Raw genomic sequence first — 70,774 nt, forward strand, 5'->3', positions numbered from 1 at the left:
ATCCCCAGGTGGAGCTCCATGCACTCCAGCTGGTCATTGACATAGAGGGCAACACCCCCTCCTTGTCTTCCCAGCCTGTCCTTCCTGAAGAGTCTGTATCCCTCCATTTCAACACTCCAATCATAAGAGCCATCCCACCATGTCTCTGTGATGCCAATAAGATCATAGCCCTGGAGGCATGTGCACATCTCTAACTCCTCTTGCTTGTTTCCCATGCTGCGTGCATTTGCATAAATGCACTTCATCTGGGCGCCTGATGAAGCTGACCTACTAGCTGGAGTGGCTGCATTTCCTTCATGCTGCTCTTCAGGTAGTCTTCCTTTGGGGTGTTTTATCTGTGACTCCCCAGTTCCTATTGCCTCAGGAGCACCTGCCTCGTCCCCATAAGACTTCAAGTGTGCTGCAGCATACCCAGCATATCTTGGAGCAACAGATTGAGGGCATTCACTAATGACACATCCCTCAGATGAGCAAGCCAGGTAATATCCCCCTCCCCCAACAAGCCTAGTTTAAAGCTTGGTCAATGAGACCTGCTAGCTCATGAGCAAACACCCTCTTCCCCCTTGCAGAAAGATGAGCCCCATCCGATGCCAACAAGCCTGGTGCCATGTAGGCCATCCCATTGTCGAAAACCCAAAATTGTGGCGGTGACACCAGCCACGGAGCCATGTATTGACAGACTGCACACGTCTGTTTCTTTCAGAGTCACTGCTTGTAACTGGGAGAACAGAAGAAAAGATAACCTGCACCCCAGATTCCCTTATTAACCTTCCCAAGGCCCTGAAGTCTCTTTTGATTTCTCTTGGGCTATGTATTGCCACCTCATTGCCACCCATGTGAAAGAGCAACAGTGGGTAGTAGTCCGAGGGCCGAACCAGGCTGGGAAGTTTCCTGGTGATGTTCCTGACCCGGGCCCCAGGGAGGCAGCATACTTCCCTAAGAAGTGGGTCTGCCCAGCATATTGGACCCTCTGTTCCCTTCAGAAGGGAGTCACCTACTACTATAACCTGCCTCTTCTTCCTTGTGGAGGTGGTTTTTAAATTGGGGGATAGGCCTTACTGGTCCTGGCAGCTCTTCTGGTGTAGCCATACCATCTTCCATATCATCCATGGGCTGGCCTACCTCCTTGAGAGCCTCATACCTATTATACAGAGGCACCTGGTTAGGGGATGTAGGTAAGGAGGGGGGTTGCCTGCCATCCCTAGTACAGACTAGCCTCCATTCACAGTTCTCCTTTTGGCCACTGCCTTCGGTCTGGCAGGGGGAAGGTACCAGATCTCCTTCAGCTTGGGGTTTTTTTGGTGGCTTTTCTGTTTTTTTTCTCAGGGAGTTCAGAGCCTGATTCCACCAATCTATTTCTTTCTCACTCTCCCTGATGCTCCACAGCCTTTCTACTTCCTCTTTTAGCTCTGCTACTAGGCTGAGTAGATCATCCACCTGGTTGCACCTCACACAGCTGTCAGTTCTTCTACCATCCACTAGCTGTGAGAGGTTAAGGCACTCCCTGCAGCCAGAGACCTGGGTGGATGCATGCTTCCATGGCAGCTCTGTTTGTATGGCTACATCTGCTCTGGCAAGTGCAGAAGGCACAGGAAGCTGTGTCTTTCGGGTAGAGACCATGACTGAACTCCCCTCTTGAGCTTTCCATGCCCTTCTCGCACGGCCTTCTGCATGAACTGCTTTGCAAACTTCCTGGCTCTGCTGCTGACGTGCCAGCACCAGAGTGGTTTGTCTCGACAAGCGACCATTGGTGTCAGTTACGCCTTGTTTAAATCTGCCACTGCTGCTGCAGGCTCTGCCCCTGCCTTGTCAGCCACCCTCGTGCGAGCTGCGGGCTCCCTGCGGGTCCCTGCCACTGCCCAGGCTTGTCCTGGTCTCAGAAAAGCCGGGGAAAAGCCCCTTTTAGCCACGATCCCCTGGCTCTGCTGCGTATGTGCCAGCAGTGGAGCTGTTTGTCTCTGCGAGTGACATGAAGATGAGCGAGATGAAGATAGGTGATTTTCTGGGACGTTGTGTTGCCTGCTGGGGCTTTGTGAAAGCTCTCTGTTCTCGCGTAGCCCAGGGCTAAGCTCATGACCATGAAGAGGGAGACTTTTTGGAGCACGGGGGACATGATAATCCAGGAGGCAGGGTTGATGAAATGGGCATTGTCGATGACAAATACGCTAAAATCTCCTCCAAGGGTCTGAAAAAAGCAGGTTGCTCTGAGGGGAATCCAGGGTTGGAAGGGACCTCTGGAGATCATCTAGTCCAACCCCCCTGCCAGAGCAGGGTCACCTTAGAGCAGGCTGCACAGGAATGCATCCAGGAGGGTTTTGAATGTCTCCAGAGACGGAGACTCCACCACCTCTCTGGGCAGCCTGTTCCAGTGCTCTGCCACCCTCAAAGTAAAGAAGTTCCTCCTCATGTTTAGGTGGAACTTCCTATGCTCAAGTTTGTGCCCATGACCTCCTGTCCTGTCCCCGGGCACCACTGAAAAGGTCCTGGCCCCATCCTCCTGACACCCACCCTTGAAGTATTTATAAGCATTGATAAGGTCCCCCCTCAGTCGTCTTTTTTCCAGACTGAAGAGACCCAAATCCCTCAGCCTTTCTTCATAAGAGAGGTGTTCCAGTCCCCTCATCATCTTGGTAGCTCTCTGCTGCACCCTCTCCAGCAGTTCCCTGTCCTTCTTGAACCGGGGAGCCCAGAACTGGACACAGTACTCCAGATGCAGCCTCACCAAGGCAGAGTAGAGGGGGAGGATGACCTCCCTCCACCTGCTGGCCACACTCTTCTTGATGCACCCCAGGATGCCATTGGCCTTCTTGGCCACGAGGGCACATTGCTGGCTCATGGTCATCCTGTTGTCCCCCAGGACTCCCAGGTGTCTTTCCACCGAGCTGCTCTCCAGCAGGTCAGCCCCCAACCTGTCCTGGTGCATGGGGTTATTCCTCCCCAGGTGCAGCACCCTACACTTGTCCTGGTTGAATTTCATAAGGTTTCTCTCCGCCCAACTCTCCAGCCTGTCCAGGTCTCTCTGTATGGCAGCACAGCCTTCTGGTGTGTCAGCCACCCCTCCCAGTTTTGTGTAATCAGCGAACTTGCTGAGGGTGCGCTCTATCCCTTCATCCAGGTCGTTGATGAATATATTGAAGAGGACTGGGCCCAGTACTGACCCCTGGGGGACACCACTCCTCACTGACCTCCAACTAGACTCTGTGCCCCTAATCACTACCCTCTGAGCTCTGTCTTTCAACCAGTTATCTATCCCCCCCACTGTCCATTCATCTAACCCCCACTTCCTAAGCTTCCCTATGAGGATGCTGTGGGAGACAATGTCAAACACCTTGCTGAAGTCAGTCAAAAGCCTTGCTTTCACACAAGTCGAGTGAAATTCCATTTTTGTTTGAGTTTTATGCATCTCGCGAGCCTTGTCCGAAATGGGAAGCTGGCCAGAAAAGCAGAGTCAGGGAGAAACATGGCTTCGGGGCTCGGCACACCTCTGCAGCACACAAGCCTGCAGAGCCCACCGCCTCTGCTGACCTCAGCACCTGGCCTCTCCCCAGCACAGCAGCAGGGAGCCACAGTGGGGACTCCACCCCGAGCATAAGGCAAAGGCCCTCTGTTGAGGGTCTCTGCAGAACTGGGGCTTGGACTGGGCTGAAGAGCTGGTTCTCTGGCTGTGGGAATCTTGGTCTGGCTGGAGCAGACCCCTCACACAGTGGCAACCTCAGCACGAGGTCAGTAACAGCCTCTCTCCAATGACACTTCCAGGGTGCTGAACAAGGCACCAGGCACTGCAGATGCAGTGTGTGACATGAACTCCTCACAGACAGGGAGCCCCCCGGGCCCAGGAATGGGAAATGTGTGCTGTGACCCCCGCGATTCCCACCCTGGAGCTGAGGCGCTCCCAGCAGCGTGCCCACACAATGTCAGACCCAGACAAGCTCAGAAGGCCTTCTCCTGGGCCAGAGGGGCCTCTGTCTCTCACCTCGACACAGAAAATGTCTTTGATGCTCTCTTCGATTGTCCATTGCAGCTTTGTCTTCAGCATGCGCTGCCTGTCGCTGCATGATTCACAGTCCTAGAGGCCCAGGGCCCTGGACATCAGCGTGTGGATGGCAGAGAAGGACTGCCTCACGTTGACCTCTAGCAGTTCCATGGCAACTACCCTGCTGTGCAAAAGCAAAAGGCACTGACATCCTCAACAGCCCGAGCCTTCTAAGACAACAGGGGTGGAAGTGCCCTTTGGGAGGAGCTCTTTAGCCACCCATCTCCAAGTGCTTCCCAGAGAAGGCCAAGCTTTTCACTCCTCATACAAGAAATGGCACAGAGGGGCAGTTGCTGCCAAGCCACCGGGAGAGCTGGGTCCAGACCCTGTGTCTCCACAGCACTGGCCCAGGTCTTGCTACATGCCCCCTGCAGAGGAACTCACGGGGCTAAGAGGCAAGGATGGAGCAAGTGGTGTGTTTTCCCTTGGGCTCCAGACCTTAGCAGTCCACCTGCCAGACCACAGGTCCTCGTGGTCCTTCTGGCAAACAGGTCCAGGGCAAGCAGGGCTTCTGAGACAGGCAGCCCTGCTGCCTCTTGGGTCCAGAGTCGGATGAAAAGCACCGAGCTTGGGCTCTTTCCTTCTATCTGTGCCTGACCCAGAGGTGAAGGAGGAAAGGTGAAAAAGCCATGGCTCAAGAAGCCACCTCCAACTCCCCAAAGCAGTAGAGGCGGGAGCAGCAGCCACCACAGCTGACCCCAACTGCCCAAAGGCTTATTCCAGACCATCTTGCTCAGTAAGAAAATCTGGGGGAAAGAAGGAGGAAGGGGAGACATTCAGAGTTATGGCATTTGTCTTCCCAAGTCACTGTCACACATGATGAATCCCTGCTTTCCTGGAAATGGCTAGATGCCTGCCTGCCCATGGGAAACGGTGAATGAATGCCGGATTTTGCTTTGCGCGTATGTGCAGCTTTTGCTTCCCCTATTAAGGTGTCTGTATCTCAGTGCACCAGTGTTCTCACTTTTACCCTTCCGATTCTCTTCCCCGTCCCACTGTGGGGAGCGAGTGGCTCTGTGGGGATGAGCTGCCAACCGGGGTTAACCCACAACAGGGCCCAAAGCATTTGTCAAGGCACCGAGTGATTAAAGGCATCCCGTGTGTCCTGACATTTCCATGTCTATGTCCAGATGCTGCCAAGAAAAGAGCTCTGAGGAGTACAAGGAGGAGAACCCACCGCCAAAACTCTCCATTGGTTTGGCAGAAGGAAATCTCTTTCCTGATCCCAAAGACAGGGATCAGTTTAGCCCCCAGGGTGTGAGCAGCTCCACAGTTGAAAGGAACCTTTGTACCAGGTCTGGAGCATGGTAGGGAGCAGCAGGTGCCTCACCTCACTTTCTACCCCAAAGATATCAAGCAAGCAGAGACCAAGACAGGCAACACTTCCTTAGGGCTGCTGCAGGCAACACCATCCCTGGTAAAAGCCTCTCCCTTCCCAGAGAGGCACTAAAAGTTACCAAGGGGAAGAACCTGGGGTTCAGAAGAGCAAGGCGTTCTCCACCTACCCAGCAAGGGGATGTACTCCGACCTCTTCTTGGTAAGACCCATGCCAAAGATGCTAGACACAAGTCAATTAGCTGGTGAGAAGCCAGGGGACCTAGAGAAGCAGCCTGGTGTGTCGGGGAAGGATGTGCTCCTTGGGTATCACGGAATCTTCAGAGTTGGAAGGGACCTCTAGAGATCATCTAGTCCAACTCCCCTGCTAGAGCAGGATTGCCTAAAGCACATCCCTCGGGGCTGCATCCAGGCAGGTCTTGAAAATCTCCAGAGAAGGGGACTCCACAGCCTCCCTGGGCAGCCTGTTCCAGTGCTCTGTCACCCTCACTGTAAAGAAGTTTTTCCGTGTATTTGAACGGAACTTCCTATGTTCTAGCTTGTGCCCATTGCCCCTTGTCCTGTCACTGGGAATCATTGAAAAGAGCCTGGCTCCGTCCTCCTTAAACCCACCCTTTAGATACTTGTAAACATTAATCAGGTCCCCCCTCAACCTTCTCTTCTCCAGGCTAAAGAGTCCCAGCTCTTTCAGCCTTTCCTCATAAGGGAGGTGCTCCAGTCCCGTAATCATCTTGGTTGCCCTTCGCTGGACTCGCTCCAGTAGTTCCCTGTCCCTCTTGAACTGGGGAGCCCAAAACTGGACACAATACTCCAGTTGTGGCCTGACCAGTGCAGAGTAGAGGGGGAGAATGACCTCCCTCGACCTACTGGCCACAGTCTTCCCTATGCAGCCCAGGATGCCATTGGCCTTCTTGGCGACAAGGGCACACTGCTGGCTCATGGATAATTTGCTGTCTACTAGGACCCCCAGGTCCTTCTCCTCAGAACTACTTCCCAGCATGTCCGCCCCTAACCTATACTAGTGCTTAGCATTCTTCCTTCCCAGGTGCAGGACCTTGCACTTGCTTTTGTTGAACCTCATTTGGTTCTTCTCTGCCCAGCTCTCCAGCCTGTCCAGGTCATGCTGGATGGCAGCACGGCCCTCTGGAGTGTCGGCCACCCCTCCCAGCTTGGTATCATCAGCAAACTTGCTGTCCCCTCATCTAGGTCATTAATGAATATATTGAACAAAATTGGACCAAGTATTGACCCCTGAGGGACACCACTGGTTACAGGCCTCCAACTGGACTCTGTGCCGCTGACCACAACCCTCTGAGTTCTGTCACTCAGCCAGCTCTCGATCCACCTCACCGTCACCTCATCTAGCCCATACTTCCTCAGCTTCCTAATGAGGATGTTAAGGGAGACAGTGTCAAAAGCCTTGCTAAAGTCAAGGTAGATGACATCCACGACTCTCCCCTCATCCAGCCAACCCGTTATAACATCATAGAAAGCTATCAGATTGGTCAGGCATGATTTACCCTTGGTAAATCCATGCTGACCACTTCCAATAACTTCCTGTTCCTCTATGTGTTTGGAGATGACATCCAGAATAAGTCGCTCCATTACCTTCCCAGGGACAGAGGTGAGACTAACCGGCCTGTAGTTCCCTGGCTCCTCCTTCTTGCCTTTTTTGAAGATTGGAGTGATGTCAGCCTTCCTCCAGTCCTCAGGCACCTCTCCCGTTCCCCATGACCTTGCAAAGACAATGGAGAGTGGTCTAGCGATAACATCTGCCAGCTCTCTCAGCACTCGCGGGTGCATCCCGTCAGGGCCCATGGATTTATGAATGTCCAGATTGGCCAAGTGGTCTCTGACCCGGTCCTCCTCAACTAAGGGAAAGTCTTCCTCTCTCCCGACCTTCCCCCTTGCCTCCAGGGTATGGGATACCTGCTTTTCTTTTGAGGAGCGTGTTATCCCCTGCATGCTTCCCCAGCCAAAGTTCAAGCTGACACGCTACGACAGCTTCAAGCGTAAAGAAGCCCAACAGCCATGGTGGGACAGGAGAACATATCAAGAATCCATCACCAGAAGCCAAACCCAGAGAAATTGGAGAAGACATGTGAAAGAAGCCAGGGTGTGCTGTTGGCTAACAGACAGCTTTACCACGTTGGCCAAGAACACCAAGTGTCTTTGAAAGGAGGACTTGTGTCCCTGAATGTGTTGGGATGCCAAGCACGTGGCACCTTTGTCTCAAGTCTTCCCACAGTTTCAAAGAGATGGCAATGATAATCTTGAAACCATCATCCAAAGAGAAGGTCAAATCCTGGCCTAGAAGAAGAGCTGAGATTTCTGCAGGAAGACATGAGGAAGTGTCCCAATGGTCCACATTTCCCCATGGGGACCAAACAGGCCCAAAGGTTCCTGCTTAGAAGCAGCTGGGACAAAAACCTCCTTGGGTCAGCATTACCAGGGCACGTGGTGGAGCAAGCACAGCATGGAAAGCACAGTCAAAAGCCATTTAGACATAGCCCACAAGGCCAGGTTGTGTCTACCAAGACAGACAAACCTTCCCCATCCCTGCAGTTTCACTCCCGCTCTTCTCAGCAGCCGGAGACAGCAGGGAGAGAGGCAAAAAGCCTGCCACGCCCGGGCTTCTGATCATCTCAGCCACAGGGAAGGAAGTCTCCCTCTGCAGAACTCCTCTTTGCTAGCTAAGGCTGCATCCTTGGTGTCACCATCCCCTCATCCAGCCCTCTCAGAAGACACTCACCTCTCCTCGGTGATCCCCATGTATTGATAGACAGGGCCAGGCTGGCTGAGGCCTCTCATCTCTCTCTCCGTCAGCTCCTTGAAGTAGTAAGGGGGCAGCTGAGAGGCAGCGTAGGTCACTGCATCACAGGACACCAGCCCAGGGTAGTGCACCATCATCCGGGCGGCCAAGTTCACCTTCTGGCCAATGACTGCCAGAGAGAGAGCACACATTAGAGAGAGAGAGCATGCGTTGGTGTGCCTGTGCCACCAGCCCCATGGCACCCTTCCAGGCCAATGGCTGCTCTGGCAGGGACACAGGTATTCCATCCCATGTGAGCCATGCCCAGTCTGTAGCTGGGAGCTGCCAGGGGAGGGGGCAGGAAGTCACCATTTGGGAGCAGGCTGGGGCTGGGGCATCCTGGGTCCAGTCAGTGAGCGGTGGTTCTGTAATCGTGTTTGTATATTCCTCTATCCATGTTATTGTTGTTGTTTTCTTGTTCCCTTTGTTCTGTTAAACTGCCTTTGTCTCAACCCACGAGTTCTGCCTTTTTCTTCTGATTCTTCCCCGTGGCGGGGGGGAGTTCAAGAGAGCAGCACGTGGTTCTTTGTTGCCATCTGAGGCTAAACCACGACAACAGCCACTTGAGATCAGGAGTCTGGGCCCCATCCCTGTTCATAGGCCAGTGGCCCAGAAGGGCCTGCCTCTGTCACCAAGGGCCTCTGGCACTTGCAAGGGCTCGTTCCAGCATGGTGGCCAGCAGAGTGTGCTTGGAAGGACACTGTCTGGCTGCCGTGGGCTAAACCCAGGGGTTGCCTGTCACCTCTCAGGGCACTGCCTCCTTTCTGCCAGGGACAAGGGAGAAGGGAGGGCAAGCTAGAAGGCACATCTCTTTCTGGTAAGCCCCCTTGCGCTGTCCCAGGCAGCAGCACTGGTGCCCCTGGGCTCAGTTTCGCCGCGTTGTCGTTCCAGGGTGCGTTTTCTTTTATTTGTCTGTTCCCGTGAGAACTCCATCTCTGCAATGCGCCACTTCTTCCGCCCTCCAAAAAACGCAGCCCCCAGCAGCAGTGGCCTTGCCATACCTTTCCGAGAGCAGTGTCTGGCATGTACTTCCTAAGCACCTTCTCCACGTTAGGATCACTGGGCAAGAGAATAGCAGGCCTCATGGCACCTGAGGAGAGAAAATGCAGGTGGTTGCTGGGCTGATGGGACTATGAGCTGTTGCAAAGTAGGGCCTGGTCCTGGAAACGGGTGAGAAAGTCTTCTGTGTTTGCTCATGTTGCCACCTCCAGATGCTGAGGGCAGAGCTGCCCCCTGGAAGGAGGAGGCGGCAGCAGCCACTGCCCCAGGAGGCCCAAAAGCATGAGTACTAACTGACAGGGGGAAGAGGGAGAACGTGGTTCCTCTCTGGCCCCTGAAGCAGCCAGGCCCCACCTTTCGGGACAATCACAGAACAAGGGGAAGTTGGCACTCACCTTCCCCTTCCGAGCGGTGGCTCATTGGGTCTTGGATAAGCTTGTGTAAGGCATCTTGCGTAAGGCGTAAGGCATTCTGACCAAGACATCGGATCCATGCCCATAACCTGAAGGCACACAGAATGAAAGCACTGTCACTGGCCTCCCCAGGAGTCCCAGGGGACAGAGGCTGCCCTCCACCATCACTGCCCAGAAAAGGGGAGAACAAGCCTACCTGGTTGGATGGGAGAGCAGTGCTTCCTCAGAAGCACCAGAGCTGGGCAGCCATTCTCCAAGAATCCCCCAGCTGTCAACCACAGCTCCATGGCCCACAGAGGACATTGCTGGTGGGGCTCAAACCCTCCCAGTGCCTCCCAACCCCTCAAACCAAGCAACCCCAGCCCACAGTTACCCCTGAGATGGGAGGACAAGAGCTTCAGCTGTCTGACCACTTTCCCACCTACAACTCTCTCCACATTCATCTCCTCAGCCTTCTGACACCTCCGTCCTTCACATCCAGGCCCAGGTCCTCAGAATGGCTCTAGAGGCCATCCCATCCACCTGCCTGCTCAGCTCTTGCGCCTGGCAAGACACTTGGTCCTGAGACGATGCTGCTCACAGAGCTCCCAGCAGGTGGCTGAGAGGATAACTTCACCTGCACCTGCAAGCTGTTCGGCCTCGCGAACTTCAGACAGGCACGGGCCAAAAATGCGGAAGTGTTACCACCTCCCGTCTCCGAAAATCGGGAGGCTCATGGACCCTGCAGAGATCCCTGGTGAGAGGGAGAGGGAGAAGCAGAACTGACACAGGGAACATTTGGAACCCTACAGCCCCCAGCATCTCAGCTCTTCAGAAGCTAATCTGAAGCCCAGTGGGGAGACAGGCATTATGAAGGGGTAGAGCATCCTCCATCCCACTCTGGGGGGATACCGACACAGGTCCCTGAAATGGGTGTCTAGAAATAGACAAATGAAGTCGACATTGAGAATGCATTGAGAGTGCCGGGCGTCTTATGCGGCTGCCTGCCCCAGAAGCCCAGCAAACCAGCGGCCTTGATCACTGCCTGCTCCGTTTACACTCAGGCAGGTTGTAGCTGTCTACTTGAGACTACACAACAGCATGCAAAAGCCCTTCTTGCAGGCATAAGCAAAGCAGTTCCCCTTTACCCTTTGTGAAAGGTAGGGGAGAATCCAGCAGGGGAAAGGATGCAAAGCTGCCCCCACCTGAAAAAACGAAAGGATAATTACCTCCTGCAGACATCTGCGCTAAAGCAAACAAGGACCCTAAGACTTCATCTGACACCTGCTCTGCCTTTAAGCTTCCTCTGCATCTGCAGACGCACGCAAACCCAGCAGTCCTGGTCTCCCATCCCCACTCCGACTACAGCTGGGCCCTCAAACGCTCGCAGGAGATGCTTTCCTTTGGCACTAGCCCCAGTAGGGATCCCCACATTCCCTGCTGGTGAGAAGCACCCTGTGGCACGGGAGAGTGCCACAGATCTGCATCTGACCCATTGCCCATACCTATCTTCAGTTGGACCTCCTGACCCACGTGTGTGTCACACTTTCTGTACTACTTCTGGATCTGCTGGCTACATTGCAGCACCAGGCTGATGGTCCTCGCCAGCTCCTGGTGTGGTGTTCTCCACAGCACCAGCACAGCATCACCTGGGGAAAGGGAGGGAAGGTAAAGGCTTTGCTGAGACCCGACTCTCCCTGACCTACGCTCAGTGGCAGGGACAGCAGAAACCAGCTGACGTGCGGAGGAAGATGGGCTTGTGGGAGGACCACATCCTGGGCACCAGGACACCTCTCCTCTCCCGGGCCAGCCGCAGCAGCAGCTGGCCAGCAGTGGTGGCACCCCCTGCCCCGAGTGCTCCTCTGCAGCTGCAGCACACCAGGGATGACTCTTCCCCTCGCAGCCTGGCAGCCCCAGCTCTGCCATCACCAGGGCCTCCCTGCCCCTCACCACCACCCCAACACACACCTTTGGCTGTGCTTTTTTGGGGGTCTCCTCCTCTGGGTGCTTCTTTGTCCCCCGCCAGCCCAGGGCCCTACAAGTGGGGACAAAGGGAAGGGAGCCACAGCCCTTGCTAAAGCCAAACCGCAGGCTCGCCCTGGGGGGAAAGAGATGCCTGGAGAGAGGGCATTGCAGGGGTGGGGTGCATGCGTGGCCAAAGAGCTGGCTCAAGGTGCTGCACAGAGCCTCTTGAGGAGAGCAAAGCGAATGTCCGCCACGAGTTAAATGCTGCAGTTCAGTGCTGCACGAGGTCATCGTCGTCCCAAGTACCTACTGGCAAACTTCAAGATGTCTCCTCCAAAAATTAGGAACTCTGCGGACAGAGGGAAGAAAAGGAAGAGTCATGTGGACACCTTCTTCCAGAAGCCACAGAGCAAGGCCCTCTGCCCAGAGAGGAGCACCTGGGCAAGGGTGCACCATGGGGCACAGCTCAGGAAAGCACCACTTTCTCTGGCCTCTCTCCCAGGCTCACAGTGGCCACAGCACTGGTAGCCACACAGCAGGCAGGGAGGCGGGGCCTCCAGGTGCCACCAAACCTCATAAAGGTGGAGGCTGAAAGGGACCTCTGGGGTCCATCTGGTCCAACTCCGCTGCTCAAACCGGGCTGCACAGAGCCAGCTGCCCAGGATGGTGGCTGATCGTTTCTGAATAGCTCTAAGGAGGGAGACTCCACAACCTCCCTGGACAACCTCTGCCAGTGCTCAGTCACCCTCACAGTCAAAAAGTGTTTCCTGACGTACAGAGGGACCCTCCTGTTTTTCAGTGTGTGCCCATGGCATGGCCTCTGTTCCTGACACTGGGCACCACTGCGAAGAACCTGGCTCTGTCCTCTTTGCACCCCCTCTTCAGGTTGTAGGCACATTACTAAGGTACCCCCTCAAACCTTCTCTTCTCTAGGCTAACCAGTCCCAGCTCTCTCAGCCTTTCCTCATAGCACAGATGCTCCAGACCCTTCATTGTCTGTGAGGACTCTCTTGCTTTGCTCTAATTGTGCTGCCAAAGGGGTGGCCACAATGTGCTCACAGTCAGCTCAGAAGGGTCCAGATTTTGCCTGTGGAAAGGGGCTCTTGAGGGTCACACACACACACGTCAGAGCCAGCATCCTCAGGTCACTGGCGCACTGGCACTTGCTGGATGCCCTCAGCCTGCTCTGGGCCCTAACACGGCACTGAGCCAGCTGTTCACGCCAGAGACACCGAGGTGGCTGCTGAGAAAGCGGGTGCCTCCTCGGCCACGGTGGGGAGCAGAAAGGACTCGTACTGGTCCTGACCCACCAGCAGACCCTGGCTGCTCTCGCTGTTCCTCACAGAAAGGCCCAGCCTTTCCAAGGAGGCAGGACCAGGCTGCTCAGCATGTCTGCCTCCAGCCTCCACCATTACGGCCCGATACCAGACAGTCCTGCAGCACGGCTCCTTGCCCTCCAAAACGTCACACAGGTACTGTTGCAGGCGGAGTGATTAACTTCACTCGTAAGAGAGAAGTAGTGAAATATTTATTAATATAAAACAGTGATTTAACAAAGTCAGTAGTGAATGCGACAGTGTTTTACGAGATTCGATGCCAGGGCACACCTGATTATTTACTGCACAGAGGCCGGGGTCAGACAAGCTCTCAGGGAGACCCTCCCGTTGAGTCACGAGGTTCAGAAAGGACCCCCTGGCTTTCTAAACTCCTTCTCAGAGAGGAGCCTAGGGGCGGCTGGATCCAATCCTAGTCCCAGACTTGGTCAACGGTTTATGTCTAAAGGATTATAGATGCGCAATCAATCCTTAGATCCCTTAGCTAAGATTTCAGTTTAGCATGCTATTAGTCACTTACCGAGAATCTGTTGCGGCAAGGAATCTCTCAGCCTCGAGGAGAAGAACCTTAAGCGAGCGTCCCCACTCAAGAGGAGACCCTGTCGTGCTGCCGTGCAGGAGAGCTCAAAGGGCTCTTGGGCTGTCCACTGTTTATGGAGTAAGAGAATTGACCTACAGTCATATTCTCATGGGAACAAGATACCCAGGTTCCCACTCCAGACAGGGTTTTGGTTATGTTGCCAGCCATCTCCCACAGTTCAAGTGCGACTCATCACAACTCCCGCTGATGGCCATGGCTTGAGCTGGAGCCGGGGGGGAAAAAGGGAAGAGCACACCACCACATCTGCCCTTAATGCCTTCTGGCACTGGCAGGGTTTTGGCTCTGCACAGGCACGGCGAGAGGTGGGGAGGAGCTTTTCAGTGGCTCCTGCTGACTCTCGGCATGGCATTGCCAGGGGTGAGGCTGGTCTTCAGGTCACCAAACTTCAGAACCCGTTTTGGCACCGATTCTGGGTGACTGCCCAGCAATAGGGGCATTGTCCTTATCGGGAGGCTGCGTCCCTCCGGTGCTGGGGTTCAGGGTTAAAGCAACCAGGTCTGTTAGCAACCGGATCATTTTAAATCCTTGTTGGGATCCGGTGCCATGAAACCAATTAAACCTTGCAGTGGATATGGGAAGTTGGGATAAAGCAAAGATGGACCCTCCGGGCTGTGATCCTGCGTGGCTTCCTTAATGAGAGGAACCCAAATTAATACCAGACAAGTTGATTTTTTCATTGCTGCTGTTGGATAAAGTTTAGCTGGGAGGACTTTTTAACCTTAAAACGGACGTCTTCAGGTCTGGGCTAAAGTATGCCTCCGCAGGCTGTCATTATTTCATGACAGGAGCAGGTCAAAGCTCAGCACCGGAGGCGGTTTTGTGCAGCAGCCCTAAATTTTCAGGAGGGTAGAGGCTTGGTTTGACACATCTGACTGCCATCACCTTCGCTGTAGAGCCACAGGGCCATACAACAGGGTACCGGTGGCTCTATTGTACTGAATGCAAACCTCTCCTTGGTTTTTTCTTTGCTTTGTTTTTGTTCTTTTCTTTCTTCTAGTGAGCTGCTGCGGGGAGCCGTAGCTACCAACTTCATCTTCCTGCCTAAACACACGGCAAATTCCTACAGATAGGGCTGAGGAGGCCCTTTCCCGTGGTGTCGTCTCAAGAGGAGGCGTTAGGACGATGCGTGTCGAGGAACGGGGTTGTTCAGCTGCGCTCTGAAATGAAATGAAAGTTTTATGTTTTTTAGAAGTTGCCTTCACACCCCCAGCATCGGTCCCTGCCACAAGTTACACAGCAGATGGTCTCACACGATCTTGCAGCCAGAGGTGCCTCGCTAACAGAGAGCAATCTGTTTAATGAACAGGATACAGGCCAGGAGGGATCTCTGGCCTCCAGCTCACGCCAGTTGTCCCGGCTCCCCCACGCCACACGCTGTTCACGTAGCGGGAGCGAGAGGCCTGTGTTCCTACCGGGGTGTTCTTGGTAGAGCCAAATCCTCCCCAGTGCCAGGAGGGGATGAACTAACCCAGTCCCTGGGGTCCTGCAGAGCACAGAGAGACCCAGCATCTCATCATCGGATGTTGTGCAGAATCCCGGCCTTTTCTGGGAGCATGCAGTGGTGGGTACCGTCTCCTCCCGGTGTCACGCACCCAGGGGAAGTGCAGCCCCCTCCGAGGGGGACCCAGAGCTGCTTGTTTCCCAATGAGGAGACTAAAAGACCCGAGAGCAGGATTTGAGGGAGGGCTGGGCAGGGGAGCGTTCCACCGAGGGATGCTGCGTGACCTTCCCTCGCACCCTCCAGGTCCCTGTTGTCTCTGCGTCACTCCAGGCAGCGCAGCACAGGCGACAGTCACAGAGGCATTTGCTGTGTGGCACAAGGAGGCTGCGGGTGCAGCTTCGTCCCCACAAAGCTCGGCTGAACCAACTTGGTCCTTTCGCCCCCTGAAAAATACTGTTGAAAGCAAAAAGCACTTGCACACAGAGCCCCTGGTGGGATCCGGGGACACCCAGCCCCCCCGAGCCCCTTCCCTCCCCAGCAGGAGCTGGGGGGGCTGTTGGGGGGGCCGTTGGGAGGGGGCGGAGCACAGGGAGCCCCAACATTCCATCCTGGAGACGCCAAAGAGTCCTTAGCAGCCGAGAGACTGAGGGGACCCACCACGGCACTGCCATCTCGGTGGCTCCCACTGCGCGGCCCCCGTGCCCCCCCAGCGCCATCAGGCATTTGTGCTCCCACAAACCTTCTACCCCCAAGGCAGGGACAGACCCCGACCCACAGCCCGGGGACGCTCTCGGGGCCAAGAGCACAGGAGGTGACCATGGCTCCTGTCTTTTTTCCAGGCGCAGCCACCCTGTTCCCACCGCCCGGGCAGCAGCTGCTCTTCCCCACAGCCTGGGCACCCCCAGTGGGGGCGGCCCCACAGGCCCCACCACCAGGTATGGCACCCCTGTCCCCTCGGCCACCCCGACACCATTGGTGTTCAAGAACCCTGGGCACCTTCAGCCTCCCCCTCCCCTCTCCACGGTCACCTTCATCGTCCCACCTCCCCTGTTCCCCCACAGCAGTTCTGGCACGGGGACCCAGCAAGCCCGGCTGAGTGTCCTTGCCTTCGCCTGCCCAGTGAATCCCAGTTCCTGAGAATTCGAACAATACTTGGGGCCACCTCTCGGGGACGAGAGCGCAGGAGGTGACCGCCGGCCATGGCTCCTGTCTGTCTTCCAGGCGCAGCCACCCTGTTCCCAACCCCCGGGCAGCAGCAGCCATTCCCTGCAGCCTGAGCACCCCCACTGGGGGCAGACCCACAGGCCCCACCACCAGGTATGGCACCCCTGTCCCCTCTGCCACCCTGATGGCCATGGGGGGCAGCTCAGCGGGTTCCCCGGGGGGTGCCTACGGCCCAGGACGGCTCCATTCTACCCACACAGGGCTGCACAGGGCCCCATGCGGTGGCTACGGCGTCGACCCAAGCTTCGTCCACATCGAGTGGACGGTCAACAATGTGCCTGCGCCGGCCACTGCCACTCTCAGCCATGGCACCGCTGCTCTGCCAGGCGCTGCCCTGTGTGGCCCCAGGGGCTGCGGGACCCTCCCGGCCTGGGCAGCCCCTGGCACCCCCCAGGGACAACACCCACTGCCCCAACTGACGCAGCTCCCAGCCTACGGCCACCAGGGCACAGTGGTGCCCGCAGCCCCCATGCTGCTGCTCACCTCCATCCCCGGACGCCAGCACCTCAAGGGACAGCCTGCAGGCACCAACAGCTCCGGCACGGCCATACCTGTGCAGACACCCCCTGCCAGCCGCATCCCCACGGGCACCTGCGTCTCCTCCAGACCCATTGCAGCCCCACACAAAGAAGCTCCTATCGACCTGGATGCCAACATTGAAGTGACCGAGGAGATGCTCCTGCAAGACGCCCTCAGGCTCTTTGGTTCCTCCCCAGACGCAGTGCGGGTCGGCCAGGACCCTGACACCGCTGTCCCCACACCTGGGGAATGCGGTGGCGCCGGCAGAGAGGGGAGAGCGGTGGCCCCAGCACCCACCCAGCTGCCAACCTCCATCCCTGCCTCTGAAAACACCGAGGAATGCTCTTCAGTGACCAACAGCTCCAGCAGGGCCTCCCCCACGCAGACACCCCTGGGCAGCAACATCTCCTCGAACACCACCATCAACCCAAAGAGCAACATCTCCTCAGAAAGCGACACCTCCTCAGAGCATGACATCTCCCCAAAAAGCAACATCTTCTCAGCATTCTATATCTCCCCAGAGCGTGACATCTCCCCTAAGAGCAACATCTCCTTTGAGAGTGGAATCTCCTCAGGGCGCAACATCTCTCCAAAGAGTGACACTTCCTCGGGGCGCAACATCTCTCCAGAGCGCAACACCTCCTCCGAGAGTGACATCTCCCCACAACGCAGTTTATCCCGAAAGAGCGACATCTCCCCAAAGAGCAACATCTTCTCTGCGTTCAACACCTCCCCAAAGAGCAACATCTCCTTTGAGAGTGACATCTCAGGGCACAACATCTCTCCAAAGAGTGACACCTCCTCGGGGCGCGACATCTCTGCAGAGCGTAACACCTCCTCCAAGAGCGGCACCTCCCCAGAGCACAATTTCTCCCCAAAAAGCGACATCTCCTCAGAAGACAACAGCTCAGACCACAACATCATCTCCCTAAAGAGCGACACCTTCTGGAGCAGCGACAACCTCTCCGAGAGTGACATCTCCTGGGAGAAAGATGTCCCCAGCAGCGCCTCTGCTGTCCCCCACAGCCAAGCCCTCGGGGACAAGGACGGCCACCTTGCAGTGCCCCAGAAGGTGCCTTTCGAGTACTACAGCGTGGAGGAGACCCTGGAGGCCATCCACATCCTAGAAGAATCCCTCTATGGGACGGAGTCCCAGGAGCCGTGGGGGGACGTGGGGATGGAGCTACCGCCGGCCCAGCCCACCGTGGTGGAGAAGCGGGGGACAAAGCGGGGGCCGAGCCCCCCCGTCGCCACCACCCAGCAAGCGCAGGGCTCTGGCAGGCTGCCCGGGGGGTGGCAGGGGGGAAGAGACCCCCCCAGTGAGGAGACAGAGATGATGGGGGGCAGAGGGGGGGTGCATTTGAGGGGTGGGGGAGGGTTGTATTTAGGGGAGGGGGTTAGGGACAGATTTAAGGGAGGGAATTGTATCTGGGGGTGGTGTATTTGGGGGAGGGTGGTGTATTTGGAGGTGGGGTAATGCATTTTGAGAGATGGGGGGCTTAGAGTAGCTTCGATAGGGCCTTTTCTCTCCTGTTTTTCCATTACAAGTTGTAGGGGGCAGTGTACCTGGGGGGCACGGGGAGGGATGTGTTTAGAGGACCAGCGTGTATTTGGTGGGGCGGGAGGGAGTGTATTTGGGGAGGGTGGGGGGAGGGATGCGTTTAGGGGAGGGGGACTTAGAGTGGCTTTGTTAGGACATTTTCTCTTGTGTTTTTCCATTAAAAGCTCTTTCTCCAGCCCCGCTCTGTGCCTGTCTGGGAGGGGAGGGAGCACGGGGGGGGTCAGCGGGAATGGGCCCCCACCAGGTGCCACAGCCCCGCTGAAAGGGTATTTTCATTCATACCTGTCCCTTGTTTAACTTGGACGTTCAAGCAGCTCACCTTTTTCTGACTTACTTCTCCCTGTATATATATATATATATCACACTCTCCTGCAATCAGCCTTTCCTTTTCTCCTGACTTGGCCTTTCCCAGCGAGTTCTTGGCTAGTGGTTTTCTTCAAAGCTGCTTTAGTGCTGCTGAAGGATGTTGAAGCGACAGCTCTGGCGATCCAAGCACTGTACTCGCCCATGAAAGCCTTCCAGCTCAGGCAGCCGCAACGCAGGATTCACAGCTCCTCGCTCCCCTGGACACGCTTCCAACCTCCGTATGACCCGATTCTATGACTATGGAGCTGGAGAGGCTGCAACCAGGGTCCCAAACACATGGGGAAGATGGGGCAGCTAGAGGGGAGGAAGCAGAGGTCAGAGAGTGCCATCTCACACCAAACACCCCACACTTGTCACATCACTCTGTCTTTCAGTCTGAACTCCCACCCACACACCAAACACAAGGACAGGCTTTGCACTCCGGCCACTCTCATGAGCACCAGCCCTTGCTCGCTGCATTAGCAGCACAGCCTCCTTCATACACCCACCAGGAACGTGTGGCAGCACCAAACATCTGCAGTGAGCTTTGTGCTGGCTACAGCCCATGTCAGAGAATGACCCCGGCCCCCAGAGGGAAGGTGACTTTGTCCCACGGCTCCTCCATCCACCCTGCAGCCTGCCCACAGCAGGAAGAAGGCACAACGGCCTGCACCAAAGGAGGAGCAAAAAACAGTTCCTCCCATGGGCCACCAGCAGCCGAAACACAAAGCCCTCTCACACCTCTGCTGGGCTGAGCTTGAAAACACTTCCAAAGGGTAATGTGGAAAACCCTGTTGCCGGAGCAGCACCAACAGAATTCTGCCCACGGGACAGCTTCAAGCAGATTTACACCTCTGTGCAATGGGAGATGGCTGAGCCCTGAGCAACCAGGCCTTGCATTTACTGCCTCAAAAAAACCCACATTAAAAAAGCCCACACCAAGCGCCCTGCATCTCTGCAGAGAGCTCCACCTTCTCCAGCTGACAGCCAGCAGGAGGCAGAAGAGCCAAAGCCCCAAAGCACAGAACCCCTCAGAGGTCACCAGATGGGGGCCTCTAGGGGGGTTGTTCTGTCCCTCGAGCCAGGATGAGCCCTGCTCCCCCGGCACAGCAGCTGCTGCTCATCCCGAACGCCTCACAGGTCAGCACCCAGGAGGTGCCCCAAAACACAGGCCCTCAGGAGCCACAACACGGGACGACACCTCTCCCCGGTGCAAGGCCCACACACCGGCCGCCCCGCGCCGCCCCTCCCCACACGGACAGCCCCCCCCCCGGGGTTCCTGCCCCCACGGCCAGGCCCTTCCTGAGGGCCGCCCCCAGCCCACAGGCCCTGCTCCCCCGCAGAGCGCTCAGAGCCTCCCACAGCCGGACGGACACTGACCTCAGCGGCGCTGCGACCCCTCACACAGCCCGCCCGGCCGCCGCCCCCGGCCCGGGCACACACAAACCCCGGCCCCGCCGCCGCTCTGAGGCAGCCTGGCCGCCGCCGGGCCTTTTATACCCGCCCCGCGCACGCGCCCCCGTCACGTGGCCCGCCCGGCCCCTGCCCTCATCCCCGCGTGCGGCAGCATGGCGGCGGCGGCCCCCGCTGAGTGCGGGCCCACGACGGCCCCGGCCCTGCCCCGCCGGCCCCCCGGTACGTGCCCGGGCCCCCTCATAACCCCCCTCGGTACGCGCCAGGCCCCCCCCAACCCCCACAGTACATGCGCAGACCTCCCCATAACCCCCCGGGTACAGGTATGGCCCTTCCATAACCCCCCTGGTAGGGGCCAGGGCCCTCCATAACCCCCCCACTACGTGTACGGCCCCCCCATAACCCCCTCCCGGTACATGCCAAGCCTCTGCACTGCCCCCCCAGTACATGCCCGGCCCCGCTGTCCCCCCAGCAGCCCCCTGTCCCCCATGGCCCTGTCACACCGCTCCCCCCATGGCTGGGGTGACAGGGGAGGGATGTTTCTGTAGGTTCCTCGCCTCCAAGGAGCAGTTCCATGCCTACCTGCGGGCCCGGGGCAAGCCCAGCGGCGGGGGCGAGGAGGTGGAGGAGGAGGAGGAAGAGAAGGTCGAGGAGGACGAGGAGGTCGGCAGCTGCCAGAGCGAGCCCCCCGCCAAATGGGTGAAGTCAGAGGACCTCGGTCAGGACGGGGAAAGCTGAAAGGATGCGGGAGCAGCAGAGAAGGAGCCCGTGGAGCGGAAGCGGGCCCGGGGGCAGAAGAAGAGCAGGCTGTGTATGAAGCCCAAGCGCTACGAGCAGAGCAGGCTGTGCCCGTGGGTAATGCAGGTAGGGTGCGGGGGCCCTGCTCTGCGCTGCTCTGGGGTGGGGGATTTGGGACCCCGGTGATCCCTCCAGGGCTGCATTGATTTGGAAGACTAGGGAAGCACACTGAAGAGAGAGCCGCACCAGGGCAGGCTCCCAGCAGGGAGCGCGTAGCAGGGGGCTGCGCCGGCAAAACCAGCTCCATTGGCTGCCTGGGAGAGGGTGAAGCAGGATGAGCTGAGCGGGACAAGTAAAGCTTCAGCTTTCCTGAAGCGCTAGTGCTAAAATGTCCCCTCAAGTGGGTACGTCACCGCCCTTCTGCGGCACATTACAGCAGTCGGCTTCCTGGGAGCGTTTCGTGGGGCACCCAACATCACCCGGGGAGCGATGGGTGCTTGGAGCAGTTCTGGCCCCTCTCCGCGTTCATCCTTTAGCCAGTCTTGCATCCCTCTAGATCTGTAACTGCTTTGAGTTTTCTCCAAGCCGAGCACTGAAAACAAACGGAGCGGTTCCAGTTTCTGGTTCTTTTCTCCAAGTGATACATTCTCTTGGAATAGTTGGGGCTCTCGAAGAAAAACCAGTGATTTCCTGGGTTTCCCACTGACATTTAGCCAAGGCAAGTGCTACAATCGCTACCTGGAATATCCTTCTGTTTAACCACTGCTGCTTCAGCTCTCCTAACATGCTCCTCCATCCTTCTTGTTTTCCAGCTGGAAATCCAAGGCAAGCTCTACTTGGCTCCGCTGACCACGGTAGGTGGATAATTCTCTCCTTTTGTCCAAATTTGCCATTGCCACACCTGGAACAGAGCAAATCTCCTGACAAACCATCTCTCTGCTGTCTCTTTCAGGGCGGTAACCTCCCTTTCTGAAGGCGATGCGAGCGCTTTGGGGCAGACGTCACCTGTGGAGAGATGGCTGCGTGCACAAACCTGCTTCAGGGCTAGTCCTCCCAGTGGGCTCTCCTCAAACGGCATCACACCGAAGGTAATTTTTGGGGTGCGGGTGGGTGCTGTCATCTTGAGAACCAAAGAAATGATAACTTGCTTCTGAGGAGAAAAGCTGCTGCTTGAATTCATGCAACCTGTCCCCCTCTGGTAGCCGGAGGGAGCGTTTTCAGACACGATGACCAAATGCGCAGAGCTCCCGAACCAGACAACTGAAGTGGACTTTGTGGACATCAATGTCGGGTGTCGCATTGACCTGGTCTACAAGAAGGTAAGAAGACGTTCTGAAGCGCATTTTCCCTCCTTCAATAGATGCTTGTCTTTTGCCTCATCTCCTGTTACCCGATCTGCTCCTGCCAGTCTGATCCAGAGCTCCCGGTTCATTTATGGGCACTACACCTCAGCGAGAAGGCAAATAAGCTGATCAAGGAGCAGGGAATGGTGAGCTGAGTCTCCCTGGCAGCAGGCAGAAGTTGGAAGGGAAGGGGCTGTGGGGTTTTTTTTGAGTCCCTTTTCTGCAAGTCTTGAGGTGCTGCAAGTCTTGAGATGCCAAGCAGGAAGCGGTGCCCATCCCCAGGTTAGGAGAGCTGAGCATTTTCCCCATTTTTCATTACCCGATTTCTGAGTTCACACAACACAGTGCAAGAAACTGGTTTTCTCCATTCCTACGAGTCCTCAGGCACTGGCTTGAAATGACTTTGCAAGCTCAAAGGCAGCTAAAAGGAGAGCTGGAGCAGCCAGCTGCTATTTCCCGTCTCACAGAAACAGAGATTAGCAGAAATAGAGCATGGCTACGGCCTTCTCTGGTTTTGCCAATCCTCATCCCTTTGGTCAGTGCTGGCAACAGCTGCCTGAAACCACGTTACCAGTACGTCGAGTGGGATCCGAATTCTTAAATGTCATTTTCCAAGTGGAACCCGCCCGCATTAGGCTGCACGAAGCTTTGTAACCTGCGGTCTTTACAGTGCCGGGTAACAGACATTTATAGCCATAAGAACTCAACATTTCAAAGCAATTTAGGTTTATTCCTTAACTCTCATTTGAAGGAGACGCTAACCAGGAGCAGGGTTCTCTGAGCACACTCCATTTCTGCTTTTGGGCTGTAGATTCAGGCCCTGCTGGGCCACTCTCTCTCTGACATGTCTTACGGAAAGTTGTAGTGATGCTGTGTTGAAGCAGCCTCCAGGAAATAAGGTAAGCCTCCTTGACTGTAAAGAAAATGGCTCTGCACTGAAAATACAATGTGTGTTCCAAAGGGTGAACTAGCTGAAGTCTTAAGGAAGGATAGATCTGATCCCAATGGAACTGGCTAACATCATTTTAGGATCTGCTGTCGCGGGCAGAGTGAATAACTTCACTTCTAAGAGAGTAGTGAAATGTTTATTAACATAAAACAGTGATTTAACAAAGTTAGCAGTGAATGCGACAGTGTTTTACGAGATTCGATGCCAGGGCACACCTGATTATTTACTGCATAGAGGCTGGGGTCAGACAAGCTCTCAGGGAGACCCTCCCGTTGAGTCACGAGGTTCAGAAAGGACCCCCTGGCTTTCTAAACTCCTTCTCAGAGAGGAGTCTGGCTGCGGCTGGATCCAGTCCTAGTCCCAGACTTGGTCAACGGTTTATGTCTAAAGGATTATAGATGCGCAATCAATCCTTAGATCCCTTAGCTAAGATTTCAAAGTTTAGCATGCTATTAGTCACTTACCGAGAATCTGTTGCGGCAAGGAATCTCTCAGCCTCGAGGAGAAGAACCTTAAGCGAGCGTCCCCACTCAAGAGGAGACCCTGTCGTGCAGCCGCTGCCGTGCAGGAGAGCTCAAAGGGCTCTTGGGCTGTCCACTGTTTATGGAGTAAGAGAATTGACCTACAGTCATATTCTCATGGGAACAAGATACCCAGGTTCCCACTCCAGACAGGGTTTTGGTTATGTTGCCAGCCATCTCCCACAGTTCAAGTGCGACTCATCACAACTCCCGCTGATGGCCATGGCTTGAGCAGGAGCCGGGGGGGAAAAAGGGAAGAGCACACCACCACATCTGCCCTTAATGCCTTCTGGCACTGGCAGGGTTTTGGCTCTGCACAGGCACGGCGAGAGGTGGGGAGGAGCTTTTCAGTGGCTCCTGCTGACTCTCGGCATGGCATTGCCAGGGGTGAGGCTGGTCTTCAGGTCACCAAACTTCAGAACCCGTTTTGGCACCGATTCTGGGTGACTGCCCAGCAATAGGGGCATTGTCCTTATCGGGAGGCTGCGTCCCTCCGGTGCTGGGGTTCAGGGTTAAAGCAACCAGGTCTGTTAGCAACCGGATCATTTTAAATCCTTGTTGGGATCCGGTGCCATGAAACCAATTAAACCTTGCAGTGGATATGGGAAGTTGGGATAAAGCAAAGATGGACCCTCCGGGCTGTGATCCTGCGTGGCTTCCTTAATGAGAGGAACCCAAATTAATACCAGACAAGTTGATTTTTTCATTGCTGCTGTTGGATAAAGTTTAGCTGGGAGGAGTTTTAAACCTTAAAAGAGATGCCTTCAGGTCAGGGCTAAATTATGCCCCCGGAGGCTGTCATTATATCATGAGCTCAGCTCAGCACCGGAGGCGGTTTTGTGCAGCAGCCCTAAATTTTCAGGAGGGTAGAGGCTTGGTTTGACACATCTGACTGCCATCACCTTCGCTGTAGAGCCACAGGGCCATACAACAGGGTACCGGTGGCTCTATTGTACTGAACACAAACCTCTGCTTGGTTATTTTTTTGCTTTGTTTTTGTTCTTTTCTTTCTTCTAGTGAGCTGCTGCGGGGAGCCGTAGCTATCAACTTCACCTTCCTGCCTAAACACATGGCAAATTCCTACAGATAGGGCTGAGGAGGCCCTTTCCTGTGGCGTCGGGTCAAGAGGAGGCGTTAGGACAATGCGTGTCGAGGAACAGGTTTGTTCAGCTGCGCTCTGAAATGAAATGAATCACAGAATCACAGAAACTTCGGACTTGGAAGGGACCTCTAGAGATCATCTAGTCCAACTCCCCTGCCAAAGCAGGATTGCCCAGAGCACATCCCTCAGGGCCGCATCCAGGTGAGTCTTGAAAATCTCCAGAGAAGGGGACTCCACAACCTCCCTGGGCAGCCTGTTCCAGTGCTCTGTCACCCTCACCGTAAAGAGGTTTTCCCGTGTATTTGAACAGAACTTCCTATGTTCCAACTTGTGCCCGTTGCCCCTTGTCCTGTCACTGGGAACCAATGAAAAGAGGCTGGCACCATCCTCCTTCAACCCACCCTTTAGATACTTATATGCCATAATAAGGTCTCCCCTCGGCCTTCTCTTCTCCAGGCTAGAGAGTCCCAGCTCTCTCAGCCTTTCCTCATAAGGGAGATGCTCCAGTCATTTAATCATCTTAGTTGCCCTACGCTGGACCCGCTCCAGTAGTTCCCTGTGCCTCTTGAACTGGGGAGCCCAAAACTGGATGCAGTATTCCAGTTGTGGCTTCAACAGTGCAGAGTAGAGAGGGAGAATGACCTCCCTCGACCTACTGGCCACACTCTTCCCTATGCAGCCCAGGATGCCATTGGCCTTCTTGGCGACAAGGGCACATTGTTGGCTCATGGATAATTTACTGTCTACCAGGACCCCCAGATCCTTCTCCTCAGAACTACTTCCCAGCACGTCCACCCCTAACCTATACTGGTGCTTAGCATTCTTCCTCCCCAGGTGGAGGACCTTGCACTTGCTTTTGTTGAACCTCATTAGGTTTTTCTCTGCCCAGCTCTCCAGCCTGTCCAGGTCATGCTGGATGGCAGCATGGCCCTCTGGAGTGTCAGCCACCCCTCCCAGTTTGGTATCATCAGCAAACTTGCTGAGGATACACTCTGTCCCATCATCCAGGTCATTAATGAATATACTGAACAAAACTGGACCAAGTATTGACCCCTGGGGGACACCACTGGTTACAGGCCTCCAACTGGACTCTGTGCCACTGACCACAACCCTCTGAGTTCTGTCACTCAGCCAGCTCTCGATCCACCTCACCGTCACCTCATCTAGCCCTTACTTCCTCAGCTTCCTAATGAGGATGTTATGGGAGACAGTGTCAAAAGCCTTGCTAAAGTCAAGGTAGATGACATCTAGGGCTCTCCCCTCATCCAGCCAACCCGTTATAACATCATAGAAAGCTATCAGATTGGTCAGGCATGATTTACCCTTGGTAAATCCATGCTGACCACTTCCAATGACTTCCTGTTCCTCAACGTGTTTGGGGATGACATCCAGGATGAGTCGCTCCGTTACCTTCCCAGGGACAGAGGTGAGACTAACCGGTCTGTAGTTCCCTGGCTCCTCCTTCTTGCCTTTTTTAAAGATTGGAGCGATGTCAGCCTTCCTCCAGTCCTCAGGCACCTCTCCTGTTCCCCATGACCTTTCAAAGACGATGGAGAGTGGTCTAGCAATAACATCTGCCAGCTCTCTCAGCACTCGCGGGTGCATCCCATCAGGGCCCATGGACTTATGAATGTCCAGATTGGCCAAGTGGTCTCTGACCCGGTCCTCCTCAACTGAAGGAAAATCTTCCTCTCTCCAGACCTTCCCCCTTGCCTCCAGGGTATGGGATTCGTGAGAGGCAGCTTTAGCAGTGAAGACCGAAGAAAAGAAGGCATTCAGTAGCTCTGCCTTCTCTGTGTCTTCCACCACTAGGGCACCTGTCTCATTCATCAGTGGGCCTACATTTTCCCTAGTCTTCCTTTTTCTATTGATATACTGAAAGAATCTCTTATTGTCTTTAACTGCAGTGGCGAAGCTGAGTTCTGACTGAGCTTTGGCCCTTCTAATTTCCCCCTACATAGCTTTGTTATATCTTGATAATCCTCATAAGTTGCCAATCCCTTTTTCCAGAGAATGTAAGCTTTCCTTTTTTTCCTGAGGTCCAGCCAGAGCTCTCTATTTAGCCAGGCTGGTCTTCTTCCCCGTCGGCTCATTTTTCGAGACATGGGGATGGCCTTCTCCTGTGCTTCTAAGAGCACCTGCTTGAAGTATGACCAGCCTTCCTGGGCACCTTTGCTCTTCCACACTGCCTCCCAAGGGACGCTCTTGACCATGCTCCTAAACAGACTAAAGTCTGCCCTTCGGAAATCCAAGGTGGCAGTTCTACTGGCTCCCCGCCTTGCCTCACCAAGAATTGAAAATTCTACCATTTCATGGTCACTGTGCCCAAGACGACCTCCAACCTTTACATCCCCCACAAGACCTTCTCTGTTAACAAACAGTAGGTCCAGTAGGGCACTTCCCCTAGTTGGTTCCTTCACCAGCTGTGTTAGGAAGTTGTCTTCCACACACTGCAGGAACCTCCGGGACTGTTCCCTCTCTGCTGTGTTATATTTCCAGCAGACGTCTGGGAAGTTGAAGTCCCCCACAAGAACAAGGGCAAATGATCGTGAGACCTCTGCCAGCTACTTACAGAATACTTCATCAGATTCTACATCCTGATTAGGGGGTCTATAACAAACTCCCATCATGATGTCACGATGAAAGTTTTATGTTTTTTAGAAGTTGCCTTCGCGCCCCCAGCATCGGTCCCTGCCACAAGTTACACAGCAGATGGTCTCACACGATCTTGCAGCCAGAGGTGCCTCGCTAACAGAGAGCAATCTGTTTAATGAACAGGATACAGGCCAGGAGGGATCTCTGGCCTCCAGCTCACGCCAGTTGTCCCGGCTCCCCCACGCCACACGCTGTTCACGTAGCGGGAGCGAGAGGCCTGTGTTCCTACCGGGGTGTTCTTGGTAGAGCCAAATCCTCCCCAGTGCCAGGAGGGGATGAACTAACCCAGTCCCTGGGGTCCTGCAGAGCACAGAGAGACCCAGCATCTCATCATCGGATGTTGTGCAGAATCCCGGCCTTTTCTGGGAGCATGCAGTGGTGGGTACCGTCTCCTCCCGGTGTCACGCACCCAGGGAAGGTACAGCCCCCTCCTAGGCGGACCCAGAGCTGCTTGTTTCCCAATGAGGAGACTAAAAGACCCGAGAGCAGGATTTGAGGGAGGGCTGGGCAGGGGAGCGTGCCACCGAGGGGTGCTGTGTGACCTTCCCTCGCACCCTCCAGGTCCTTGTTCCTGTCTCTGCGTCACTCCAGGCAGCGCAGCACAGGCGACAGTCACAGAGGCATTTGCTGTGTGGCACAAGGAGGCTGCGGGTGCAGCTTCGTCCCCACAAAGCTCGGCTGAACCAACTTGGTCCTTTCGCCCCCTGAAAAATACTGTTGAAAGCAAAAAGCACTTGCACACAGAGCCCCTGGTGGAATCCGGGGACACCCAGCCCCCCTGAGCCCCTTCCCTCCCCAGCAGGAGCTGGGGGGCTGTTGGGGCGGCCGTTGGGAGGGGGCGGAGCACAGGGAGCCCCAACATTCCATCCTGGAGACGCCAAAGAGTCCTTAGCAGCGGAGAGACTGAGGGGACCCACCATGGTGCTGCCACCTCGGTGGCTCCCACTGCGCGGCCCCCGTGCCCCTCCGGCGAGCCAGAGCCTTCAGGCTTTTGTGCTCCCACAAACCTTCTACCCCCAAGGCAGGGAACAACCCTGACCCAGGGCCCAGGGACGCTCTCGGGGCCAAGAGTGCAGGAGGTGACCATGGCTCCTGTCTTTCTTCCAGGCACAGCCACCCTGTTCCCACCGCCCGGGCAGCAGCTGCTCTTCCCCACGGCCTGGGCACCCCCAGTGGGGGCGGCCCCACAGGTCCCACAGGCCCCACCACCAGGTATGGCACCCCTGTCCCCTCTGCCACCCTGACACCACCAGCACCCTGATGGCCATGGGGGGCGGCTCGCCGGGTGCCCTGGAGGGTGCCCCCGGCCCAGCGTGGCTCCATTCTACCCCCACAGGGCTGCACAGGGCCCCATGCGGCTGCTGCTGCGTTCACCCGCACTTCTTCCACATCGAGTGGACCGTCACCAACGTGCCTGCGCCGGCCACTGCCACCCTCAGCCATGGCGCCGCTGCTCCACCAGGCTCTGCCCTGTGGGGCCCCAGGGTCTGCGGGACCCTCCCGGCCTGGGCAGCCCCTGGCACCCCCCAGGGACAACCACCACCTTCCCACATGACGCAGCTCCCAGACTACGGCCACCAGGGCACAGCAGTGCCCGCAACTCCCCCACTGCTGCTCACCTCCATCCCCGGCTGCCAGCACCTCAAGGTCACCTACGCGGGGGCACCCCCTGCCAGCCGTGTCCCCACGGGCACCTGCTTCCCCCCCAGACCCACTGCTGCCCCCCACAAAGAAGCTCCTGGTGACATGGATTCCAACACTGAAGTCACTGAGGACATGCTCCTCCAAGAGCCCCTCTGGCTCTTTGGTTCCTCCTTGGACAAGGTGGAGGTCTCCCATGACCCCGACACCAGCATCACCACACCTGGGGACCCCGTTGGCACCGTCAGAGAGGGGAGAGCGGTGGCCCCAGCACCCACCCAGCTGCCAACATCCATCCCTGCCTTCGAGAACACCAAGGAATGGTCCTCAGAGACCAACAGCTCCAGCAGGGCCTCCCCCGCGCAGACACCCCTGGGCAGCAACATCTCCTGGAGCACCATTAGCTCCCCAAAGAGCAACATCTCTCCCTGGAGCGACATCTCCTCCGAGAGCGACATCTCGCCAGAGCTCACCTTCTCCCCAAAGAACATCACTTACTCAGAGCAGGACATCTCAGAGTATGACATCATCTCCCTAAAGAGTGACACCTGCTGGAGCAGCGACAACTCCTGGGAGAGCAACGTCCCCCACAGCCAAGCCCTCGGGGACGCGGCCAGCCACCTTGCCGTGCCCCACGAGGTGTCTCTCAAGGAGGCCCTGAGGCTCTTGGACTGTGACCACGGTGGCACCGGCGAAGCTGCCCCCCTCTGCGACGTCGACTCCCTCTCGCTGCCCGAGGAGCTGCTGATGCTCGATTGCAGCATGGAGGAGCTCCTGGAGGGTGCAAGAATCCTGGAAGAATTCCTCTATGGGCCAGAGAGCAATGTCCCCAACAGCCAAGCACTCGGGGACGCGGCCGGCCACCTTGAGAGCGATGTCCCCAGGAGCCCCTCTGCTGTCCCCCACAGCCAAGCCCTCGGGGACACAGCCGGCCACCTTGCAGTGCCCCAGGAGGTGCCTGTCAAGTACTTTGGCGTGGAGGTGACCTGGAAGGCCGTCGTCGTCCTGGAAGATATCTTCTCCAGGACGAAGTCCCAGGAGTCGTGTAGGGACACGGGGATGGAGCTGCCACCGGCCCAGTTCACCATGGCAGAGAAGCGGGGGACGAAGCAGGGGACGAGCTCCCTGTTGCTGTCACCCAGGAAGCGTAGGGCTCTGGCGGACAGGCCGGGGGTGGCAGGGGGGAAGAGACGCCCCCCAGCGAGGAGACAGAGATGATGGGGGGCAGAGGGGGGGTGCATTTGGGGGGTGGGTTGTATTTAGGGGAGGGGTGTGGGGGGGGCAGATTTACGGGAGGGGACTGTATCTGGGGGGGTGGGGATAGGGACATGTTTAGGGGAGGGGGGGGTTAGAGTAGCTTCGATAGGGCCTTTTCTCTCCTGTTTTTCCCTTAAAAGTTGTAGCGGGCAGTGTGTTTGGGGAGGTGGGTGTGTTTAGGGGAGGGAAGTATATTTAAAGGGGGGGGTAGTGTGTTTTGAGAGATGGGGGGGTGAGTTTAGGGGACGGATCAGAGTAGCTTTGATAAGACCTTTTCTCCTACGGTTTTCCATTTAAGGTTGCGGCGGGCAGTGTATTTGCGGGGAGGGATGTGTTTAGGGGAGGGGGGCGCATTTGAGGGAGGGGGGGTTAGAGTAGCTTTGATAGGACCTTTTCTCTTGTGTTTTTCCACTAAAAGTTGTTTCTCCAACCCCGCTCCGTGCCTGTCTGGGGGGGGAGGGAGCGCGGGGGACAGCGGGAATCGGCCCCCACCAGGTGCCACAGCCCCACATGGGACCCCAAAGGGCACCGAGCTGCCCCCAGGGCCGAGTCACCACCAGCGGGGTGGCAGTAGTGGGGGGGGACTCCCCTGTCCCCTTCCCCAGGGGCAGCCAGGGCAGACGGGTCCCCGCCGGACCCACGGAAACGGCCCCATGCAGAAAGCAGCATGGAGCCCCTGGGACAAGGACAGACCTTGGGGAGCGGGAGGGGACGGACACACACGACCACAAGGGCTGCCAGGCCTTCGGCTGGACCCCGGCCAGCGTCCCCTCCCACGGGGACAGGGCCCGGGGCAAAGCCCCCAAAGCCTCGGCACAATCACCCCCGTCCGCGGCTCCGCAGCCCAGCTTTGCCTCCCTGCGCTGCCCCATCACCCCAAATCACCCCCACAACGGCCAGGGGGGAGCTGCCAGCCAGGCAGGGACCCTCCTCCCCTCCTCGGCCTGCGCCTTGGACAGCCCCGACAGCAGCCGGGGAGTGGGGAAATAAGGAAAGAAATAAACAAAGAAATCATGGCAAGGGCCAAAAGTGCCTGGAAACCCCAGCTCTGTATTGCCCGTTCCCCCTCCCAGCTCCACAGCCCGGGGCCAACGCAGCCAAGGGCGCCTTCGGGCAGCGGCCGCCCCTCTGCGGGTCCGGCGCGCAGAAGGTGCCGGGGGAGGTCCCCGGTCCCCGTCGGGGCACCCCCGGCATCGGGGGCTGAGCCCCTGCCCCAGGGCAGCCCCAGGGACGCCCCGGGGGCGGGAGGAGCCGCTGCGGGCCCCGGGCGGGCGCAGTCCCCTTGGCCTCGGCAGGGCCCGGCGCACCTCCCGGCACCGCTGCTGCTCCGCGTCCGGCCTCCCAACCCCCCGCCCCGAGCACCCTCCTGCACCCAAAACTCCCGTCCCCTGCGGCAGCTGCACCGCCTCCGCCCGCAGCTCCCAGGGGCCGCGGGGAGCTGCTCTGCGCCAGACAAGGAGGAAAAGGGAAGAGAAAGACCAGAACCCAAACTGCAGGGCTGCCCAGCACCGCACACAGTGCTCCAGATGAAGCCACACCAGCGCTGAACACAGTGGGACAATCCCCTCCCTTGGCCGCCTGCTTCTACTGTCTTTGATGCCCCCCACGATGCGCTGGCCCTCTTGGTGCCAGGGGACGCTGCTGGCTCCTCCTGAGCTGCTCACCACCCCCACACCCCTTTCTGCAGGGCTCCTCCCCAGACACCCCCTCCCCATTCGCACTGGTGCCGCCGTTACTCCCTCCCTCCCACCTGCAGAACGCGGCACTTGGACTGCTTCAATTTCACGCCGCTCAGGATTGCCCAACGCTCCAAGCCATCTAGAGCCTTCTGCAAGGCCTCTTGGCCCTCAACAGACTCAACAGCACCTCCCAGTTTGGGATCACCAGCAACCTTCCTAATGGGGCATTCACCTCCCAAAATCCAGGGGAGCAACTCTGCCCACCCTTTTTCTGACAATTTGAAACTCAACCATTTCATGATGTCTGCAGCCGAGACCTTCCCATCTCCCACGAGTCCTCTGCTCACAACCACCATGTCTCGCAGGGCATCTTTCCTCGCTGGACCCCGAGCGCTGCCGACAAGAAGTTCCCATCTCCCACAAACTGCAGGAACTGCCCAGCCCTGCTCCTCACAGCACCAGGGGCTTCCCACATGCTGTCTGGGAAGATGAAATCTGCCAGAAGGAGAAGGGCTCCTGACACAGAGGTGTCTCCTCATTCCCTAGAGATTCAGAGACTCACGGCCTCAGTGCCGGCATCCTGGCTGGGCGATGGGTCGCAGACCCCCACTGCACCATCGTGGCTGAACCATCAAACCTCTCCCTTGGGGACGGTGCGACCCCTCCACGTCTGCTCTGCCACCCCCCCGCACAGCCCGGCACCTCCAGTGCAGCCCCCCACCCCTGGGACCGTCCCACCGAGCCCCACTCACCCCAAGGACACCCCAGCTCTGGGAACGCACCAAGGCTCCAGCCAAAGGCACTTGCACTCACAGCCCCTGGTTGCCACCGGTAGGGGCTGCAGGCCCTCAGCCCCCCCGAGCCCCTTCCCTCCCCAGCAGGAGCTGGGGGGGCTGTTGGGGGGGCTGTTGGGATGGGGCGGAGCACAGGGAGCCCCAACATTCCATCCTGGAGACGCCAAAGAGTCCTTAGCAGCGGAGAGACTGAGGGGACCCACCATGGCGCTGCCACCTCGGTGGCTCCCATTGTGTGGCCCCCGCACCCCCCCGGTGTCCCAGAGCCTTCAGGCTTTTGTGCTCCCACAAACCTTCTACCCCCAAGGCAGGGACAGACCCCGACCCACAGCCCAGGGACGCTCTTGGGGCCAAGAGCGCAGGAGGTGACCATGGCTCTTGTCTCTCTTCCAGGCGCAGCCACCCTGTTCCCACCGCCCGGGCAGCAGCTGCTCTTCCCCACGGCCTGGGCACCCCCAGTGGGGGGCGGCCCCACAGGCCCCACCACCAGGTATGGCACCCCTGTCCCCTCGGCCACCCCGACACCATTGGTGTTCAAGAACCCTGGGCACCTTCAGCCTCCCCCTCCCCTCTCCACGGTCACCTTCACCATCCCACCTCCCCTGTTCCCCCCCCGGCAGTTCTGGCACGGGGGCTCAGCAAGCCCGGCTGAGTGTCCCTGCCTTCGCCTGCCCAGTGAATCCCAGTTCCTGAGAATTTCCCCAATACTTGGGGCCACCTCTCGGGGACGAGAGCGCAGGAGGTGACCACCGGCCATGGCTCCTGTCTCTCTTCCAGGCGCAGCCACCCTGTTCCCACCGCCCGGGCAGCAGCAGCCATTCCCTGCAGCCTGGGCACCCCCACTGGGGGCAGCCCCACAGGTCCCACAGGCCCCACCACCAGGTATGGCACCCCTGTCCCCTCTGCCACCCTGACACCATCAGCACCCTGATGGCCATGGGGGGCAGCTCGCCGGGTGCCCTGGAGGGTGCCCCCGGCCCAGCACGGCTCCCTCCCACCCACACAGGGCTGCACAGGGCCCCATGCGGCTGCTGCTGCTTCGACCCACTCTTCGGGTCCATCGAGTGGACCGTCACCAACGTGCCTGTGCCGGCCAACGCCACCCTCGGCCACCACGCTGCTGCTTCGTCAGGCGCTGCCCTGTGGGGCCCCGGGGGCTGCAGGACCCTCCCGGCCTGGGCAGCCCCTGGCACCCCCCAGGGACAACACCCACTGCCCCAACTGACGCAGCTCCCAGACTACGGCCACCAGGGCACAGTGGTGCCTGCAGTCCCCCCGCTGCTGTTGAACTCCATCCCCGGACACCAGCACCTCAAGGCCACCTCCGCGGGAGCACCCCCTGCCAGCCGTGTCCCCACGGGCGCCTCCGTCCCCCCCAGACCCACTGCTGCCCCCCACAAAGAAGCTCCTGGTGACATGGATTCCAACACTGAAGTCACTGAGGACATGCTCCTCCAAGAGCCCCTCTGGCTCTTTGGTTCCTCCTTGGACAAGGTGGAGGTCTCCCATGACCCCGACACCAGCATCACCACACCTGGGGACCCCGTTGGCACCGTCAGAGAGGGGAGAGCGGTGGCCCCAGCACCCACCCAGCTGCCAACATCCATCCCTGCCTTCGAGAACACCAAGGAATGGTCCTCAGAGACCAACAGCTCCAGCAGGGCCTCCCCCGCGCAGACACCCCTGGGCAGCAACATCTCCTGGAGCACCATTAGCTCCCCAAAGAGCAACATCTCTCCCTGGAGCGACATCTCCTCCGAGAGCGACATCTCGCCAGAGCTCACCTTCTCCCCAAAGAACATCACTTACTCAGAGCAGGACATCTCAGAGTATGACATCATCTCCCTAAAGAGTGACACCTGCTGGAGCAGCAACAACTCCTGGGAGAGCAACGTCCCCCACAGCCAAGCCCTCGGGGACGCGGCCAGCCACCTTGCCGTGCCCCACGAGGTGTCTCTCAAGGAGGCCCTGAGGCTCTTGGACTGTGACCACGGTGGCACCGGCGAAGCTGCCCCCCTCTGCGACGTCGACTCCCTCTCGCTGCCCGAGGAGCTGCTGATGCTCGATTGCAGCATGGAGGAGCTCCTGGAGGGTGCGAGAATCCTGGAAGAATTCCTCTATAGGCCAGAAAGCAATGTCCCCAGCAGCTCCTCTGCTGTCCCCAACAGCCAAGCACTCGGGGACGCGGCCGGCCACCTTGAAAGCGATGTCCCCAGGAGCCGCTCTACTGTCTCTCACAGCCAAGCCCTTGGGGACACGGCCAGCCACCGTGCAGTGCCCCAGGAGGTGCCCGTCAAGTACTCTGGTGTGGAGGTGACCCGGAAGGCTGTCGTCGTCCTGGAAGATATCTTCTCCAGGACAAAGTCCCAGGAGTCGTGCGGGGACACGTGGATGGAGCTTCCGCCAGCCCAGCCCACCATGGCGGAGAAGCAGTGGACGAAGCAGGGGACAAAGCTCGGGATGAACTCCCCGTCGCTGCCACCCAGGAAGCGCAGGGCTCTGGCGGACAGGCCGGGGATGGCAGGGGGGAAGAGACAGAAGAGACGCCCCCCAGCGAGGAGACGGAGATGATGGGGGGGAGAGGGGGGGTGCATTTAGGGGGTGGGGGGACGGTTGTATTTAGGGGAGGGGGGTGGGAGGGTAGATTTAAGGGAGGGGACTGGATCTGGGGGGATGGTGTGTTTGGGGGAGTGGGGAGAGGGACGTGTTTAGGGGAGGGGGGGTTATAGTAGCTTCAATAGGGCCTTTTCTCTCCTGTTTTCCCATTAAAAGTTGTAGCGGGCAGTGTGTTTGGGGAGGTGGGTGTGTTTAGGGGAGGCAGGTATATTTAAAGGGGGGGTGGTGTATTTTGAGAGATGGGGGGGTGAGTTTAGGGGAGGGGGGCGCGTTTGAGGGACGGGGGGTTAGAGTAGCTTCGATAGGACCTTTTCTCTCGTGTTTTTCCATTAAAATTTGTTTCTCCAGCCCCGCTCCGTGCCTGTCTGGGAGGGGAGGGAGCGCAGGGGACAGCGGGAATCGGCCCCCACCAGGTGCCACAGCCCCACATGGGACCCCAAAGGGCACCGAGCTGCCCCCAGGGCCGAGTCACCACCAGCGGGGTGGCAGTAGTGGGGGGGGACTCCCCTGTCCCCTTCCCCAGGGGCAGCCAGGGCAGACGGGTCCCTGCCGGACCCACGGACACGGCCCCACGCAGAAAGCAACACGGAGCCCCCGGGACAAGGACAGACCTTGGGGAGCGGGAGGGGACGGACACACACGACCACAAGGGCTGCCAGGCCTTCGGCTGGACCCCGGCCAGCGTCCCCTCCCACGGGGACAGGGCTCCGGGCAAAGCCCCCAAAGCCTTGGCACAATCACCCCCGTCCGCGGCTCCGCAGCCCAGCTTTGCCTCCCTGCGCTGCCCCATCACCCCAAATCACCCCCACAACGGCCAGGGGGGAGCTGCCAGCCAGGCAGGGACCCTCCTCCCCTTCTCTGCCTGCACTTTGGGCAGCCCTGAGAGCAGCCGGGGAGGGGGGAAATAAGGAAAGAAATAAACAAAGAAATCATGGCAAGGGCCAAAAGTGCCTGGAAACCCCAGCTCTGTATTGCCCGTTCCCCCTCCCAGCTCCACAGCCCGGGGCCAACGCAGCCAAGGGCGCCTTCGGGCAGCGGCCGCCCCTCTGCGGGTCCGGCGCGCAGAAGGTGCCGGGGGAGGTCCCCGGTCCCCGTCGGGGCACCCCCGGCATCGGGGGCTGAGCCCCTGCCCCAGGGCAGCCCCAGGGACGCCCCGGGGGCGGGAGGAGCCGCTGCGGGCCCCGGGCGGGCGCAGTCCCCTTGGCCTCGGCAGGGCCCGGCGCACCTCCCGGCACCGCTGCTGCTCCGCGTCCGGCCTCCCAACCCCCCGCCCCGAGCACCCTCCTGCACCCAAAACTCCCGTCCCCTGCAGCAGCTGCACCGCCTCCGCCCGCAGCTCCCAGGGGCCGCGGGGAGCTGCTCTGCGCCAGACAAGGAGGAAAAGGGAAGAGAAAGACCAGAACCCAAACTCCAGGGCTGACCTCGAGTTAAGGCGTGTTCTTAAGGGCGTTGTCCAAGGGCCTCTTGGGCACAGAGAGACTTGGGGCATCAACCACCTCTCGAGGACGCCTCTTCCAGGGTTTGACCGCCCTCTTGGTGAAAAAACGCTTCCTAATGCCCAGGCTGAACCTCCCCCGGTGTGGCTTTGAGCCATTTCCACGCATCCTGTCCCTGCTTGCCCGGGAAAAGAGCTCAGCACCTCCCTCTCCACGTCCCCTCCTCAGGAAGCTGCACAGAGCCAGGAGCTCGCCCCTCAGCCTCCTGCTCTCCAGATGAGACCAACCCCCAGCGCTCAGACGCTCCTCAGAGGACATGCCTTCCAGCCCTGTCACCACCTTGCTTGCCCTCCTCTGCACCATCCAAGGACCTTCCCACCCTTCTCCAATGGTGGGGCCCAGCACCACACACGGTGCTACAGGTGAAGCCGCGCCAGCGCTGAACGCAGCGGGACAATCCCCTCCCTTGGCCGCCTGCTTCTACTGTCTTTGATGCCCCCCACGATGCGCTGGCCCTCTTGGTGCCAGGGGACGCTGCTGGCTCCTCCTGAGCTGCTCACCACCCCCACACCCCTTTCTGCAGGGCTCCTCCCCAGACGCCCCCTCCCCATTCCCACTGGTGCCGCCGTTACTCCCTCCCTCCCACCTGCAGAACGCGGCACTTGGACTGCTTCAATTTCACGCCGCTCAGGATTGCCCAACGCTCCAAGCCATCTAGAGCCTTCTGCAAGGCCTCTTGGCCCTCAACAGACTCAACAGCACCTCCCAGTTTGGGATCACCAGCAACCTTCCTAATGGGGCATTCACCTCCCAAAATCCAGGGGAGCAACTCTGCCCACCCTTTTTCTGACAATTTGAAACTCAACCATTTCATGATGTCTGCAGCCGAGACCTTCCCGTCTCCCACGAGTCCTTCTCTGCTCACAACCACCATGTCTCGCATGGCATGTTTCCTCGATGGCCCCCCGAGCGCTGCCGTCAAGAAGTTCCCATCTCCCACAAACTGCAGGAACTGCCCAGCCCTGCTCCTCACAGCACCAGGGGCTTCCCACATGCTGTCTGGGAAGATGAAATCTGCCAGAAGGAGAAGGGCTCCTGACACAGAGGTGTCTCCTCATCCCCTAGAGATTCAGAGACTCACGGCCTCAGTGCTGGCACCCTGGCTGGGCGATGGGTCGCAGACCCCCACTGCACCATCGTGGCTGGACCATCAAACCTCTCCCTTGGGTACGGTGCGACCGTTGGGAGGGGGCGGAGCACAGGGAGCCCCAACATTCCATCCTGGAGATGCCAAAGAGTCCTTAGCAGCCGAGAGACTGAGGGGACCCACCATGGCGCTGCCACCTCCGTGGCTCCCACTGTGCAGCCCCCGTGCCCCCCCGGCACCCCAGAGCCTTCACAATTTGTGCTCCCACAAACCTTCTACCCCCAAGGCAGGGAACGACCCTGACACACAGCCCGGGGATGCTGTCGGGGCCAAGAGCACAGGAGGTGACCATGGCTCCTATCTCTCTTCCAGGCGCAGCCACCCTGTTCCCACCGCCCGGGCAGCAGCAGCCATTCCCTGCAGCCTGGGCACCCCCAGTGGGGGCAGCCCCACAGGTCCCACAGGCCCCACCACCAGGTATAGCACCCCTGTCCCCTCTGCCACCCTGACACCACCAGCACCCTGATGGCCATGGGAGGCGGATCGGCGGGTGCCCCGGGAGGTGCCCATGGCCCAGCACAGCTCCGTTCTACCCACACAGGGCTGCACAGGGCCCCATGCGGTGGCTACGGCATCGAGCCACGCTTCGTCCACATCGAGTGGACGGTCAACAATGTGCCTGTGCCGGCCACCGCCACTCTCAGCCATGGCACTGCTGCTCCGCCAGGCGCTGCCCTGTGTGGCCCCAGGGGCTGCGGGACCCTCCCGGCCTGGGCAGCCCCTGGCACCCCCCAGGGACAACACCCACCGCCCCAAATGACGCAGCTCCCACCCTACGGCCACCAGGGCACAGCAGTGCCCGCAGCCCCCATGCTGCTGCTCACCTCCATCCCCGGACGCCAGCACCTCAAGGAACAGCCTGCAGGCACTAACAGCTCCGGCACAGCCATACCTGCACAGACACCCCCTGCCAGCCGCATCCCCACGGGCACCTGCGTCTCCTCCAGACCCATTGCAGCCCCACACAAAGAAGCTCCTATCGACCTGGATGCCAACATTGAAGTGACCGAGGAGATGCTCCCCAAGACGCCCTCAGGCTCTTTGGTTCCTCCCCAGACGCAGTGCGGGTCGGCCAGGACCCTGACACCGCTGTCCCCACACCTGGGGAACGCGGTGGCGCCGGCAGAGAGGGGAGAGCGGTGGCCCCAGCACCCACCCAGCTGCCAACCTCCATCCCTGCCTCTGAAAACACCGAGGAATGCTCTTCAGTGACCAACAGCTCCAGCAGGGCCTCCCCCACGCAGACACCCCTGGGCAGCAACATCTCCTCAGAAAGCGACACCTCCTCAGAGCGCGACACCTCCTTTGAGAGTGAAATCTCCTCAGGGCACAACATCTCTCCAAAGAGTGACACCTCCTCGGGGCGCGACATCTCTGCAGAGCGCAACACCTCCTCCAAGAGCGACACCTCCCCAGAGCACAACTTCTCCCCAAAAAGCGACATCTCCTCAGAAGACAACAGCTCAGACCACAACATCATCTCCCTAGAGTGACACCTTCTGGAGCAGCGACAACCTCTCCGAGAGTGACATCTCCTGGGAGAAAGATGTCCCCAGCAGCGCCTCTGCTGTCCCCCACAGCCAAGCCCTCGGGGACAAGGATGGCCACCTTGCAGTGCCCCAGAAGGTGCCTTTCGAGTACTACAGCGTGGAGGAGACCCTGGAGGCCATCCGCATCCTAGGAGAATCCCTCTATGGGACGGAGTCCCAGGAGCTGTTTGGGGACTTGGGGATGGAGCTACCGCCGGCCCAGCCCACCGTGGTGGAGAAGCGGGGGACAAAGCGGGGGCCGAGCCCCCCATTACCACCACCCAGCAAGCGCAGGGCTCTGGCAGGCTGCCCAGGGGAGTCAGGGGGGAAGAGACCCCCCCAGTGAGGAGACAGAGATGATGGGGGGCAGAGGGGGGGTGGGGGAGGGTTGTATTTAGGGGAGGGGGGCAGATTTAAGGGAGGGGATTGTATCTGGGGGGGGTGGTGTGTTTGGGGGAGGGTGGTGCATTTGGAGGTGGGGTAATGCATTTTGAGAGATGGGGGGATGTGTTTAGGGGTGGGGGGCTTAGAGTAGCTTCGATAGGGCCTTTTCTCTCCTGTTTTTCCATTACAAGTTGTAGCGGGCAGTGTACCTGGGGGGCACGGGGAGGGATGTGTTTAGAGGACCAGCATGTATTTGGTGGGGTAGGGGGGAGTGTATCTGGGGAGGGTGGGGGAGGGATGCGTTTAGGGGAGGGGGGCTTAGAGTGGCTTTGTTAGGACATTTTCTCTTGTGTTTTTCCATTAAAAGCTCTTTCTCCAGCCCCGCTCTGTGCCTGTCTGGGAGGGGAGGGAGCACGGGGGGCGTCAGCAGGAATGGGCCCCCACCAGGTGCCACAGCCCCGCTGAAAGGGTATTTTCATTCATACCTGTCCTTTGTTTAACTTGGACGTTCAAGCAGCTCACCTTTTTCTGACTTACTTCTCCCTGTATATATATATATATCACACTCTCCTGCAATCAGCCTTTCCTTTTCTCCTGACTTGGCCTTTCCCAGCGAGTTCTTGGCTAGTGGTTTTCTTCAAAGCTGCTTTAGTGCTGCTGAAGGATGTTGAAGCGACAGCTCTGGCGATCCAAGCACTGTACTCGCCCATGAAAGCCTTCCAGCTCAGGCAGCCGCAACGCAGGATTCACAGCTCCTCGCTCCCCTGGACACGCTTCCAACCTCCGTATGACCCGATTCTATGACTATGGAGCTGGAGAGGCTGCAACCAGGGTCCCAAACACATGGGGAAGATGGGGCAGCTAGAGGGGAGGAAGCAGAGGTCAGAGAGTGCCATCTCACACCAAACACCCCACACTTGTCACATCACTCTGTCTTTCAGTCTGAACTCCCACCCACACACCAAACACAAGGACAGGCTTTGCACTCCGGCCACTCTCATGAGCACCAGCCCTTGCTCGCTGCATTAGCAGCACAGCCTCCTTCATACACCCACCAGGAACGTGTGGCAGCACCAAACATCTGCAGTGAGCTTTGTGCTGGCTACAGCCCATGTCAGAGAATGACCCCGGCCTCCAGAGGGAAGGTGACTTTGTCCCACGGCTCCTCCATCCACCCTGCAGCCTGCCCACAGCAGGAAGAAGGCACAACGGCCTGCACCAAAGGAGGAGCAAAAAACAGTTCCTCCCATGGGCCACCAGCAGCCGAAACACAAAGCTCTCTCACACCTCTGCTGGGCTGAGCTTGAAAACACTTCCAAAGGGTAATGTGGAAAACCCTGTTGCCGGAGCAGCACCAACAGAATTCTGCCCACGGGACAGCTTCAAGCAGATTTACACCTCTGTGCAATGGGAGATGGCTGAGCCCTGAGCAACCAGGCCTTGCATTTACTGCCTCAAAAAAACCCACATTAAAAAAGCCCACACCAAGCGCCCTGCATCTCTGCAGAGAGCTCCACCTTCTCCAGCTGACAGCCAGCAGGAGGCAGAAGAGCCAAAGCCCCAAAGCACAGAACCCCTCAGAGGTCACCAGATGGGGGCCTCTAGGGGGGTTGTTCTGTCCCTCGAGCCAGGATGAGCCCTGCTCCCCCGGCACAGCAGCTGCTGCTCATCCCGAACGCCTCACAGGTCAGCACCCAGGAGGTGCCCCAAAACACAGGCCCTCAGGAGCCACAACACGGGACGACACCTCTCCCCGGTGCAAGGCCCACACACCGGCCGCCCCGCGCCGCCCCTCCCCACACGGACAGCCCCCCCCTCGGGGTTCCTGCCCCCACGGCCAGGCCCTTCCTGAGGGCCGCCCCCAGCCCACAGGCCCTGCTCCCCGCAGAGCGCTCAGAGCCTCCCACAGCCGGACGGACACTGACCTCAGCGGCGCTGCGACCCCTCACACAGCCCGCCCGGCCGCCGGCCCCGGCCCGGGCACATACAAGCCCCGGCCCCGCCGCCGGGCCTTTTATACCCGCCCCGCGCACGCGCCCCCGTCACGTGGCCCGCCCGGCCCCTGCCCTCATCCCCGCGTGCGGCAGCATGGCGGCGGCGGCACCCGGTGAGTGCGGGCCCACGACGGCCCCGGCCCCGGCCCCGGCCCCGGCCCCGGCCCTGCCCCGCCGGCCCCCCGGTACGTGCCCGGGCCCCCTCATAACCCCCCGGTATGTGTCCGTGTGAGAAATGCTCCTTATCCAACACTAACGGCTCAGGCCGTGAACAATATGAAGCACGTTGTATTTGAACATTCCCGCAAGAACGGGTGACCTAACAAGCAGGCACAGTTTTGGTTCTTGAAACACACCTTTTTATTTCCTAATCCCTGGTCGAATTTTCCCTCCCATTTCCCATTGGTTGGGTACTCCAGGGTTCACAGCCTCTCCGGAGCGCCTCAGATCCTTCCTGGATGTCCTGCCCTCTCTTTACTTCTCCTTATGTTACACCTAGAGGGATTATCGGACTAGTTTATTTCTTTCCTTTTTGGTAAAATTGCCCAATGTCACTAGCCCTGGTTAAATGTTTGACCACCCTTCTAGTCACTAATCCGGTAGGAATCAGTTCGTCCTTCTGTCCATGCGATAAGAGATGTTCTACAAGCCTTTGCTGGAGCCTCTTTGTCTAGTCGTTCCCTTATCGTGTCACCTCCGATGGAAACGGCTTTTTCCCACTGCAAAAACAAGACCTGCTTTTCTTACAATTTCTCCCTTCCCTTTTTCATAATCTTACTGCTTTTTGCATTTCTAGGGTATGGTTCCACATGAGGCCTCTAGGGCCGACAGCATGATGTTACATTCTTCTTCTCAACAGTTTTTATTTTCTTCTTCTAGATGAAGCATTTTTCCCAGCTATGGGGGAGGGTCTGCTTCCATTTGTTTAGTTAGGGCACTTTCAATCAATCACTGAAGTAATCCTCGCACACAGAGAATGATACAGCATCCTACAGCCGCTAAAACTCCTGCTACTATTATAAGAGAAGTCAATATTGATACCGCCACACCTTTCCATTTCCCAAACCAGGAATCCAGCCAACCTGTCCGTGAGGTGTCTATTCCAGAGTTCTCAGCTAACTCATCAGCTAGACTGGTGAGCCCTGGAAGGGCTTTGGTTATAGTACCATCTGGAGCTGGATTGTTGGGGATGAAGGTACAGCACCGATTCCCTAACATTACACACACCCCTCCCTTCCCCGCTAAGACCATGTCCAGGGCGATCCTATTTTCCCATGCCATTCGGCTGGTTGCATCCAATTGTTCCGCTATTCCTTTTAATGCATCCCTGGTATAATTAATAAAATTCTGTTGGTTATAGTAAATATAATGCATCCAATCTACATTTCTGTTTATAGTTACCCACCAGAAAAAGACAGATTCGAATCCTGCTCCTATCTGATTCCTTGCTTTGTGTTCATCTGGGACCCCTCTAGGGACTCCAATGGGATCTCTCTCTAGATCCGTTCATCAAGGGATACACCTCAACTTCTTTTTACTCTATTGCCTGAGCTCAGGGATCCTGTTTCTTTTTCAAATGCCAGGGTGAATGGTATTGCCAATTGTACCATTCCACCTGTACCTTTCCAGTTAGCCGGCAACACAGATCGCAAAGTCCTCCCTCCACAATACCACCAGAGATCAGCCCGAGGCACTCGTAATGCTGAGCCGTTTCCTCTTACATCCTTGGTCACATTCAGAGTTTCAGTGCACAGGGTAAATCCCCCCCAGGTTTGGCAGCATTCACACCCTGCCGTGAGAGGCACGCTGGACGGTTCCCAACTGCTGTGGAAAATTTAACGTCTCTAGACTCCAAGGCAGGAAACAGTAAGGAAAGTGAATGACAAGTCTCATTTCCCCAGGCGGTCTTTTCTTGGTATAATGCTATCATACACCACATCCCTACGGAATCTTTCGTCCACCCTAAGGGAAAAGGGACGATCTGTGCTGGGGGCCTTCCTGTGGCACAAGCAGAGCAATTGCTTTGGTTCAAACTATTAACAGTATATTACACCCTATTAACAGTATATTTTACCCAAGCATTCGTCTCACCGTACCCTCTTTCAATCTCAAATGTTTGTCTAAGACCTTTAATCTCAGTAACCATTACCAAAGCTGGATCATTCGGTGGTTCCCACTGTTGTATTACTGGGAGTTTAGTAGTCATAGTTGTCCCTTCTGCTTAACTGCTATTTTCCAGTACGTCTATTCTAAATCTTCCCCTTGGATCCCTTCCAGATGCATCTGCTCCTATTCCATATATTAGGTCACTTGATCCACCCGTCATCCACGGTCCACCCTCCAATTTGGGTGGTCCACCACACTCCACTCCATTGTTCACAAAGTGCAGGCTCAGGATATCTCTCTGCGACCCTCCAAATTTCTGGGCACGGGTACTTGTTTTCGCCACTCAACTATCTTTGGGCCTCTAGATCCCCACACTCCAGTACTTGTCAGGCATCAAAGCGTATGGTCTGTGGGGTATCTGGATGTATACTCCGTAGGTGATCTGGGTGTACACTCCAGCTTCCTAGTGGGAAACACAACGCTGCCCCTATGACCAGCATCATCGCAAAATGCTTCTTAAAATTCATGGCATACACAGATTTATATCTCCCGACTGGATCATCCCGCCCCAACCTACGGCTTATTGTCTCTTTAGGGTTACTCGCAGCGGGCTGTCAGTAGAATGTACAGTCCACTGTTCCACTGGATCTGTTGGCAGGGGTTCAACTGGTCCTTTTAGCCGAGTGTAGTGAGTCCAACCCCTGTCGGCCGTCCTCACTGCAGTCCCAGTGGTCAGTAACACTTGGAACGGGCCTTCCCATTCTGGTTGGAGCTTGGTTTCCTTCCAGGATTGGATCAAGACCCAGTCTCCCGGTCGAAAGGCATGGACTGCAAATTCCAGTGGGTGGAGTTTGAGCAAGAAGTCCTTTATTTCTGAGGAGAGAGAAAGAAGACGACAACCCCAGTGTACAGTTCTTAAGAAACATATCTTTAGTTTCAAAAGTAGGCAAGTCTTCTTGTTACCCATATAAGGTAGTTCAAAAAGCATCTCATAGGGCGAGAGACCTGTATCTTTTCTAGAAGTCTGGATCCTCAACAATGCTATTGGTAAACATTTAGTCCATGGTAATTTGGTTTTTAAAATCAGTTTCAACAATGGTCTTTTAATGGTCTGGTTTGTCCTCAACTTTTCCTGAAGATGGGGGATGCCAGGGGGTATGAAATTCCCATGCTATCCCTAAACTTTCCGCAATTCCTTGAAGGATTTTAGAAGTAAAATGACTGCCCTGATCTGAGTTTATATTCTCCACTAACCCGTATCTGGGAATAATTTGTTCTAGTATTATCTTAATTACCCCTGCTGCAGTAGCTGACACCAAGGGGTAGGCTTCCACCCATCCAGTAAGATGCTCCACCAGGACTAAAAGATCTTTTCGCCTGCCTGTTGGTGGCAGTTCAGTGAAGACTACCTGTATACTTTGGAACGGTCTCAAGCCGGGCTCTCCTCCTGAAGATTGCTTTCTCAAGGCTTTCTTGTTTGCTTTCTTACAAATAATACATCCCTCACAAATTTCTTTGGCCATTGTCTATATGCCAAAGCATCTGTACTTCCACAAAACCATTCGCACGTTGCATGTGTTCCCCAATGGCTTCCCTGTTGTAGCACTGTCACTATTTCTCTCATTGTTTGTTGACCATTTCCCTTCCATCAGGCAGAATCCATTTACCACATGTCTCCACTGCCCCTGCTTCTGTCAGTGCTTCTCCTGCCCCAAGGCCGCCTCTTTTGCCACCTTGTCCACTAATCTGTTTCCCCTTGCAGTAATTGAATTGCCTCTCTGGTGACCTTTAACGTGTAAAGCTGCTATTTCACTTGGTATTAATATATTAGCTAACACCTGCTTTGTACGTTCTTCGTGTAAAAGTTCTTTCCCTTTGCTGTTTATTAGTCCTTGTTCTTCCTAAATTTTACCAAAGGTATGCACTACCCCAAGGGCATAACAAGAGTCTGTATATATTGTTCCTTCCCCTTTCTCCAGTTAATTTAAGTGCCTGGTTTAAGGTATACATCTCACATATTTGAGCGGACCATGCACTAGGTAATTTTTCAGATGCTTTTACTTGTTGGTGTTGCGTTAAAAGGGCTGTAGTTTCGATACTTGTCTGTCAGAGTCCCAGGACTTTCACTGATTTACTATCAGAGTTCCACCAAAGGACTTTCACTGAATCAGATTCACAAATAATTGAAATTAGTTATTTTATTGAGAGCGACAGAACAGATTCGAGATTGCCGTTGATAAATTCGCTAACTACAATAGCGCTAATTACTTAAGGTTAATATTGCTAGCAAAAATAATGATAGTACAAGAACCCGCGGTAACATTCCCCAGAGGGTGAAAGGCGCAGCGCTCACCCAGAAAGGCGTCCCTGCCTGGGGTGGAGGGAGAGAACACAGCCCATGGACTGGTCCGTCAGGTATCAAGTTTCTTCTCTCCCAATTTAACAGTCATTTTCTCCATCCTTTTATCCCCAAAATTACAAGGTTTCCCTCCCCTAGGTGACGTGTAGTATGATTTGGGTGGAGAGATGAGTGCTATAGCCATATATGTTTAGCATGATCTCTAAAATCTTCATTAGCATATACAGGGGTGTCAACTTCAATATGCATTTCACAGGTAACGAGGCAAAGGTCAATTACCAGACACGGCAGCCTCTCAAGGAAACAAAGAGCTACACAAGGTCTCTGTTATCTTGATTTTACTGTCTCTGCTGACGAAAAGCAGGGCTGTCCTGGCTCCCCAAGACTACCCCGTCATTTATGTATCCTGTGATAGCCAGACAAGCCTTCACTCCCCTGGGCTGCACAAGAGATAGCAAAGCCAGTCTGAATTGCTCTTTGAGCACAGAGACTTCACCTCATTATCCAAATTCCACAGTTGACTCACTCCATTTACCACTGCATGTCCATGACACCTCTTTCCTTCTATCACTCTTGAAGAAGTGTCTACGAACAAATGAAGACCCCCAGATAGGGGTTCTTCCCTTAAGTCAGATCAAATCTTAGTCTGGTACTCAATTTACATCTAAGCATTCGTGTGTAAGTTCTTCATCCTTTGCCTCTCTCTATATATTTTTTTTTATTTTTTTTTTTCACAAAAAGCTCACTGGGTTAAGGCAAGGGCTGGTAGTTAAAATCAAATCATCCTTTTCAATTAAAATTCCTTCATACTTCAGTATTCTTGAATTGGTTAGCCGTTTTCCCGTGGTTTGGGCTAAAATGGTTTTTACTTGGTGAGGGGTGCTACCTTCTATCATTCCCCTGGCCACCCTTGGGAGACCAGATCTAAGAGTTTATATAAATAGGCCACTGGCTGCCGCTTATCCCCCCCAACTCTTGAGTTCCTAACGCAGCCCCTTTGTCTACAGTTAACAAATAGTTGAAAAGATTTCTCCAAAGAAGGTAAGGCTAAAACTGGAGCTCTGATTAGGCTGTTTTAAATCTTACACCAAATCCTCCTCTTCTGTCCAAACCAATACATTTGGTTCTTCAGCTAACAGTTTGGAATATAGTCCTTTAGTCTTTTGAACACACCCCTCTATCCACAGTCCACAGTACCCAGTCAGCCCCAAAAATTTTCTCAGTTCCCTCTTGGTCTTTGGCAGAGGTAAGTCTACTATTCCTTTGATCCTCTCAGGATTTATTTTTTTTCGACTCCCTTCACTGACTAGATGTCCCAAGTACTTCACTTCTGTTTCCACGTATTGCAATTTTTTTATTATTTTTTCTTTTTTGAGACCATCAAACCTTACTGTCCCGAAAAGTTCAGTAACTCATTCGTGGCTTCTTTTACCCTGCCTTCTTCCTCCCCACATACCAGTAATCTCCACACACTGAAGCAGGGCTACTCCCAATGGAGGGCTGAATTGTTCAAGCACTTGTTCTAACACTTGCCAAACAAATTAGGGGATTCTGTAAATCCCACAATGATAACACCCTACCGGTGAACCTCGAGCTGCTGGTAGGAGTGGCTGGGGCAGTCCTTGTCCCGTTATTCACCCCTCTTCCTCGCCCCCAAGTAACAGTCTAAGGGGTCCCACTTCGGGGATTCAATTTCTTTGTCGATTGAAACATCACCGACAGTCTGGGCTGGGAACATATAAAATGGATTTGGGCGTTCCTGAATCTATTCATCTTGACCCAGCAAAAAGCATATTCACCTTCTTCTAATTCCTTATTATTCCTTATTATTCACATACATGTTTAAAGTCTGACAGACCCAGTCTTCGTCAGATCCAAATTTGGGCCAAAATACACTAGGAGATCTTATGGGTTCTTTGGTCCAAACAAATTCAAATGCAAATGCAAACATGTCCCCCCTGGGACACCTCTGGGATCCTCTAAGACAGACACAGGACCCCTAGGACATCCCTGAGACCCTTCCCAGAATGTCCACGGCCCCTCCGGCCGCCCCTGGCCCCTCCGGGATGCAGTCCGAACAAAACAAATCATTTTCTTTCTATCTTTATCCCTTGTACAAGAAGAATCATTCCAAAACCTCAACATTCTCCCCTAAAGGACTGTCTGGGGGAATGTTCCCGGGGTCTTTCTCATTATCCCCTTTTTCATCCCTAGGCCTAGAATCCTTATTTCCCATTCTAAACACAGACTTTTCTTACACCCCTTCCTTTCGCTTCGTCCTTCTCCAGCTGCGCCCCTCGCGGGACTACAGAACCGCGGATCCGGACTCCACACTCGCTTCGTACCGCAGTACGTCTCAGTCACTCACACACAAGTCTCTTAGAACGTCCCGACCACCAAGGCAATAGTTTAACAGTCCGATTTTCCTTACCTTGGTCCGTGCATGGAGTTGGCTGGTCGTACTCTCTGTGCCTACTGCACCTACCCCTTCTCCCCCTGTGCTTCACAGAGTCTGCCGTACAACTGGGTCTCGAGATCTTAGTCAATTCCTCACGGAATCCCTGCCGACGATCCACGAGACCGTTGAAATCAACGGGACGCGTCTTCCCATCCTTCGGCGACAGGGACTCCCAAGAAGATGACTTCTGCTCCCGGATGAGCCCCCAAATTGTGAGAAACAAGTTCCGGTCCGAATGAAATAGGCTCAGGCAGAATCCTCTGTGAAGCACATTTTTATTCACGTTCTTGCAAGAGTGGGTGACCTAGCAAGGAGGCACACTTCCAGTTCTTGAAACACACCTTTTTATTCCCTAATCCTGGCCGAATTTTTCCCTCCCCTGTTTCCCATTGGTTGGGTACTCCAGGGTTCACAGTCTGCCCGAGGCGCCTAAAATTCTTCCCACATGTCCTGCCTCTGTTTACTTCTCTTTATGCTACACCTAAAGGGATTATCTGACTAGTTTATTTCTTTCCTTTTTGGTAAAAGATTGCTCAATGTCATTAGCCCTGGTTAAATGTTTGACCACCCTTCTAGACACTAATCCAGTAGGAATCAGTTTGTCCTTCTGTCTGTGTGATAAGAGATGTTCTACAAGCCTTTGCTGGAGCCTCTTTGTCTTAGTCATTCCCTTATCGTGTCACCTCTGATGGAAACGGCTTTTCTCCTCTGCAAAAGCAATACCTGCCTTTCTTACCCCAGGACTTGGCACGAGGATTTGCACAAGGCCTCACACCAGGGTTTGTACGAGGGCTCTTCAGGGGCTGGGGGGAAATGAGGGGGCGGGGGAGGTGGGTGGCGGGGGATCAGGGGCACAGGGTGGGGTGGGCGTTGATGCGTGGCGGGTATTGCACAAAGGTTTGCATGAGGGTGCGTCGGGGGCTGAGGGGGCACTTGATGGGGTGGGGGAGGGGTTTGGGGGGTTGGGGGGGGGGGGGGTGGGGGTGAGTAGGGGGGGGAAGTGCGTGAGGGGGGCTCGCGTGAGGATTCACACAAGCCCTTGCAGGATTCACACAAGTGTTTGTAGAGGGTGGGGGAGGGGGTTGAGGGGGGACACGTGTGAGGGGGGTGGTGAGTTCACACGAAGATTTGGGCGGGTTGAGAGGCTGGGGGAGCATTCCCAGGAGCGTTTGCACAAGGGTTTGCACAAGTGTTCGTGGTGGGGTGGGGGAGGGAGTGAGGGGGGATTTGAGGAGGGTGGCACAGGAGGGGCTTGCACAAGGGTTCGCACGAGGGTTTGCACAAGGTTTTGTGGGGAGCTGGAAGATTGGGGGGTAGGGGAGGGGTCTCACAGGAGTGTTTGCACAAGAGTTCATAGGGGGCTGGGGGGGTTGAGGGGGTGAGGGAGGGATTTGAGGGGGATTTTGGGGGGTCGGGGAGGGGGTGGATGATGGTACATGAGCGTTTGCACGAGGATTTGTACGAGGCTTTGTAAGGAGTTTGAAGGGGTGGGGCAGGGGGTTCACGGTGGATTCGGGGGTGGGGGAGAGGTTGGGGGTTGGCACATGAGGGGGTCGCAGGAGGATTTTCACGAGGGTTTGTAGGGGGCTTGGGGAGGTTTTTGGATGGAATTTTCGGGGTGTGGGTGGTGGGTTTGCACAAGGGTTTGGGGGGGTTCAGAGGCTGGGGAGGGGGGATGGTGGCATTTAGGGTATTTTGCACATGGACTCGCACAAGAGTTTGTAGGGTTTGTAGGGCTGGGGGTGTTTCAGGGGTGGGGGAGAGGGTGGAAGGGGAGATTTGGGGTGGGAGGGGTAGGACGTGGGGTACGGGGGGGCTCGCACGAGACCCTGCACTAGGGTTCGTAGCAGGACTGGTGGCGTGGGATTGGGATTCTGCTCGAGGCCTCGCACAAGGACTCACATGGCGGTTCCTAGGGGACTGGGGGGGTTGGGGGAGGGGCTTAGAGGGGATTGGGACGGGGTGGGGTGGATTTGGGGGTGGGGGAGGGGTGTGGGAGCTGGGGGTGAGGCAGGAGGGGGCTCGCACAAAGATTCGCACGAGGGTTTGTAGGGGCTGGGGAGGGGGTTGAGGGGGGACTTAGGGCGTGGGGGAGGGGGGAGTGGGATGGACGGTGGCCCGTGAGGGGGTTTTGCAGGAGGATTCGCACGACGCCTCGCACCAGGGTTCACCAGGAGCTGGGGGTGTCGGGGGGTAGGGGAGGGGGCTCACACGAGTGTTTGCACAAGGGCTTATAGGGGTCGTGGGGGCTTGGGGGGTGGGATTTGAGGGGGAATTTGGGGGGTGTGGGAGGGGGCGGGTGATGGTATGTGAGCATTCGCACGAGGGCTTGTGGGGGGTGGAAGACTGGGGTGTGGGGAGGGGGCTGAGGTGGGGTTTAGGGGCTGGGGGAGTGGAGGTAGATGTCACACAAGGGGACTTTGCACGAGGGTTTGCATGAGTGTTCGTAGGGGTCTGGGGGTGTTGTGGGTAGTGGGGGGGGATTTGGGGCGTGTTGGGGGTAGGTGGGGGGGTGGGGCAGGAGGGGGCTCACACAAGACCTTGCACGAGGGCTCATAGGGGGATGATGGCGTGGGGTTGGGATTTTGCATGAGGCCTCACACGAGGGTTCACGGGAGGCGTTTTGGGAGGCGGGGAGCAGGAGGTGGGTGGTGGCACATGAGGGGGCTGGAACGAGGCTTTGCACAAGGATTCGCATGGGGCCCTGCACGAGGGTTCACACAACAGCTCATGGGGTGCTGTAGGGGGAAGGGGCGTGGGGGAGGGGTTTGAGGGCAATTTGGAGGGTGAAGGGGGGGTTCAAGGGGGATATAGGGGGTGGCGAAGGAGGAGGCTTGCGCGAGGGTTTGCACGAGGTTTGACAGGGAGGGCTGGGGTGGTGGGGTAGGGGCGTGAGGGGGCATTTGGGGGCGGGGGAGGCGGTGGATGTCGTCCAAGGGGGTTTTGCCCCAGGGTTTGAAGGACAAGTTCCCCAAGGGCTTGTGTTAGGGAGAGCGGGGGGTGTTGGAGGATGTGGGGGACGGGGTTGAGGGGGGATTTGGGAAGGGGGGAGGGGGTTTGCACGAGGCCTTGCATGCTGATTCGCACAAGGGTTCACAGGGGGCTGCGGGGGTTGGGAGAGGGGAAGTAGGGAAGTGGGGGAGGGGCTGTTGGGGGGAGGGGAGAGGGAGGTGGGCGGGGTGGGGGCTGTCACAAGGGTTTGCAGGGGGGTTGGGAGGGGTTGGAAGGTGGGGGAGGGGCTGGCAGAGATTTGGAGGTGGGGGAGGGGTGGATGATGGTACCTGAGCGTTCCCACAAGTTTGCACAAGAGTTTGCAGGAGGGTTCACAAAAGGGTTCATAAGGGAGTGGGGAAGGGTGGGGGTGGGGGAGGGGAGAGAGATTTGGGAGGTGAGGGAGGGGGTGGTGGCGCACGAGGGGGCTCGCGGTAGTATTTGTGCGAGGGCTCGCACGAGGGATCCTGCAGGGCTGGGGGTTAGAGGTCTTGGGAAAGGGGTTGAGGGGGGATTTGGGGGGGTGGTACAGGAGGGGGCTGGCAGGAGGATTCGCACCGAGGCCTTGCACAAGGATTCGTGGGGGGATTGGGGGGTGGGGGATGGGTTTGAGGGGGTATTTGGGGGTGGGGAAGGGAATGGATGTCGCGCAAGGCATTTTTGCATGAGGCCTTCAACAAGGATTTCCACGAGGGCTTGTTGTAGGGGGCTGGGGGGGAGCGGTGATTTGGGGGATGAAGGAGGGGGTTGAGGGGGGATTTGGAGGGAGGGGGAGTGCCGGGGGGGTGTGTGTGCAGGGGTCCGGAAGGAGGATTCACACAAGGGTTTCCACAAGGATTCACACAAGGGTCCCTGGGGGTGGTTGGGGTTTTGGGGAGGGGTCGAGGGTTGGACTCGGGGGTGGGGCAGTGCACGAGGGGGCTTGCACGAGGGCTCGCACAGAGATTCACACGAAGATTCACACGAGGCCTTGCATGAGGGTTTGTGGGAGGCTGGAAGATTGCGGGGGGGGTGGGGGTGGAGTGGGGGGATGGTGCAGGAGGGGCCACAATCCAACTCACCGATCTCCTGGGTCCTCCCAAACCTCTGGGTCCCCCTGAACACCTTGGTCTCCCCAGACACCCCTGTTCCCAACCCCCTGGGTCCCCCCAAAACCCGACTCCCGGAACACCTGTGTCCCTGCCAAACCCCCGGGTCCAGCCAACTCCCGGTCCACCCCCAGACCACCATCTTCTGCCTGTCCCCAACCTCCTGGGTCCCCCCGAAGTCGTGGGTTCCCCCAAACTCTTGAGTTCCCCCACAGTCACCCATCTCCCTCCCACCTCCCCGATCTCCTCTGTCACTCCAAGCACCTTGGCTTCCCCCATAGACACTCACTTCCAACCTCCTGGGTCTCCCCAACCTCTTGTATACCCCCAAAATCCCATCTCCTCCACCTCCTGAGATCCCCCCGAAATGTCATCACCCTCTTGGCTGACTGGGTGGTGAAGAAGGTGGGGCTGAAGGCCAACCAGACGATGCAGGTGGTGTACATGGTGAAGCTGATGGGTTTGGCTTCACTGAAGGCCTCGGAGACCCCCTGGGCTTTGACGGCATAGACGGTGCAGGTCAACATGAGAAGAAGGGCATAGGCCAATCAGCCCAAGGTGCCACCTTTGGCTATGTCACACCTAGGGACACCATGGGCATCTTCAGGGTTGGGGGTTCAACCCATCTTCTAGTTGATGAGGGAGTGAGGAGAGCAAAGGAGGAGCCAAATGGAAGCAGCCATCAGTTAGAGGCTGCTCAAGGTGAAGGTGATGACAAGTTGGGAGATGGGGCTGATGAAACGGGGAGGGGTCACCGACCATTTGCCAGGGGCGGTGGGGGGGGAGGACAATCAAGAGAAGAGCATGGGGTGCCCAGATGCCTGGGTTCCTTTTCAGACACATGGATCCACCCCCAAACATCGAGATTCCTCCCTAGAGGAGGAGGAGGAACCAGCCCATATGCCTCCATCCCCTTGGTTTGCTTGAGCCTCACATGCTTGGGTCCCCTTCCCGGACACCTGGGTCCTCCAGAACTCCATCCTACATCCCTCCTGACCCTCCACCCAAACTCCTGACCTGCAACCCAAAATCCTCCCCACAACGTGGACTCCTGGGTCCTTCTTGATCTCCTGTGTCCTCCAGAACTCTTGATTTCCCCCATAATTCACCTTCCTTGAAGACAGATTAGATGTGGTTGGTCTTGGTAAGGAGCATGGGGTAGGTGGAACCCCATCCTACGTACCTCAATCTCAACTCATGAGTTCCTCCCTGGACTCCTGTCCCCCCTCGGTCTCCCGCGTCCTCCAAAACCTCTGTGTCCCTCCATGACTCACTCTGCTTTAAGATCCTGTAGATCATGTTGGTCTTGGTGAGGAGTGTGGTGTAGGTGAGGCTCATCCCCAAGCCCAAGAAGAGTTTTGGTAGGGCGCGGGTGCCCACCCTGGGCATCCAGGAGGAGAACACTCCCTCTGGACATCTCACCCTATGTGGACACCCCACCCCACCCATCACGAGGACCCAGAGGGAGAACCTCCCCCAAGGAACCCAGATGACCATGGGAATCCACCAGGACACCATGGAGTCCCACCAGGAGATCCAGGGGAAGCACCTATAGGGTCACAGGCATCCAGGAGAAAACTCCCCCATGGACATCCCACCCTACCCACAGAGGACCCATATGTCCAGGAAGAGCACCCAGCTGACCATGGGGGGGCCCACCAGGAGAACATGGAGGGGCACCCATGGGGACCCACATGACCATGGGTGGACCCACCAGGACATCGTGGTTGGGAGGGACACCCATGGGAACCCAAATGACCACGGGGGCACCCATAAGATCATGTGGGGGCTCCCATGGGACCCAGTTGACTACAGAGGGCTCCCAGAAGATCATAGCAGGGGGCTCCCATGGGGACCTAGGCATTCAGGAGGTGGCACCCAGTTGACCATGGGCGCACTCACAACACCCTGGAGGGGCACCCATGGGGACCCAGGCATCCAGGGGGAACTCACCTGCAGGCTCAGCCCCTGCACCCACTGTCCCACTGCCCAGTAGGTGCTGCTGCCATTGCCACCCCAGAACTATAAGATGTCATAGCACCCCGGGGCGTCCCCATTCTCACTGAAGGTCACCGACCCCACCATGCTGCCTGCACACAGGGCCTGCATGGGGCTGAGTGAGCAAGGAGGGGCCGACACCCACGGCCAGAGCGGGCTGAAGGTGCTGAGGGCCAGCAGGAGCAGGATGGCAGGGCTGGGAGGGGGAGAGAGGGGGCTTATGGGGGCACCTTGGGGGGAATCCCATGGTGGGGGGGAGGCACACCCCACACGCAATGGAGGGCACCTATCGGGGCGGGGGTGGCACCCTACAGTGGGGGGAAGGAGGGGCTGGCACCCATGGCAGGGGGCCACCCTATGGGGGTGTGGGGAGAGGGGTGGTGGCACCCTATGGGATGCGGGTGGCACTCTGTAGACATGGGATGGCGGACGTGACACCTGTGACAGTGTGGGGCTGGCACCCTATAGGGCAGCGGTGTCACTCTATGGGGTATGGGGGCACCCTATAGGGTAAGGGGGGTACCCATAGGGATGGGGAAGGTGGTTACACCCATAGGGATTTGAGGGGGTCCCTAAGGTCTGGGGAAGGGGACACTGGCACCCTATGGGGGAAGGGGCATCTAAGGGGTGGGGAGGGGGCTCTGGCACCTATAGGGGTGGGCGGACACCCTACAGGGACTTGGGGATCCTGGACGCCTGGGTCCCCCCCCATCCCGCTCCCCTGGGTCACTGCTCCTGGATGCCTGGGTCCCTTGAGAGCTGTCACCAAACACAGGGCAGGGGTCACCCCCTCCCAGATGCCTGGTTCCCCTCCGCCAAGCTTGACCAAACTCCCGTGATCCTCTGCCCCGCCCCCCAATTAAAAGCAGCTGTTAATTACTTGGGGGAGTGTTATTAGGGGTGCCCCTGCAACACCTCCTGGGGGTCCTGCCGTGTGTGTGGGTCCCTAATCCCTGCCATGGGGCTGATGGGAGATTGGGAGGGCTACTGGAACATTGAGGGGACCCAGATGGGGTCTAAGGGGACATGGAGGGGTTGAGGGGACATTGGGGGTGGCTGAGGGGACACTGGTGGGGTCTAAGGGGACATATGGGGTTCAGAGGATACTTGGGGGAGTATGGGGGGGCTGAGGGGACATTGGGGGGGTCTAAGGGGACCCAGTGGGGACTGATGTGACATCTGGGGGGCCGAAGGGGCATGGGGGAGCTGAGGGGCCTTGGGGGAATGAGGGGCCCCAGAGTGAGTTAGAGGACATGGCGTGGCTAGGGGGACATTGGCGAGGGGCTACGGGAGGCTGAGGGGACATGTCTAAGGGGTGTCTAAGGGGACATTTTGGGTGGCTGAAGTGACATTAGCGGGGGCGAAGGGGCCTGAGGGCAGCCAGAGGGTGTTTAAGGGGACACGGGGGTGTTGAGGGGACATTGGAGAGGCTGGGCAGACGTTGGGGGGGGTGCGGCTGAGGGGACACTGGGGCGCTGAGGGGGACCCGGTGGCACTGAGGGGGCTGTGGGTGCTCGGGGGTCTGAGGGTACCTGGGGGATGAGAGGAGGGCCTGTGGGGGGGTGAGGGGACGCTGGGGGACCCGGGGACGCACCAGCCTGAGGACGCGGAGCCGTCCCTGTTACGTCCCCTAATTATTATTAATGCCCCTAATACCATAGGGTCATTATGGTATCAGGTTCCCAATACTGGGAGCGTTATGGTGGCTGTACCCCACTTTTAGGGTGTTGCAGTAAGAGGCAAAATGGTTCTGTCAAGAAATAAACCCCCTTGCGTTCTAACACTCCTCACCGAGGCGGGAGGCCGGGTGCGGCTGGGTTTAAGTTCTGAGTGATGCCCAGTTCACCACTATCAGTCCAGTCACGTTTAATATAAACTGTTACGATTTGGATACACTAATAGTGGGCTGCGCCTTCAGTCTAGTCGTGCTCATGAACCAGCACGGCCACTCTCGAGTCTCTGGTCGCATTCAGTGAGAAACTGAAACGACCAGCTACTTAAACAGTGCAGTTTATTTAAGCAACAGATAGAGAGGTTCAGCCCGTTGACTGGTCCCAGAAGCCAAAGGCAGTCTGTGATGGAGTCCTCCTTGACTTGTTCACGATGGTGTCTTCCCTCATGCCGCCCCTTTCTTGGGCTATTTTTATACTATTTTTTACCTTCAAGGTGGAGTTTGAGTGACTTCAGTGTCGTGGTTTAGCCTCAGACAGCAACAAAGAACCACGTGCCGCTCGCTCGGGCATTCCCAATACAGGAAGAATTGGAAGAAAAAGGCAAGACTCTTGGGTTGAGACAAAGGCAGTTTAACAGAACAGCAAAGGGAACAAGAAACACCAACAATAACACGGATAGAGGAATATACAAACAGGATTATGGAACCACCGCTCCCTGACCAGACCCAGGCCACCCCAGCCCGCTCCAAGTGCCGACTTCCTGCCCCCTCCCCCAGCAGCTCAGGGTGGGCATGGCTCACATGGCATGGAATACCAGGAAAAATTAACCCTATCCCGGCTGGAACCAGGACATTATCCACCCCTTAGTCCATACCATCTATGGTATGGCCCAGATCTTACAGGTTCCAATGAATTGCCACCACTTTCCCCTGTCATATATATACACACACATATATATTCATGCAGATATAATGCCCTTAGTTTATGGGCCATCCCTCCAAGGTGTCCGTTGAGTTCTTTTCATCTTTGATGGAGCTTTGGGCTCCATCTGTTAGAACAGTCTCTCAGGGCAGGTGAGATGCTGGGTGGTGCTGGCCTCTTGCATGCTGTATTGTCGGAGCTTGTGACGGGTGCACCCGGTGTGGCTCATGCCCACAGTCCGTGGGCTGAAGATGTAGATCTTGAGGAAGTTGCTGGGCGCCAGCTGCTGAGGTCAGTTCTTATCCCATCACCCCCGTGCCTTACTCGTAGTACAACTGATAGCAGTTATAGTAATGAGGACATACAGTGGCAGTGTTACTTAACAACACACAATTTGATTCATTGGCTATTCTCACCCAAAATCAGATCCCCATGAGGTACACATCGGACTTCCCCATCCTGCCGCATCACCCACCAAGTGCACCCAGGTCCTTGGGCAAAAGCAGTCCCACGGATGGGTTAGCCTTTGCCTGAGGCAGGACTGACCCAGACTGTCTTCCCTAACACGTTCTTCATGTGCACTACGGGGACTTTATCCCCTTCTACAGTACATGGAAGTTTTGATTGGGCAGGGCCAGCCCCATTGGTAGATCCCCTGGTGTTAACTAGCCAGGTAGCTTTTGCTAGATGTGTATCCCAATGTTTTAAAGTCCCACCACCCATTGCTCTCAGTGTAGTTTTTAACAATCCATTGTATTGTTCTATCTTCCCAGAGGCTGGTGCGTGACAGGGGATGTGATACACCCACTCAATGCCATGCTCTTTGGCCCAGGTGTCTATCAGGCTGTTTCCGAAATGAGTCCCGTTGTCCGACTCAATTCTCTCTGGGGTACCATGTCGCCACAGGACTTGCTTGTCAAGGCCCAGGATAGTGTTCCGGGCAGTGGCGTGGGGCACAGGGTATGTTTCCAGCCATCCGGTGGTTGCTTCCACCATTGTGAGCATATAGCGCTTGCCTTGACGGGTTTGTGGCAGTGTGATATAATCAATCTGCCAGGCCTCCCCATATTTATATTTCAGCCATCGCCCTCCATACCAAAGAGGCTTCAAACGCTTGGCTTGTTTGATCGCAGCGCATGTCTCATATTCATGGATGACCTGTGCAACAGTGTCCATGGTCAAGTCCACCCCTCGGTCACGAGCCCATCTATATGTCGCGTCTCTTCCTTGATGGCCTGAGGAGTCATGGGCCCACCGAGCTATGAATAGTTCACCCTTATGTTGCCAGTCCAGATCCACCTGAGCCACTTCAATCCTAGCAGCCCAATCCACCTGCTGGTTGTTCTGATGTTCCTCCGTGGCCCTATTCTTCGGTACATGGGCATCTACGTGACGTACTTTCACAACCAGATTCTCTATCTGGGCAGCAATATCTTGCCATAGTTCAGCAGCCCAGATGGGTTTGCCTCTGCGCTGCCAGTTGCCCTGCTTCCACTGCTGTAACCACCCCCACAGAGCATTTGCCACCATCCATGAGTCAGTGTAGAGATAAAGTACTGGCCCTTTTTCTCACTCAGCAATGTCCAAAGCCAGCTGAATGGCTGTCACCTCTGCAAACTGCCTCGATTCACCTTGTCCTTCACTGGCTTCTGCAACTTGTCCTGTAGGACTCCACACAGCAGCCTTCCACTTTCCATGCTTTCCCACAATCCGGCAGGACCCATCAGTGAACAGGGCATATTTCTTCTCATTTTCTGGCAGTTTATTATATGGTGGGGCCTCTTCCGCACGCGTCACCTCCTCCCCTGGTGACATTCCGAAATCCTTGCCTTCTGGCCAGTCCATGATCACTTCCAGAATTCCTGGGCGACTGGGGTTTCCCATTCGAGTTCGCTGTGTGATCAGTGCAATCCACTTACTCCATGTAGCATCAGTTGCATGATGTGTGGTGGGGACCCTTTCTTTGAACATCCAGCCCAGCACCGGCAGTCAAGGTGCTAAGAGGAGCTGTACTTCTGTACCAACCACTTCTGAAGCAGCTTGAACCCCTTCATATGCTGCCAATATCTCTTTTTCTGTTGGAGTGTAGTGGGCTTCGGATCCTCTGGATCCCCGACTCCAAAACCCTAGGGGTCGACCTCGAGTCTCCCCTGGTGCTTTCTGCCAGAGGCTCCAGGTAGGGCCGTTCTGGCCGGCTGCAGTGTAGAGCACATTTTTAACATCTTGTCCTGCCCGGACTGGCCCCAGGGCCACTGCATGGACTATTTCCTGTTTGATTTGTTCAAAAGCTTGTCGTTGCTCAGGACCCCATTTAAAATCATTCTTCTTCCAGGTTACTTGATACAGAGGGCTTACAATGAGACTGTAATCTGGGATATGCATCCTCCATAAACCCACAATGCCTAAGAAAGCTTGTGTTTCCTTTTTACTAGTTGGTGGAGACATAGCTGCTATTTTGTTGATCACATCCATTGGAATCTGACGGTGTCCGTCTTGCCATTTTATTCCTAAAAACTGGATCTCCTGCGCAGGTCCTTGACCTTACTTCGTTTTATGGCAAAACCCACTTTCAGAAGGATTTGGACTATTTTACTCCCTTTCTCAAAAACTTCTTCTGCTGTGTTTCCCCATACAATGATGTCATCAATGTATTGCAGATGTTCTGGAGCTTCACCCTGTTCCAGTGCAGTCTGGATCAGTCCATGGCAAATGGTGGGGCTGTGTTTCCACCCCTGGGGCAGTCGATTCCAGGTGTATTGGACGCCCCTCCAAGTGAAAGCGAACTGAGGCCTGCACTCTGCTACCAAAGGGATCGAGAAGAATGCATTCGCTATATCAATTGTGGCATACCACTTGGCTGCCTTGGACTCCAGTTCGTATTGGAGTTCTAGCATGTCTGGCACGGCAGCGCTCAGCCGTGGCGTGACTTCATTCAGGCCACGATAGTCTACAGTTAGCCTCCACTCTCCATTAGATTTTCGCAGCGGCCATATGGGACTGTTAAAGGGTGAGCGAGTCTTGCTGATCACTCCTTGAGCCTCTAGTTGACGAATCAGCTCATGGATGGGAATCAGAGTGTCTCGGTTAGTGCGATATTGCTGCTGATGCACCGTTGTGGTAGCAATCGGCACCTGTTGTTCTTCGACCCTCAACAACCCCACAACAGAAGAATCCTCCGAGAGACCAGGCAAGGCAGACAACTGTTTAACTTCCTTCGTCTCCAAGGCAGCTATGCCAAAGGCCCAACAGTACCCTTTTGGGTCCTTAAAATACCCTCTCCTGAGGTAATCTATACCAAGGATGCATGGAGCCTCTGGGCCAGTCAGAATGGGATGCTTTTGCCACTCATTCCCAGTTAGGCTCACTTCCGCCTCCAGTACAGTCAACTCTTGGGATCCCCCTGTCACCCCAGAAACACAAATGGGTTCTGCCCCTCTATAGCTTGATGGTATTAAAGTACACTGTGCACCCGTGTCCACTAGAGCCTTATACTCCTGTGGGTCTGATGTGCCAGGCCATCGAATCCACACCGTCCAATAAACCCGGTTGTCCCTTTCCTCCACCTGGCCGGAGGCAGGGCCCCTCTAATACTGGTCATAGTGTCCATTACTCACTTCTTGCATAAATGACTTGGAAGTTCCTTCAAGAGGATCAGAAGCAAGATCAGGCCTTCTGCTCTGTCTGGGGAACGGCCCACTGGAAACTGGGGTGGCACTTTTCCTGGAGGGATCCCCTTTTGTGGTTGTCCTTCCTTGCAACTCCTGTACCCGTGTCCGCAGGATCAAAGTAGGTTGTCCATCCGACTTCCTCATGTCCTCTCCGTGGTCACGCAGGTAGAACCACAGGGTGCCTCGTGGTGTGTACCCTCTGTACTCTCTCTCTTGAGTGGGGAAATGCCTGCTTCTAATAGCTGAGATGCTGGCCCGTGCAGGTGGGGAGTAGGAGATATTCTCTTCAAGTTGCTGGACCTTCCGCGACAGTTTCTCCACAGCCGAGACAAGGGGGGAAGAGAGACTTTCTTCATATCACCGGAGCCGGCCAGCCACCTCATCCACCGTTGGTCCCTCTTTGCCTTTCCATTCCATTACTGCCAGTGAGTTGGCATATGACGGTGGTGCGCTCCATACAAACTTCCGCTACATGGGCCTTGTGCATTGCACCTCATCAGGGTCTATGGGTAAGTCTGCATTGTCCAAGTCATAATAAATCATCTCCCGCACGGCTAATTCTCTCAGGTACTGGATACCTCTTTCCATGGTAGTCCACTTGCTTGGTTGACATACAACATCCTCACTGAAGGGGTACCTCTCCCTCACGCCTGACAGGAGTCGTTTCCAGAGGCTGAGGGCTTGGGTCTTTTTCCCAATTACCTTGTCAATGCCGCCTTCCCTAGACAGGGATCCCAGCTGCCTGGCCTCCCTACCCTCTAATTCCAGGCTACTGGCCCCGTTATCCCAGCACCAGAGCAGCCAGGTGAGAATGTGCTCACCTGAAAGTCGGCTAAAATCACGGAATCACGGAATCTTCAGAGTTGGAAGGGACCTCTATAGATCATCTAGTCCAACTCCCCTGCTAGAGCAGGATTGCCTAAAGCACATCCCTCAGGGCTGCATCCAGGCGGGTCTTGAAAATCTCCAGAGAAGGGGACTCCACAGCCTCCCTGGGCAGCCTGTTCCAGTGCTCTGTCACCCTCACTGTAAAGAAGTTTTTCCGTGTATTTGAATGGAACTTCCTATGTTCTAGCTTGTGCCCATTGCCCCTTGTCCTGTCACTGGGAATCATTGAAAAGAGCCTGGCTCCGTCCTCCTTAAACCCACCCTTTAGATACTTGTAAACATTAATCAGGTCCCCCCTCAACCTTCTCTTCTCCAGGCTAAAGAGTCCCAGCTCTTTCAGCCTTTCCTCATAAGGGAGATGCTCCAGTCCCATAATCATCTTGGTTGCCCTTCGCTGGACTCGGTCCAGTAGTTCCCTGTGCCTCTTGAACTGGGGAGCCCAAAACTGGACACAGTACTCCAGTTGTGGCCTCACCAGTGCAGAGCAAAGGGGGAGAATGACCTCCCTCGACCTACTGGCCACACTCTTCCCTATGCAGCCCAGGATGCCATCGGCCTTCTTGGTGACAAGGGCACACTGCTGGCTCATGGATAATTTGCTGTCTACTAGGACCCCCAGGTCCTTCTCCTCAGAACTGCTTCCCAGCATGTCTGCCCCTAACCTATACTGGTGCTTAGCATTCTTCCTCCCCAGGTGGAGGACCTTGCACTTGCTTTTGTTGAACCTCATTAGGTTTTTCTCTGCCCAGCTCTCCAGCCTGTACAGGTCACGCTGGATGGCAGCACGGCCCTCTGGAGTGTCAGCCACCCCTCCCAGTTTGGTATCATCAGCAAACTTGCTGAGGATACACTCTGTCCCATCATCCAGGTCATTAATGAATATACTGAACAAAATTGGACCAAGTATTGACCCCTGAGGGACACCACTGGTTACAGGCCTCCAACTGGACTCTGTGCCGCTGACCACAACCCTCTGAGTTCTGTCACTCAGCCAGCTCTCGATCCACCTCACCGTCACCTCATCTAGCCCTTACTTCCTCAGCTTCCTAATGAGGATGTTATGGGAGACAGTGTCAAAAGCCTTGCTAAAGTCAAGGTAGATGACATCTAGGGCTCTCCCCTCATCCAGCCAACCCGTTATAACATCATAGAAAGCTATCAGATTGGTCAGGCATGATATGCCCTTGGTAAATCCATGCTGACCACTTCCAATAACTTCCTGTTCCTCTACGTGTTTGGAGATGACATCCAGGATGAGTCGCTCCATTACCTTCCCAGGGACAGAGGTGAGACTAACCGGTCTGTAGTTCCCTGGGTCCTCCTTCTTGCCTTTTTTGAAGAATGGAGTGATGTCAGCCTTCCTCCAGTCCTCAGGCACCTCTCCTGTTCCCCATGACCTTTCAAAGACGATGGAGAGTGGTCTAGCGATAACATCTGCCAGCTCTCTCAGCACTCGCGGGTGCATCCCATCAGGGCCCATGGACTTATGAATGTCCAGATTGGCCAAGTGGTCTCTGACCCGGTCCTCCTCAACTGAAGGAAAATCTTCCTCTCTCCCGACCTTCCCCCTTGCCTCCAGGGTATGGGATTCGTGAGAGGCAGCTTTAGCAGTGAAGACCGAAGAAAAGAAGGCATTCAGTAGCTCTGCCTTCTCTGTGTCTTCCACCACTAGGGCACCCGTCTCATTCATCAGTGGACCTATATTTTCCCTAGTCTTCCTTTTTCTGTTGATATACTGGAAAAATCTCTTCTTATTGTCTTTAACTGCAGTGGCGAAGCTGAGTTCTGATTGAGCTTTGGCCCTTCTAATTTCCCCCTGCATAGCTTTGTTATATCTTGATAATCCTCATAAGTTGCCAATCCCTTTTTCCAGAGAATGTAAACCTTCCTTTTTTTTCCTGAGGCCCAGCCAGAGCTCTCTATTTAGCCAGGCTGGTCTTCTTCCCCGTCGGCTCGTTTTTCGGGACACGGGGATGGCCTTCTCCTGTGCTTCTAAGAGCACCTGCTTGAAGTATGACCAGCCTTCCTGGGCACCTTTGCTCTTCAAAACTGCCTCCCAAGGGACACTCTCAACCATGCTCCTAAACAGGTTAAGGTTTGCCCTTCGGAAATCCAAGCTGGCAGTTCTGCTGGCTCCCCGCCTCGCTTCACAAATATCAAAATCACCAAAATCTTTTCGCATATCCCGCAACTCACTCAAGGATAGGGATCGAGTGATTATCTCTGGTTCTGCCTCTTCCTCCTGCTCTCGTGATGACCCTGGTTCATCATCATCTCTTACTAAGTGAACTGATTTCTTCATGTACTTCTTCTTCTGTATGGGGGCAACTGATACCGTCACAGGTTGGTTCCCTGGTTCAGTGGCAGTGGCTGCTATGGGGGTTGGAGTAACTGCAGTGGCTGCCACAGGAGTTGGAGTAACTGCAGTGGCTGCCGCAGGGGTTGCAGTAGCCGCAGTGTCCGTCGCAGGGGTTGCAGTAGCCGCAGTGTCTGTCGCAGGGGTTGCAGTAGCCGCAGTGTCCGTCGCAGGGGTTGCAGTAGCCGCAGTGGCTGCTGGTCTGGTTTCCATCTCTTCCCCCTGAGGGTGCTGCATAATTCTGAGCAGTGCCTGGTAGATACTGGCCAGGGCCCAGCACAATGCGGTGAGTTGTGCCTCTCTAGAATAGCCTCAGCATTTTCCCTTCAAATATTCTACCACTTTATCAGGGTCCTGTAATTGTTCAGTGGTGAAATCCCAGACCATTGGAGGTGAGAAGTTCTCTAGGTACCTGCCTATGTTCTCCCACATGCCATGCCACCCCTGGCTATCCAACCTCGGAGCAGATCTCCGGGTGGTAGTCTTAAATAGTCGCTTAACCCTAAACAAGACCTGGAACGTATTCAGGAGACATAACACTAGGAACACGCTGGTTTGAGTATCCCAAGGATATTCAAAATTCTCAAAAGTTGTCACACCTGACCCGAAGGAGAAAAGGGAGGCAAAAGAGCTGGGGAAAGTGCCCCCCCCGTTTCCCCCACAGACTGGGTGTAATTATTAATAAATTCTGAGAGACGGTGTCCAATGTACGGACAGGACAGCAAAACCACATAAACACCCCAAAATAGCTGTCTGAACAGTGATGTTATCATATCATAAACAGATATCGCACAGGACAGCAGAATGATAATCCTCATCCCTCTTCCAGACACAGTAAACAGCATTGCAGGGAGTACATAAGCCATATAGGAATTTATATAACACAGCCATGAGAACAAACCAAGCAACATGGTGACCAGCAACTATTTACCTAATAAAATAAATGCATACAAAAAAAAATATCTGTTTTTCCACATTCTAGTTGGATTCTGTCGTTATCTCAACCCTTCGAGCCCCACGTTGGGCGCCAAAAAGGGCTGTTGTGGTTTAGCCTCAGACGGCAACAACGAACCACGTGCCACTCGCTCGGGCCTTCCCGATACAGGAAGAATCAGAAGAAAAGGCAAGACTCTTGGGTTGAGACAAAGGCAGTTTAACAGAACAGCAAAGGAAACAGGCAAACAACAACAATAACATGGATAGAGGAATATACGAACACAATTACAGAACCGCCACTCCCCGCCGCTCACCCCGGGATGCTCCAGCCTGCTCCAAGTGGCGACTTCCTGCCCCCTCCCCCGGCAGCTCAGGGTGGGCGTGGCTCACATGGCATGGAATACCAGGAAAAATTAACCCTATCCCCGCTGGAACCAGGACACTGGCCTCTCACAATTACATCCTTTCCCCCACTCCGATAACCGCGTTCTGTACCAGGAACCAAAAGATGTTTACGCCTGCTCCTCTCCTCCCATCAATGGTTGGGGATACAGTTGGTGATGGGACTCTTACAATGTGTGTCGCTCACCAGATGCTGTCAGAACAGGAGATGAGAAAGGAATATCCTCTCTCTTTTCTACGCTGGCTTAAAATCTTTAATCAATGCCTTCACCTAGAGCCTAAGAGACAGAGAGCTTGAGGAGTCATGCAGAAAACTAGTTGGCCTGGGGTGAAACTGGGGAGACCATACCGGTAAAACCTACCGGGCAAAAGACTGGAAAATAGACCATCAGGATAAAAGGGGAAAAGAGGGCATCCTGGTTCCGGTGAGGACAGGGTTAATTCTCCCCAGGGTCCGGCAGGGACACAGGTATTCCATCCCAAGTGAGCCATGCCCGGTCTATAGCCAGGAGCTGCCTGGGGAGGGGGCAGGAAGTCGCCTCTTGGGAGCGGGCTGGGGCGCCCTGGGTCCGGTCGTTGAGCGCTGGTTCCATAATCGTGTTTGTACATTCCTCTGTCCGCGTTACTGTTGTTGTTTTCTTGTTCCCTTTGCTGTTCTGTTAAACTGCCTTTGTCTCAACCCATGAGCTTTGCCTTTTTCTTCCGATTCCTCCCTATGGTGGGGGGAGTTTGAGAGAGTGGCAGGTGGTTCTTTGTTGCCGTCTGAGGCCAAGCCATGACAGAGGGACTAGAAGGTTCAGCTGAAAATAGCTGGGGATGCCTGGGGGTGCCAGTCCAGCAGCCCTGTACCTGCCAGCGCAGCAGGACAAGAGACCTGTTGCCCTGCCTGCACTGCCTGGCTTTGACCGGCTCCTGGAGTCAGGCAGACCTGGAGTGCTCCCCAACATCAGCAAAGCGGCACCCTGGAGAGGACAGAGGAGGGATCAAACCTCGCCAGCCAACAGTTCTGTCGCTGTCTGAGGCCAAACCATGACTCACGTCATCTGCATCTCTTTTCCTCATCTGTTTTCGGCCGGCCCAAAAACAGGATCTTTGGTTGTCTCAGCTCTAGCAAAAGCAAAGGATTTGGAAAAATGATACAAACAAGTTTCAGAGAAAGCAGGAGAGTAGAAGAGGCAGAAATGGTGCTGTGTCTCGCTGACCTGGCATTTCAAAGGAACTTTCCAGGATTTTTTCTTTTTTCTTTCAATCGCTGCCAAGCACAAGTGAAAAAACAAACACCTGCGCTTTCAGTAGAACTGAAAACAACAAGGCTCTTGAGTCTAATTACTCTTTTTTCCAGCACCCATTTGTTTGGGGGTTTTGTTTTAAAACCTCAGTGAGCTCTGATGTGGGCATAGCAAACCGTCCCCTCCTCATCTTTAGAAAGAACGTTACATTGAAGGAAAACTGTTTGTATAAGCTCTAAATGACATGTTTCCACTGTCAAAGGTTGTAACATTTTTTAACTTCTTCGCCATCCTCGTCTTCTTTCCCTTCCCTTTCTTCTGATGGCACTATGACCACCATACGTCAAGATAGTATTCACACAAATCCTATGTGGGACAGTAACGGAAGATTGGTGAGGAGGACTGCAAATACGCTCAAGTGACTCGCACCTGGGGTGCGAGAAGGAGAAGGAAGAGACATCCCCCATGTCTGTGGGAGAACACAGGTCACCTGAGGGAGTGGGTTTTGAGTGCACTTAGGGGACTTTTGGCCAATGGCCATCTCTACAGTTTTGGCCATCTCTACGGTTTCAGCCATCTCAACAGTTTCTGGCCTCTCACAATTACATCCTTTCCCCCACTCTGATAACCTTGTTCTGTACCAGGAAGCAAAAGATATTTACGCCTGTTCCTCTCACAGAATCACCGAACGGTAGGGGTTGGAAGGAACCTCTGGAGATCACCTAGTCCAACCCCCCCTTCCAAAGCAGGTTCAACTACAGCAGGTTGGACAGGATCATGTCCAGGCAGGTTTGGAATCTCTCCAGAGCAGGAGACTCCACAGCCTCTCTGGGCAGCCTGTGCCAGGGCTCTGCCACCCTCACAGTAAAGAAGTTTTTCCTCATGTTCAGATGGAATTTCCCATGTTCCAGTTTGTGCCCGTTGCCCCTTGTCCCATCCCAAGGCACCACTGAAAATAGCCTGACCCCATCCTCTTACCACCCGCCCTTTACGTATTGATGAGCATTGATGAGATCCCCTCTCAGTCTTCTCTTCTCCAGGCTGAACAGCCCCAAGGCTCTCAGCCTTTCCTCAGCAGAGAGGTGCTCCATCCCCTCAGTATCTCTGTAGCCTCCACTGGAATCTCTCCAGCAGTTCCCTGTTCTTCTTGAACTGGGGAGCCCAGAACTGGACACAGATCTCCAGATGTGGCCTGACCAGTGCAGAGTAGAGGGGGAGGATGACCTCCCCCCACCTGCTTGGCAATGCTCTTCGTAATGCTCCCCAGGAGACCATTGTCCGCCTTGACGTCTGTCGTGGTTTTGTCCAAATTGGCCAATGACCAGCGACAGATGCTCCCCCCCAGGCTCTTGTGCACGGGGAGGGGGGGGAGACATAAAGAGAGATTTACGAGTTTAGAAGAAACTAAACTACTTTAATGAAATATTGATAATAAGATAAAAAGGGAAACAATGAAACAGATACAGTTTATACAAAACCCTATTAAGCTCCCAGGATGACGTCACCGTCAGGCACTGGGGAAGTCCCAGACTGGACTCAGCAATGGGTGGGAACCGGGTTCCAGAGTTGGAGTCAGGAACACACGGATCGGGATCAAAGGCAGATAACAGACAGCATCCTCCTCGGACGTCAGCCCTTGAAGAAAGAGACTGACCCTTTGATCCCTCAGCTTTCACACTGAGCATGGGGCAGATGGGATGGAATACCCCTCTCGGTCAATTTTAGGTCACCTGTCCTGTCCGATCCTCCCCGCAGGTGGGACCCCTCTGCGCTTTTCCGCTTCTGACCCTCTAACGGGGCAAATAACAAAATTAGCTGACCTTGGTTGTTACATCAATAAGTATAAGCAAGAGCCTCTGTGCACACCATTCCTTGGACCAAACTGTCTTATCACTCGGAACGAACCCTTTCAGACACAACGTGCCGTTAATTTCAGAGAGTTAGAAGAGGCCTAGCTAAGAAGTAAAAATTACTGAACAGAAAGTTGGTTCTGTTTTACCTCAAAGCAGGACATTCCACCCCTTATTCCATACCATTTGCGTCATGCTCAGATCACTAATACTTTGTCTATCAAATGTATCCGTATACCATATATATATAAATATAAATAGATAGATGCAGGTTACTCAGTTATGATTTTATCAACAAAAGTTCACTAAGTCCATTTAGTTCATAACTGTAGAGTTTCATCTCTCATAGCAGAATCTCAGGGTAAGAAAGATGAATGAAATTCTCAGGGATGAATGAAATTTAGTGTGGTTCGTGCCCATGGGTATCATGTCCATCTCAAAGGGTTGTGCTGGACGTCACTTGATGAAGCTGGTTCAGGTTTCATCACCACTGTATTATCCTGAAAAACAGTTATAGAACACTGTTAGTATCCTATAACAATATCATACAACTCAGAATTAAGTCTTCTCACCCAGAGTTACATTTCCTTGGGGTACACATTGAGTTTCTCCATTCTCCAGCATCACCCACCAAGTACATCCAGGTCCTTCAGCAAAAACAGTCCCACAAATGGGTTTGCCTTTGCCTGAGGCAGGAAAAACCCAAAGAGTTTTCCCTAACATATCCTTTCATGCACCACAGGGATTTTATCCCCTTCTACAGTATGTAAAAGGTCTGACTGAGCTGGACCAGCTCGACTGATGGATCCCCTGGTGTTAACTAACCAGGTAGCTTGTGCTAAATGCTTGTCCCAATTTTTAAAGGATCCACCACCCATTGCTTTCAGAGTAGCTTTTAACAATCCATTGTATTGCACAACTTTCCCAGAAGGTGATGCATGATAGGGGATATGACCTACCCACTCAATACCATGCTCTTTTGCCTCATTACTTATAAGACTGTTTTTGAAGTGAGTCCCATTGTCTGACTCAATTCTTTCTGAAGCACCATGTCGCCACAAGACTTGCTTTTCGAGGCCTAGGATGGTATTTCGGACAGTAGCATGGGGTATGGCGTAGGTTTCCAACCTTCCAGTGCTTCCTTCCACCATTGTAAGCACATAGCGCTTACCCTGATGGGTTTGAGGGAGGGTGATGTAGTCTATTTGCCAGGCCTCCCCAGATTTATATTTCAACCATCGTCCCCCATACCACAAAGGTTTTAACCTTTTAGCTTGCTTGATTTCGGCCCATGTTTCACAATTGTGGATAACCTGCGCAATAGCGTCCACGGTTAAATCCACCCCTTGGTCACAAGTCCATTTATATGTTGCGTCTCTTCCTTGATGTCCTGAAGTGTCATGGGCCCACTGAGCTAAAAACAGTTCACCTTTATGTTCCCAGTCCAAATCTGTCTTGAAAATCTTAGCAGCTTGGTCCACTTGCTGATTGTTTTGATGTTCCTCATGGATGTTGACTCATGGGTACGTGGGCATCTACATGGCGTACTTGCCATAATTCAGCAGTCCAGATGGTTTTACCTTTGCGCTGCCAGTTGTTCTGCTTCCACTGCTGTAACCACCCCCATGGCCACCATCCATGAGTCAGTATAGAGATAGAGTACTGGCCACTTTTCCCATTCAGCAATGTCTAGGGCCAGCTGGATGGCTTTTACCTCTGCAAATTGACTCCATTCACCTTGTCCTTCAGTCACTTCTGCGACCTGTCGTGTAGGACTCCATGCAGCAGCTTTCCACCTTCAGTGTTTTCCTACACTACGACAAGATCCATCAGTGAACAGAGCATAGAGTTTCTCATTAGGTGAGAGTTTGTTATATGGCGGGGCTTCCTCAGCACAGGTTACCACCTCCTCAGGTGGCATTTCGGAGTCTTTGCCTCTATGCCAGTTTGTGATCATCACTTCTACAATTCCTGGATGACTGGGGTTTCCTATTCGAGCTCACTGTGTGATTAAGGCAACCCACTTACTCCA

General features: G+C 55.7%; 2 long non-coding RNA genes across 2 annotated transcripts; both read right to left on the minus strand.

Annotated features, from left to right (window-relative positions):
- Nucleotides 1–9,181: 9,181 nt before the first annotated feature.
- On the minus strand, nucleotides 9,182–11,199 carry LOC134509756 (uncharacterized). The gene is made up of 3 exons (XR_010069412.1): nucleotides 11,077–11,199; nucleotides 9,575–9,681; nucleotides 9,182–9,270 (listed from the first exon to the last, which is right to left on the minus strand). It is a non-coding gene; the product is annotated as an uncharacterized LOC134509756 (long non-coding RNA).
- A 1,873-nt stretch (nucleotides 11,200–13,072) lies between these two features.
- Nucleotides 13,073–20,061, minus strand: LOC134509755 (uncharacterized). Its single transcript, XR_010069410.1, has 3 exons — nucleotides 19,942–20,061; nucleotides 18,536–18,876; nucleotides 13,073–14,628 (listed from the first exon to the last, which is right to left on the minus strand). It is a non-coding gene; the product is annotated as an uncharacterized LOC134509755 (long non-coding RNA).
- Between the last annotated feature and the right edge of the window lie 50,713 nt (nucleotides 20,062–70,774).

The sequence above is a fragment of the Chroicocephalus ridibundus genome, unplaced genomic scaffold, assembly GCF_963924245.1.
Source record: "Chroicocephalus ridibundus unplaced genomic scaffold, bChrRid1.1 SCAFFOLD_26, whole genome shotgun sequence".
Taxonomy (NCBI): domain Eukaryota; kingdom Metazoa; phylum Chordata; class Aves; order Charadriiformes; family Laridae; genus Chroicocephalus; species Chroicocephalus ridibundus.